The 72,089-nt window shown below is 40.3% G+C and overlaps 7 non-coding genes across 7 annotated transcripts; 5 read left to right on the forward strand and 2 right to left on the reverse strand.

The window, feature by feature from the left end:
• The first annotated feature begins 14,045 nt into the window (after positions 1–14,045).
• trnal-uag (transfer RNA leucine (anticodon UAG)) lies at positions 14,046–14,127 on the forward strand. Its single transcript has one exon. It is a non-coding gene; the product is annotated as a tRNA-Leu (tRNA).
• Positions 14,128–17,351: 3,224 nt separating this feature from the next.
• trnal-aag (transfer RNA leucine (anticodon AAG)) lies at positions 17,352–17,433 on the reverse strand. Its single transcript has one exon. It is a non-coding gene; the product is annotated as a tRNA-Leu (tRNA).
• Positions 17,434–20,761: 3,328 nt separating this feature from the next.
• trnal-aag (transfer RNA leucine (anticodon AAG)) lies at positions 20,762–20,843 on the forward strand. The gene has a single exon. It is a non-coding gene; the product is annotated as a tRNA-Leu (tRNA).
• A 1,160-nt stretch (positions 20,844–22,003) lies between these two features.
• On the forward strand, positions 22,004–22,085 carry trnal-aag (transfer RNA leucine (anticodon AAG)). Its single transcript has one exon. It is a non-coding gene; the product is annotated as a tRNA-Leu (tRNA).
• Positions 22,086–24,381: 2,296 nt separating this feature from the next.
• trnal-aag (transfer RNA leucine (anticodon AAG)) lies at positions 24,382–24,463 on the reverse strand. The gene has a single exon. It is a non-coding gene; the product is annotated as a tRNA-Leu (tRNA).
• A 2,438-nt stretch (positions 24,464–26,901) lies between these two features.
• Positions 26,902–26,983, forward strand: trnal-aag (transfer RNA leucine (anticodon AAG)). Its single transcript has one exon. It is a non-coding gene; the product is annotated as a tRNA-Leu (tRNA).
• A 737-nt stretch (positions 26,984–27,720) lies between these two features.
• trnal-uag (transfer RNA leucine (anticodon UAG)) lies at positions 27,721–27,802 on the forward strand. The gene has a single exon. It is a non-coding gene; the product is annotated as a tRNA-Leu (tRNA).
• Positions 27,803–72,089: the final 44,287 nt, after the last annotated feature.

Genomic DNA, 72,089 nt, shown 5'->3' on the forward strand with positions numbered 1-72,089 from the left:
GATAGATGCAGATGCAAGATCATGAAGTGCTTTAAAAACAAGTAATAGATTTTCAAAATCAATATTTTTATATTAATTTTTATTGACTTCATTGACTTTTACTGACATCACAATACAGTCATAATAATCAACAACACAATATAATTCATTGTTTTGTTTTTGTTTTGTTTTTTACATTGACAAACATACACCTCTACCTGAAACTCCCTTAACTCCCTTAATGTACAGGAGTGTAAATCAGAGTCAGAGTGTTTGAAAGAAATTATTTACCTCTAGTACATAAACACTACTAGGACTAATATTTGGACAGAACACATTGCCAGACATACCATTGTGACACCTGTATGAACTGACAGAGTGAACACAGAAGAATCTCAACAGAAACAAAACAGCAAAAGGATCAGAGGACAGAGAACAAGAGAACAGGGCATCATATGACCTTACATTATCATGAACATGTGAACTCATCATACAAACACAAGCTTCACAGTTTTAAAAGACCTCTTCGATCGGCGGAGAAGTGCGCCATCTTTCATTACTAAACTGATCAAGAGCTCTCCTTTCAGTCTAGTTCAAAGAAACCAGGAGAGCTCTGAACCCTTTGTTGGGTTGGGCTGGTCATTACATCAAAGAGCCTGTCAATCATCTGCAAGTTAATGTTTGCATTAACTGAAAGGATCTGAATCATCACCTTGGACAATATCCTTTTTCATGATGATGAAAAGGGATTTGACTAATTTTTAAAACATAAAGGAGGCACTATTTGCAGTCTGGCCTGTGAACTTTGATATGAAACACTGTTTGTATGTAGTTTTACCTCAGTGAATTCAGTGTTATCTACTGTCACATCTTTTGGGAATCCATATGCTTGTCTGTTGCCTTCTTGGCAGCCTGGAGTCCATCTTCTGCTTGGACATCATTCAAATGAGCAATGTATGTGTGGTTGACCTGGCCAACGGTGTTGGTTATTGGACTGTGAGCCTCCAACATATTCTGTGCCAGCGTCAACATGTTGGCAACTGTCCATCATCACAAACTCCCGCTCACCAGATACTAGATGTGCAAAAAAAAGGTTACTAAGGGCTCCAGAGGGTTTTCGCGTTTAGCTGGAACCACCATGGTTGCACGTGCTAACATTGGAGGTGTGCCCATCCACGGTAACGCACACCATTCTAATGCCAAGCTCATGCAGGTCCTACAACGCAGTCCCAATTAGGACTTTCTGTGTTTCCGGTGACAAGGATTTGGTCGAGTAGTAGGTAACTGGAGCCTTCCAATGGTCTTATAGGCCAACCACCATAAAAACAAGAGCCACAGTGACAACATCCATCTCATTCATTCCATCCCCCATGCCTACAAATTCAGATATTTTCAGAGTTTGAGGATTGTTCTGGACATATTGTCCATATTAGCCCAACATGAGAGTCACACATCCATTCTAAGTGGGCTCTTCCTCCCGGCTTCTTTTCAGCATCATCATGTTGAGGCCAGGTTTGGCATCCACTGAACTCCTTCCACCTTATTTAAAAAGAATAAATTGGCTATTTCATGTATTCAAAGCGGTAGCTCATTAAAATGATGATCAATGAATATCAAATGTGGATGTGATAGGTCAAGATGAAGAGATTCTCTCAGACTGAAATTCATTTAGCACAGAATAATTAGTATGAAAATGTTTTGAGTAATGTTTATATCTCATCACTCACAGATGTTTGGTGCATAGCGAGTACAAAATACCATCAGGTGACCCACATTAATTTCATCACCCCTCAATCCCAATGCCAACATGTGTGTGTGTGTGTGTGTGTGTGTGTGTGTGTGTGTGTGTGTGTGTCAATGAGTGTCTGACAAGAGAGCGGGGGAGAGAGAGAGAGCTGTGAGCATCATGGCCTTGGTCATATTCAAACCTGTTTGGGGCATGGTTGGCACAAACACTCACAACATTAGGCCGAGGTCCAGTCTGTTGGAAGTGCAGACAACAGTCCACTGACGGGCTCACTTCAGCCTTCCTCGAGGCTTGTGTTGTCCTGGTCGCCGCTTAAAATCAACTTGACCAGGTTTCATATTCGTTTCATTTTCCTGCTGTGCAGGGGAGATGCTCCCTTCTTTCAATGCATGGAGTTACAAGCGTCTTTCCCAGCTGCTCCAGGAACACCTCTCCTCTTCCGCTTATCAAGCATCCATGTAGGGTTGATCTCGTTCCATATCATGAAGGCATTGTATGAAGACACATCGATGATGTTATGGAAGATGATCAGGGGCCAGCGGGCAGTCATCCTCCTGCAGCTGTACCTTCCAATCACCTTGTCTACATTGTCCACGCCTACTTTGTCCTTTTTTCTTCTTTGTGAGGTAAGAAACTAGAATGGTGGTGCGGGTGAAGGCAAACTTTGATGAGAAGGCCTCTCTCCCCTGTGATGCAAGCAGTGCAGGTGGGAGCAGGCTTGTTCTTTCGAACTGTGCCAATCACGGTGGTCTTCCTCTTCAAGAGCTGCTGTCCGAGTTCATAAGAGGTAAAGACATTTTCACATGTGACATTGTGCCCCCTCAGTCCATCTGTCACATCAAGCACAACTCGCATCCCCTGGTTCTTTTCTGGGCCTCCGGCTTCCCTGCGTAGACTTGCATCTTCCAAGCGTAGCTGGATCGCGCGTAAACCGGCCACCCATGTCTTGATGCCATATTTTGCCGTTACTGGGCGTATACTGCCGGAAAGGACAGCGACCTTTCGATAAAAGAGATTACCATCAGTAATTAGTATCAGTGTCGCCGAAAACAGTCACTTAAATCGATATTACAGCAATACATAATAAAATTAACAGTGAAAATCACTTACATTACATATATGAAAGTAAAAATTTACCTCTGAATGGAACCAGTTGTTCGTCCACTGTTACTTCAGGCCCAGGGTTTCTGAAGAATAGGTTTTGGGCGATAAGAGAATATTTCTCGACCATGATTTTATTATTTAGTCCAGCAGTAATGAATGTAATCGGTGAAATTAACACATCACACTTGTGTACTTAAATGTAGAGGGTTCATGTGTCCACTGCAAAACAGGAGACCATACTGCCAGAGCACCTCCTCAGGGTTGCTGCCTTATATTATGGTTTAAGTCGCAAATATCTAAGACGATAGATTGATGAAGAAATGATGCTTTGTGATTATTTTTTGTGTAGAATGAACAGTTCACTTAAGTTTTTATTGACCGACTGTAGCCAATATGTTTCCATTTTTATTTTACACAAATACTTTCATACAGCCCCTGTTTTACTTTGAAAGGACTTACCTTGTGTGTCTGTTGGATGTTCACGTCCTGCCTTCGTATAGTTTTTCCTCTTTTGTGATTGTCTGTCTCACCATGATGTGTTTCACCTGTTCCCAATTACCCAGCCTCCCTTGAGTATTTAAGTCTCCGTCTTTCCCTCCGTCTTTGTCAGTTCATCTGTTTAGTTTTCCCTGTTTCCTCCTCGTTCTTCTGTTTAGTCTCCCTTGATGTTTCCTTGTGCTCCTGTGTTTGTCCCTGAGGTTTTGTCTTTGTTTATGGACCTTGGAATCCTTACACCCTGATTGGATTTTGTTTCACCTTCAAGTAAGACTTAAACGGCACCAGCAAACTTCATTTGTGTTTACGTTTAGGTCCTGAAATCTTAAACTGTGGCGTATCCAAAGTAAAATGAAAGGTCTTTGCAGTGAACAGTGGTAAAGAAGAAAGGAAAAGAGTACATAAAAGAAACATCTCTCTCCAAGGAAGGCAAAAGAAGATAACAAAAAAATGTAAAGAACAATAGAGTGAGCAGAAAATGAAGATGAAAGTGAGGAAGAGGAAGAATTCTGAATTGTCTGCGTGAACAGATATTCAAGACAGAAGAAGTCTGAATGTCTCGTGTGTTTTGCACAGAATGATGGCAGTGACATTTATATGTGCAACGACTGTGAATCAGATTAATCCGGTTTAGCAGTTTATAAAACTTGAAGGTTATCTAATGAATTCAAGTAATTCAAGTACAACAAATCATGTCATTGTCTGTGCCAAGTATTAGTGTTAAACATTAATGTCTTTTATCTCAATTAATATCACGATATAATTTAAAGCAGTCATGTTTTATTCTTTGCTGCTTGATTTTTTTTAAAAATATTTTATTATGATACATTTTTTATGGAATAACAGAAAGCATCGCTTTTTAAATCTTTTAGAAAAATGTAATGAATATTATCTCACTGTGTTATTCTCTGAATGTTAACATTAATATTTCATTAAAGTTTGGTTAAAGACTGGTCTTGTCTGATCAGCTGATCAGTGTATTTCAGTAAAAACAAACTTTAAACTCAATTCAAATAATTAAAATCTAGTTACAACAAGAATAGTTGCCTTGTGTTCTGCAAAAAATAGAAATAAACTTTTGCTGTGAATGGATTTGATGCCTGACATCTAAAAGAATTTGAACCATGTACTAATAAAATTTTAAGTAACATCATTACTACAGCAGTAATGTGATAATTTGAGGTGTGCTTTTATTTGAGATACAGTGGGTTAATATGACTTATTTTATAGTGCTCTTCTTGTCATGAAGACCACTCAATTCCTCTTGAAGGCTTCTCACACTACAACGAGAGGTTCTTGAGGATAGGGATTTTACTCATCTCTGTCTCTAGGGTGTTGGGTCCTGGTCAAATACATACTTTCCATGTACATAGTTAAAATGTGATGTAAAGTTGAAGTTAATTTTTTTTTTTTTTTTATATATAATTTTTTTGCAACTTACTGTTTGAAGGGTCTGTGTTTATAGGCTTCACAGTGCATTGTTCCCCTGTTTTTTTTTTTATCTTGGAAACAGTCTTGTACAGAGGTTGTCCTGCAGATTCTCATTATGGTGCATGGCTACTACATACGACCTATAATAAGAGAATAGGGAAGTTAAATTACACTTAGACTCTGACACATACTCTGTCATCATACCACTCATCAGTGACTGTATTAGAAGAATTTACAGAATGAATTATACAGTGTATTACCTGCACAACATTCCCATGCTCATTGTTTGGTGTAACACAGGATCAAGCTGTGGAAGGACTCCAGCAATGAGGTCTGGTATTGATGGCTGTGCTTTTCCACGTCTTTGACAACTCTCTTGTTATTCAGTATTTTTTTCCACTTTGTGGAGTGCAATTGACCATTGTGTAAATTACAAGAACATTAGGTAAAAAGTGTTTATGATTTTCCATTTATGGTTGTAATATTTATTTTAAAAATGTGGAACATATCAGGTTGTAGTCATTTCTGTGCATCCCTTGAGGCTCTGTCAGGATGATCAAACTTGGGTTATAGAGGGGGTCTTCCTGTACATGAACGTTTTGAGGGTGGCTGAGCAGTGACGCCCGCTTCACCACTTTCTCCAGCCCCGTGGTGGAGGAGGTCGCACTCCATTAAACATGCTTTTTTTTATGCTGCGCAGCGACCTCTGCAAACACCTCACCGTCCTTGCTCTGTGAAAATCTCTCCAGTTTCTTGGACAAAGATACGTCTGTGAGCCACACTGTATTGTATGTTGTGAAATATTGTTCAAGAAATCACTCAAATTGAAGATCCAAGGTGAGCTACAATACAGGTAAGAAGGAGACAATATTTTAATACAGTATTTATCAATGGGTGGGTTGTTACAAGTGCTTTATCTCAAATACATCCTCCTAAAGGTGCTATATGTACGTTTTTGCTATCGCTACACAATTTGGTTTGCAACAGTAGTCAACACAACCATTCAACATCATAAATAATACAATAAATAGATACATAAAGCCACCAAACATACAGTATATTTCATCATAAGTTACAGTAAGATGTGAAGCACGAAGAGGATCTGTATTTCTTAACTGCAACGACAACTAGGCCAATAACTTGTTTAGAAACAGAAATGCTCATGGGGAAAATGACGTCAAATAATCAGTTTTGATTTGTCTCCTAGGGAAAATATACCTGCTTCCTGATGGCAGGAGCTGAAACTCTGCATGGAAGGGGTGTACTGAAATGACCTTTGCCCTATGAGTGGCTCTGACTGGATAAACCTGGCTGAGATCATTCAAGTTAGTGCCAATGATCTTCTGGCAAAGTTGAACAGCTGCTTTTATCCAGACAGTAACAAGTTAATTAGAGGCTGAGATGATCTTAGTCCCATTGTAACTCCACGAACTAAGATCCTTTTAGCCTGAAGATGATTTTGGGAGATGAGGCCCAGTCTGGTCGGGATTAATGATACAAATAATTTAGTGTCACACACAGAGGGCATGTCGCACAGTGAATGTGTTTAATTCTAAACAGCCTCAGGCAGTAATCCTCTTGAAACATCTCAACAAATGCTTCATATTGTTATATACTCAACAGCATATTTAAGTAATCAACAGCAGAGGATCAACTTATTTATGTGCTTGAAGAACTCCCATACGTTATTAAAGCTCTGTTAAATCATCCTCACTGCATCACTTCTGAGACATGACTACAGAATTAGTATAATCATACACTGCGAAACATAAACTGCAAATGTAGTCCTCAATTAATCCTCTCTGGTACTGTTGTAGTAAATTTCACTTAAATATACCATGCATTATAAATATATTGAATGTTAAACTTATATATCCAATGAAATAGTTTGGTTAGTTGTATGTGAACCATCCTTTGCTGAAGTAAGTTTGTTATAGAATGGAACTTGCAGAGAAAAAGTTTTTTTAAATGGTCTGAAGGGCCCTGAGAGTATTGGTGTTGAGTCACTGTGGTGAGCCCCAGGTTGGGGATAGATAGGGGACTTCTGGACACCTGGCACCACTACTATAACCTGGCACTCCTGGTTTTGGGAAATTCCACACGGGGCTGGACACCATTGATCCCATGGCATTGATTGGTTCACTTGAAATAAAAAAATAGATGGAGAGCCCACCTAAGAAGGAGGGATTACTTAACTATATATGATGGTGCACAGGCACTCTGTCTTCAGTTCAGATCCGGATCTGATTTTATTCTTGTAAAAGATTCAATTCTATTGCATTGGACTCTGAGCATCTCCAGTGACTTCTTTTTTGAATTTTTTTTTTGACTACAGTGAATGTGCAACTTTGTAGAAAGTTAAGTGTTGGTGAAGAGGTCTAGACTTAGACTCTAGCCCAGACCTGGACTGTTTTTCTCCAACAGTACCTTTTAAAAACAGAAGAGTCAACCATTATTTATCTGTTTAACATATTGTGTTAGTATTACTGTGAGGATGGTAAATGGGCTGCATTTATATAGAGCTCTTCGAGTCTTAACAACCACCCAAAGCACTTTACACCACTAGTCACATTCACCCATTCACACACACGTTCATACAATGCTCGCTATATAGACCGCACATCTCTATCACACACAGTCACTCATGCACTGATGATACATCAGGGGCGATTTGGGGTTCAGTATCGTGCCCAAGGGCATTTCTACATGTGGACTAGAGGAACGGTGATTGAACAACCAACCTTCTGATTAGTGGACAACATGTCACAGCCAAAATCAAAAACACTGAGTTATAAAAAATAATTTCAGGTGCAAACCTGTAGTCTACGTCTTCAAATCACTGTTTTTTAAACCAAAATGCAGTTAAACACCTCATGATAGTTTACAATGAATATCTACTCAACTGCAGTCAGTTGTGGAAAAAGTACCTTTACTGCATTAAAAGTACCAATATAGCAATGTCATTTCAATGTAACTCAACTAAAACTATTCAAGACATTTCATTATAAAATTGTCTTACCCCGATCTCGATCTTTTTTCAGTTTAGCTGCTGAAATTTTCAGTTCAGTGGTCTGGATGAGCAACACTTCACTTGTCTTTTCCTCAACCTTTTACCGAATATTTGATTCAGCCTCGCTTAACTTCCACTTTCTCTAACAAATAAAAAACGAAAACCGGACCGCCAGACCTCCATCCTCAGAACAACAAAAAGGAAGCCGGTATTCAGAGACCTCACTCTCCTCCAGCCTCTGTTAGATCTTCTGTGGTGGGAGGGGCCATTCACTCACTACAGATCAGGAGCGCCTGAGGTGAGGGAGAGAAACACAGGTTGGAGCGTGCAACGTAAGATAAATGGTATAAAGAACACTGACCTGGTGAAGATTCAGTTCATCATCAAAGAAAAGGAGGTGAGGAGTGACAGTCTGTGAGCAAATGTATATAATCTGCAACCCTAACCCTTTTCCTAATAAACAATGTATACACTCATTAAAAAATAATTCCCTTGAATCATTACTTGAGTGGACTGTCACTGACACACACACACACACACACACCCAGGGCTGATTGTAAATTTTACATTTCCTCTCCTCATAGATCTTGAGCTGCTGGTGCTCCAGCACACAGGAGCAATCTGAAAGAGGCTGAGGGAAAAAAAAAGAAAGAAGGGAACCTCTCTTGTGAATCAAATTAAGATCACTCGAGTTGAAATGTTGGAGACCTGGAGATCAGCCAGTCTTTAGAGGCAAAAGTTACCTGTTCTCTTAGGGAGACATTCAGCTGCAAAATGTGCACTGGCATCACTGCAACAGTGGTTGTTGTGGAGTAATATAATAAATGTCCTCTGCCTCTGTTGGTCAGGATTGGGGACTCCGTGGATGGATGCAGAAACACATCCACCCTGATGAATACTGTGGACTACCCAGGCTACCTGTGATTGCAGCTTTATAACTCAGGAGTTAGACAGGTGAAACTGGTGTGTGTAAGAAGCTAGTCCAGGTTTAAGACTGACGGAGGCCGCTGTGCTCCTGGTAACCTTCAATGCAGCAGAAATGTTTTTGTATCCTTCCCCAGGTCTGAGCCTCGACACCATCCTGTCTCTGAGCTCTGCAGACAGCTCCTTCCTCCTCATGGTTTCTGCTATGATATTCACTGTCAGCTGTGAAGCCTTATAGACAGGTGTGTGTCTTTCTAAATCATGTCCAATCTATTTATTTTTACGTTATTTTTTTGGCCATTTTCGGCTTTATTATGTTAGGGACAGTGAGAGAATGACAGGACAGTTAGGGGAGAGAGAGAGAGAGAGAGGGGGGATGACATGCAGCAAAGTCTGAGTCTGATTCAAACTCAGGTCGCTGTGTTAAGGACTGAGGCTAAATGGTGGTGTAACAGCTGAGCCACCAGAATGCCCCATGTCAAATCAGTTTATGGCATCTACATATATTCAGGCTTTTTTAGTATAACATCATTTCCCTGGTGCTGCTCTACATATGTAAAACTTTACATATGGTGCAAAGCGCTGTGGCAACATTTTTGTTATCTGATCAAAACAGAAATTTGAACTACAAAATAATAAGGCCTTCAGTTTTCCCAGGCTACAAAGGGAAAGGTGTTTTTGCCAGACATTAACTTTCTTCCCACACTGTTCTTGCCATCGCAGCATTAATAACACCATTCCGTTTCATTTGTTTGTTTGTTCTTGTTTTTCCAATGTTTTAATGATAGATAAAATATTCATGACATGTTACCAGTTTCAATGCTGTGGCTGATCGATGTATTCCTTATGTTTAGAGTTTAGGTCTTTAGTCTTTAGCTTAGGAACTTGTGAAGAGTGTGTTTGTATTCACCTTACATAACAGCCTTGGTTTTAAATGAAACAATAACCCTAGTAGAGCTTTAATGAGCCACAAATAAAACAACACCATAAACACATAAAGACATTCGCCTGCTGGCCTGAACACTGTGGGTCTCTGTGCATTACTGTCCACGTTCTTTCTCCTACTCTCTGACAAGAACTGGTCTTCAATTACATAGAACATGTGACGGCTGGAATTGCTTTGGCACTGGGAAGCGCTTCAGCACTTCAGGCTATTTGTTACCGTGAAGCTAACTGTTGAAAAGCAGTAATATCCTTAAGCAATGTCCAAGATTGAGCTCTGCAAGGGTGAGATACTGTAGGTGACGGGCGGTGGAGGTTAATGGAGGGACCTAAGTGCTAAAAGGAACTGGTGATATTTCAGTTTGAAATGTCACTTTTGACCTGTAATGACCTCATGACCTTTGATGATATTCAACTTAATTTAAAGGACACCTGGTAATAAAAGAGTTACTTAAAATACCTCATCATTAACACAGAGGGAAACCAGACTGCTTCTCTTGTAAAACTGAAGGTTTTCACCCTTCAGTGATGACTGACTCTACCTCTGTCAAGGGGAAAGAAGGGGAGGATTTTACAGGAGACAGCAGGGAGAGAACACCGGGCAGAGACTGTACTGTTAACGGGAAACAAACTGTGCTGAAGCAGAAATATTTGGAGTAACAAGTGGCCTTGAAGTGTGAAACAACAAATTTGACTTTAGGGCAGAAATTAGGCAAAAACAAGACACTCTTTCAATGTGTGTGTGTGTGTGTGAGAGAGAGAGATGGAAAGAGATGTGATGCAGGCAGAAAAAGACAAGAATGATGAGCTCTGCTGATGATCTGGGAAGTTCCCTTGCCACTCATGTACACTGAGTGTCTAGGGGCTTTGACAAACATGATTTGCGTCACTTCCTGCTGTTTAAAATAGCTTAGCTAAGACTAGGTTTGTGTTAGATGGGATTCATTCGAGATTTTTTATTCTTTCTGCTTCCAGATTTAAGAACTTGATTATTCAGCCTCCCAAGTTTGTTTCTCCGATTGTTTTTGCCCTTTTCACCTGTTCACTGTCTAACAAATCCTTCATTCTCAAGGGTCGATACTTGGACCTATTCTGTTTGAACTATATATGATAGCTCTGGGTCATCTGCTAAACTCCTCCAGTGGTGTCTTTTACCATTTCTATGCTGTTGACACGAAACCAAGCTCATTCAGTCTTGTTTATTTCTGTTGAGACATATTGCTAAACCAAACCTATACTAGACAAACTCACGGAACTTCTTCTATCCTGGGTTAGATGATCACAACTCCCTCTATACTGGCATTACTCAGTCCTCTCTAACCTGTCTTCAGTTAGTCCAAAATGCTGCATCCTATACACAAAGCACTTTGTAACTGTGTGCTTTAAGATGTGTTGCATAAATAAATCATTATGTTCATCCCTGTGTGTAAAGTGACAGGAAGCTGGGAGCAGAAGGAGATGGGAATGTTTTAGGATGAGGGGAAGAACTAATACAGCTAACAAAGTGAAGAGATGACTGGGAAGAAAGAGCAAGAGTTGAGGACACATGCATATTAATTTAGTGGATATTACTTTTTGTGTTTTTGCTGTATGTGTGATATTACGTGGCCAGTGGGGAGTATTTTGAGACTCTGCTCACGGTGTTGCACAGGCACTGAGAGCATTTACGCAAAAGAGACCCTGGATCTAATAAATGGTAATTTCATTGTTTTGTCTGATTTCTGCTATAGCTGTAGTTTTTGCTTTGTGAGCTGTAAATGGCCCCAGATCTAATTACAGTTCACAAAGAAATTGACATTTTAAACAGGCTTAGATTTAATGTATGTGGCAGGCATAGTAATAAGAGCTTTTCAATCAGCCAACTCCCATGGAGCAGATTATTATGTGTATTATGTACAGTACAATAGACTCTGACCTTGTCACTCCTTTCAAGGAAACAACAAGCTCAGCACCACAGGCAGGAGAGAATGACAATAATAAAGTTTCTCGAAGAGCAGAGGTTTTTAAAGTGGGAGGCGGGCCTCACCAGGGGGGTCCAAACAGTTTCAGGGGAGGCTCAGTGAATGGAAGTGAGTCAGTTTGGTTAACAAAAGGAGATCACATAAATTAACCTAAACGTGTGAAATTTGATTAAAGAGATACTTCGTAGATACAGTAGTTTGGGGGATTTTATTGTTTTCCCCACTTTCCCAGAGTCGGAACTAACAGCATTAGGACAGAACCTGTCAAACAGCAGTATTAGGCCATCTTGGCTCAATTGTGAGTATTTGAATATTCTTGGTTGCGTTTGTTTTGCATTCATATTAGTTGCTATGCTTTATTTCTGATTTAATTTGTGTTTTGTATGTATATTTATTAGTTTGCTTTGCTTTAATTGCTCTTGATTTTATGTGTGTTTGCTTATTAGTTTCTTTTTGGATGTTTTTTAGTTGTGTTTTGAGGTTTTTCTCCCATAGTGCTCACCCAGTTGAAAGTGCAGTAAAGCGTGGACAGTTAACCTGATTGGATTACTAGGACTGACACTGGGAACAGCCAATCCTCATTCAGGAGTAGGAGAAAAGGTGGGAGAGAGTTAGAAACACCATGAAGACACCCCTTTTTAGAATGATCCAGTCCCGCAGTTTTAACAAGATACTTCCCTTGTGAATTGTCCTATCATTGGGTATTTTTAAACTGTTACTACCTGAATCATGTGGGTAATGAGTAAAATACTGTTCTCCACTATTATGCTCCAGTCTCTGTCATTGGGTTATGACACACTGCTCTCCCTTGTAAGAACCCTAACCAATTTTTAATATTAAGCTAAAACTTTAAGAGTTCCTAGGCTCTCATTAACCGAGGTGGCATTGTTGGACAACTTTTTAATACTCTGTGCCACATGTATGGGATCAATTAATATAATCATGATTCTATAGGCATCCGGGAAATTGAGCAAAATGTGTGGTGAGGGGGGGGCACCGTTTTACCTTTGTCTGAGGGGAGCCCCACAGTTTCAGACTTTGAAAACCCCTGTCGTAGAGGAATGTGGACAGATGGATGTTGGGGTGGAGGTGGGGCTTTTAAACTGTAATATGAACAAGAGTAGAACTAGATGTTGTGGGTTTTAGGCAGCAGGCATGGCAGCAGAAGAATGAGAGAAGAGTTGAAGGCTTAAAATATTTTGGGAATACACTCATTGCTTTCTTGACTAAAGTGAAAATATTACCACAACAACATTTACTTTATTGTATTTACTAGTGTGAACTGATTCATTGAGACTGAGGTCTACCTGCCAGTGGTCAAATGGAGTTAAAGACCCTGATGGTAGACTGAAAAAAGTTCATAGACAGACAAATACAATCCTTGGGTTCAAATCCAGTGATCTCATTTCCACTTGGGAACATTGCACTGGATTTACAGAGGTAAAGAGTTTGCCAATATGGTCCTCCTTTTTGAAAGTTCACTTCATTTTGCTTAAACTCCCAAAGTGCATACAAATGAGAAAATATTTTGAAATCACACACTGCAGTTGCACGCCCTTCTAGCAATATTTCAGAGCAGAGTGGCGCAGAGGAAGCGTGCTGGGCCCATGACCCAGAGGTCGATGGAGCAAAACCGTCCTCTGCTAATGCAAAATGCCACATCTGGCTGCACCTATACTTGTTAATAGTAGGCTTTCATTCTTCCAACCAATAATTATGGCTTTTCCTGGCAGTTTACTACAGAGGCTTTTGCGCTAATTTAGCTTCAGTAGTGGCTCCCCTGACTGACTTGATAAGGGCTGGATGTTGGGGCTGGAGCGGGTCCTCTTAATACTCTATAGCTATAGTAATATATAGCAGAGTGGCGCAGAGGAAGCGTGCTGGGCCCATAACCCAGAGGTCGATGGATGGAAACCATCCTCTGCTAATACAAACTCCTGCTCCTCTTATCCTTGTTAATAGTAGATGAACACCCACACATTAATAAGGCCATGTCCATACCTAGGAGACCCAATGCAACATATCCTGGTTGTACTTCTTGTCTGTTAACACTAAATACATCCTGTCTCCTCCTTGTTCATAGTTCATACACACATTGTGAAGGTTTTAAATAAACACCCCTCCAGCATAATAAAGCCATGTTGAAGCCTAGAAAATGCAGTTAAGGGTTAAGGTCATCACTGCAGTCACAAAATTCTCCTGCACGTTCAGTTTCTGGGTAAACGGTAGAATCAAGCAATGTTTCATGGTGAACCCAAATTTTCTTCCACTGGTTGTCACAGTATGTTTTACTGTGTTTAAAAAACTGATGCCAGTTTGCATTCATCATGTAATTAACTGCCCACTTGCAGCACGGTATTGTCGCTGAAAGCTATCTTGACTACCAGCTGTTGGATCTATAGTTTCTGTCAAAGAACACGATGAAATTCCATGATCCAGCCAACAGCAGTGTGGTAGTGTGGCCGAGTGGTCTAAGGCGCTGGATTTAGGCTCCAGTCTCTAAGGAGACGTGGGTTCGAATCCCACCACTGCCAATTAACTCTGAAAGTCACAGGTGTGCTGTAACTGTTCAAATTTGTTCAGTTGTCAAGGCTTACTGTTACTTGACAGTCTTGTCCTCAGCCAATGACCTGCATCGTTCCTTTATCAAGAGCAGAAGCAACACAGCCAGACAGGACTTTACTCCACCAGGAAGACACCCAACACACTGGACTTCACAACAACACTGAAAAGGACCTCTTTGATTTGTTCAAAGGACTGGGTAACGTTAAAGAGGACATGAAACACTTACAAAGTTCACATAATTTACAAGACATATAACCCCTCTAATCATCATCACATGTTTAACACCTGTCAGTTTAACTGGATTAAAAATAATAATAATGAAGAGGGACAGTGTTGAGGAGCACCTGGAAACTATAAAGAGGGTCAGTGTGAGTACCCAGACAGATCAAGGTCAGCAGGAAATGACAGTGACCACTAAGCTATACAGCAATCAAGGCACTATGACAGACAATATGCAGTTCACTCATGTCTTTACCCATGATCACTCTTATGGAAAACCAGTTAAGGAATTCAGACCCTCATCACCACCACCTTGTGAATATTTGAGTGCTGAAGAATGGGAGGGATCTGAGAGGTTCAGTTCAATGGAGGAGGGCTCAAATGCTGACTATGATGAGGAGTTCAGAATGAGTGACTCTGAAAACATGAGTGATGAGAATGAGAGTTTGATTGATGTGGTAGATGAGGAACTAAATCTCTTTCAGGACAGGAAGTGTGAGCATTGTGTCCATCCAACACTTATTAAAGCTCTTTTGTGTGTGTCACTGGGAGGGTTGTGGTTAATGTCTAGCCAGTCCACCAAGTGTAAGGAAAAGTGTATTTGGACTGCAGGTCAAGACAGAATGCATTGATGGCCACGAGTATACCTGGAATTCACAGCCTTTGGTGAGAGGAATGATGCAGTGCAACGTTTCTATCCCTGCAGCTAGTTTTGCCACGGGTAACGAGTGCAGTCCATTTCTTGAGATTTGTGACACCATTGGTCTGGAAACTGTCTCTAAGAGAGAATGTGTGACAAAGGCCTCGTCACTCTAAATGGGGGCACATGGTAAAACTCTGGTTCATACACAAACAAATGTTTCCCCTCTGTTTCCGTGGTGAGTGCACGCACCACACTGGACATACGTTCATACATCATATCCCTCCCCGACAATAACATAAAAGAAATGCACCACACACATATAGTTATTAGTAAAGTTTATTTCATTTTAGCATTGTTTGCTTGTGGTTCCCTCCTTCTCTCCTCCTAGGGCTATCCAGAGCAAATGAAGTGGGCTGTGTTATATAGTGGTGGCAGCTTCCTGTTGGGCAGGTTCATTCCATTGTTCCCTGAGTGGTAGGGGGGTTTTTGCCTTGACCTTTAGTTGACTGCTTATTTGTGGTGATTTATTATTGATTGAAGAATGTTTGATGGGGGAATGTATTAAATGTGTATTTGTTTTGCAGGTCTATTGTGGACCTTATTGCAGAGGTAGTTGGTGGAGCAGAATAGTAGTCTGTGGTTTAATTGGGAGTTGGTTGGGCTGGGGAGGAGCTTAGGGTATATAATGCCCCGGCCAACACCAAGCTCGAGAGAGAGTGAGTGACGCATGCCAGGGAAGCACATTGTGGGTGTAATTTGGGCGTCCGTTATTATAATTGTACACTGTAAATAAATGCACGGTTTAACAGCAGCTTGCGACTCCAGCCATCATTCTTTAACAACAAGAATTCCACGTTTGTTTGACATTATGGTTTTGGACACATGAAAAAGATTTAAAAGAAAAATCTATATCACTTGAAGTCTAGATCTTGCGCCTCCGCAGTACAGCATACAGCTGGAGAATAAATATGACATCCTGGATCTTCAGTACTTCCCTCCCCTTTCCTGAGGAAATCCCACCACTGCCATCTATATCTCCTGATACTTGAAATATCTGAACACAAAGCCAGGATTATTATGACAAAGTAAGCTTTCAGATAGACACATTTCCACCTGGTAGTTTATTCCTTACCACTTACAAATTAGTAGGCATTTACCAATCTGGCCCTCCTTTGTGCAAGTCTGCTTGATTTTGTCCAAAGACCTTACACATTATTAAATTATTTTAAATCACAGAGTTCATTTGCACACACTGATTACAAAGCTTACGAGCAGAGTGGCGCAGAGGAAGCGTGCTGGGCCCATAACCCAGAGGTCGATGGATCGAAACCATCCTCTGCTAATTCAAAACAATTTCTGGTTCTACCTCGATCGTTCATAGTGACAATGTGGAGTTTTTCAAATAAACACCCAGCCGTCATAACAATAATGCCACATTTGCAACACCTCATTGGATATTTGGAATATCTGGACATATAGCTAGGATTATGAGGAAACAGTAAACCTTCAAGTATGTATATGGGAACCGAATGTACCTTCAGGAGAGGGACTTTATTGCAGCCAACACTGCTGGCATCGTCCTGCTGATGGTTGGCTGGGAGATTCCAGCCCTGTCCCCGATCTCCTGCTGAAAGGTCCCGGTGGCCAAAAACCCCAGCGTGGCGAGCACCTGCACGGGTACAGGTAAGGCGCTTGACCGTCAAAAAGCGACTTATCAGCCAAGCATCACTCTCCATGAGGAGATCCCTGCGGTCTCTGAAAACGCGCTCACGTCTGACACACGCGTATTGTTCCTCCAAAACAAGTAAATCTGCCATCGTTATGATTTGATAACTGTCAAAGCATCTGTTTAAATAGGGGAGTGAGTAAACATCTGACCAACCACAGTGCAACAATGATTATCTCACCAGATGCTTTTAATTCTTGTTCCAGTTGTGTCACACCCATCGGAAAAAAACAAAAACAATTACACAACTTTGCCATGGGTTAATTTGCAAACACACATTTCTGCTTGTATTTATTATTATTTCAAATTTTAACGTGCAATAATTAGATGTCATGTTAGGCTATTTAGCCTATCATTGTTTTATTGTACAAACAATTGGTATCAACGAAAACAGAACTTAAACATTTGGACGGGAGCACAGCTAGAATAACTGAAAGATAACAGAAAGACTTCCTTTGAAACCAAAGTGATGTAAAAGGCTCCCAGCTAACCCCTGCAAGACATCTGGCCAGTTTTGACACTTTGGCCTTTACTCTAGAAACCACATCTTTATCAAGGGTCTCTATCTGCTCTAACTATCTGCTCTATGTGTAAAGGTAGCAAAATGGCAGTGGTGGGATTTGAACCCACGCCTCCTGAGAGACTGGAGCCTTAATCCAGCGCCTTAGACCGCTCGGCCACACTACCAGACATCTGCATCAGTCCACTGCAATCGTCGTGGCCCTCTCAAATTCTCAAGAGCCATTAACTCACATGGATATCGACCTGTCATAGGGGAATACACTCCACTGGAAAATCACATTGGACACCCACAAGAAGAAGATGTTTACCATAAGTAATGTTGTATTCTGCTGCTTACACAACAACTGTGAACATGAAACTCAACACTGCTGTGATGACCATGCTGGAGTCGTAAAATCCATAATGTGCTGCACTGGCCACAATGCAACATTTGGAACTTATTCTCTGCTTGATACAAAGTCAGAGTTGGTGGTAGAGCAGGCGATGGTCTCAGTCACAGAAGTGAAGAACAGTGAAGCTACTGGCTTGAGGTAGAAGGTATGGAGAGATGCCTGTAACAGCTGGCAGAATATGGTGTACCTGTCTCTGTAGTTACCACCGACTGCCACCCCTCTGTGCAGAAGGTCCTGCGACAAATACACCCATACATAAAGCATGAATATGACCTGTGGCACATTGTTAAATCTGTAAAGAAGAAATTACTCAAGACCCACAATGAGGAGCTATACGACTGGACAAGAATGATAACCAACCATCTCTGGTATTGTGCTAGCACCTGCAGAGGAAACGCGGCTAGGTTGAAGGAGAAATGGAACTCTCTCCCTCACCACATCACCAATATGCACCGCTGGACTTGTGGGGAGATGATGACAAGGTGTGAGCATCCCCCCATACACTCCCGAGGAAGAGAGCATGCGGACCTGGCTCAAGCCAAACTCTGCTGCCTTTGCACAGCTGCAAAAGATAGTCCTCGACAAGACACTCCTAAAAAAACTAGAAAAAACTACAGAAGGCATTCATACAGTGCATCTTGAGAGCCTTCGCTCTCTGTACACGAAATATGCTACAAAAAGGACGAAGTTCCTAGCTGCACTTGACCATAATTGTAAAGTTAATAGAGAAACAGAAACAACAAAGCAAGGTCAAAAACAACACAAACATCAGTACTCCAAAGGAGCTTAACAGTTTGTGATCACACCAAGAAAGGTGGACAAAGACTATACCTTCCGAATGGACATTGTGTCTGGCGTGATCCGCAGGTCCAAGTCTGTGTCCATCCGTACAGCACTGCAACAGCAAAAAAAAAGAGACAACGATCACCCTGGCCCAGCACAAAGGTGTTCAGAAAACCTGACAAAGCTGACTCCGTAGCAAGACATCTGAGCAGATTTACTCCTTAACCCTTAAACTAAAAAAAAAAAAAAAAACACAAAAAACATCCACATAGCACATGAAATGAATGAATAATTTTATGTGTTTGTAATATAGTTGGGATTTATGGCTGTATGAGGCACTAGTCAGTGTATTACCAGCAGTAGATGAAGACTGACATGCCCCCTGGTTGGAGAAGAAGCAGTTGTACCTTTGTAGGAAGCTAATTGAACTGTTGAATAAACGTTGAACTGCCGTGGACAGGTTAGCAGGAAAACGTATTTTGGACACATGAAAAAGATTTAAAAGAAAAATCTATATCACTTGAAGTCTAGATCTTGCGCCTCCTCAGTACAGCATACAGCTGGAGAATAAATATGACATCCTGGATCTTCAGTACTTCCCTCCCCTTTCCTGAGGAAATCCCACCACTGCCATCTATATCTCCTGATACTTGAAATATCTGAACACAAAGCCAGGATTATTATGACAAAGTAAGCTTTCAGATAGACACATTTCCACCTGGTAGTTTATTCCTTACCACTTACAAATTAGTAGGCATTTACCAATCTGGCCCTCCTTTGTGCAAGTCTGCTTGATTTTGTCCAAAGACCTTACACATTAGAAAATTATTTTAAATCACAGAGTTAATTTGCACACACTGATTACAAAGCTTACGAGCAGAGTGGCGCAGAGGAAGCGTGCTGGGCCCATAACCCAGAGGTCGATGGATCAAAACCATCCTCTGCTAATTCAAAACAGTTTCTGGTTCTACCTTGATCATTCATAGTGACAAGTGACACAGTGTGGAGTTTTCAAATAAACACCCAGCCATCATAATAATAATGCCACATTTACACCTAAAAAACTCAGTGCAACACCTCATTGGATATTTGGAGTATCTGGACATATAGCTAGGATTATGAGGAGACAGTAAACCTTCAAGTATGTATATGGGAACCGAATGTACCTTCGGGAGAGGGACTTTATTGCAGCCAACACTGCTGGCATCGTCCTGCTGATGGTTGGCTGGGAGATTCCAGCCCTGTCCCCGATCTCCTGCTGAAAGGTCCCGGTGGCCAAAAACCCCAGCGTGGCGAGCACCTGCACGGGTACAGGTAAGGCGCTTGACCGTCTGGTTTCCCTCTTCAAACGGACATCTAAATGGTTGCATAGCTCGATGACGACATGTCTTGGGAGCCGAAAGCGACTTATCAGCCAAGCATCACTCTCCATGAGGAGATCCCTGCGGTCTCTGAAAACGCGCTCACGTCTGACACACGCGTATTATTCCTCCAAAACAAGTAAAACTGCCATCGTTATGATTTGATAACTGTCAAAGCATCTGTTTAAATAGGGGAGTGAGTAAACATCTGACCAACCACAGTGCAACAATGATTATCTCACCCACACATTAATAAGGCCATGTCCATACCTAGGAGACCCAATGCAACATATCCTGGTTGTACTTCTTGTCTGTTAACACTAAATACATCCTGTCTCCTCCTTGTTCATAGTTCATACACACATTGTGAAGGTTTTAAATAAACACCCAGCCATCATGAAAATAATGCCACATTCACACCTAGAAAACTGCAACACATCATTGGATACTTGCAATATCTGGACACAAAGACAGATTTTGCCAATCTGGTCTGACTCTAGCATGAGATTCTCCTTCATGTTCACACTTTCTGGGTAAACAGCAGAATGCAAAAATGCTTAATCATAGCAGTGAATCATGCACTTTAGCTGCTAGTGTGCCGAGGCATGTAACAGCGCTGGATTAAGACTCTAGGCTCTCAGTAGACGTGGGTTCAAATCCCACCCCTGCTAATGGACTGTGTTTACCTGATGGGCATGTTGTTTCCCATTTGCATCTCCTTTAAATTAGGAAATCACTGGTTTATATTTTAATGTTGTAAGTAACTTGAGGTTACTTGAGTCCCTATTAACTTTTCGTTTAACAAATTTTGAGACTCTGTCTCTGGAAGCACTGTCTAAACTCATGTTGGTTTCTAAACCCACCACCTATCTACTGGACCCTCTACTAACTAAGCTCTCCAAATACCTCTGGCCAATATTTGGAGCTTCAATGCTGACAATTATTGTTTTGCTTACTGGTAGTGTGGCCGAGCGGTCTAAGGCGCTGGATTAAGGCTCCAGTCTCTAAGGAGGCGTGGGTTCAAATCCCACCACTGCCATTTTGCTACCTTTTCACATAGGGCAGAGACCCTTGATAAAGATGTGGTTTCTAGAGTAAAGGCCAAAGTGTCAAAACTGGCCAGATGTCTTGCAGGGGTTAGCTGGGAGCCTTTTACATCACTTTGGTTTCAAAGGAAGTCTTTCTGTTATCTTTCAGTTATTCTAGCTGTGCTCTCATCCATTTATCCGGTAGTGTGGCTGAGTGGTCTATGGTGCTAAATTAAGGCTCCAGCTTCCCAGGAGGTATGGCTTCAAATCCCACCATTGCCTTTACCATTGAATGAGCTTCAGAGAAAAATATACTGAGGCACACCTTTGGTTTGTAGAATGGTAACAGGTACAAAGTCTAAAATAGGAAAAGATTATGGTGCTATCTAAAAGCACTCTTATGACAATTTCTCTATCTGTGATGCATTTACACAGTAATATGACAAAGTCAGTCTGTTACCCTTGGACAGATTGTGCTGCTTCCACAGATTTGATGGAAATGAAAGCTATCTTAGCTACGTTTTCATAGCCTAGCATGTTATCTTTGCTTGATAATACGCCCCGCCGTAGTGCAAAAATGGTTCGAGGAACATTGAGGTACAACGTAAGCCTTCAAATAGACACATTTTCACCTGGGTTTATTCCTTACCACTTAAAAATTACCAAGAGTTTGCCAATCTGGCCCTCCTTTTTGCAAGTCTACTTGATTTTGCTTAGTCCAAAAAGAAAACAATGAGAAAATAATTAGAAATCACAGACTTCAGTTGTGCACACTTATAACAAGTTTTCATAACAGTTTTCAAATAAACACCCACCCAGAATGATAACACTACAGTCACACCTCGAAATCCCAGTAGGCCTACAACACATCATGGGTTGTTCAACTCCAGCATGGGTTTCTGGGTAAACAGCAACAATGCTTTATGGTAAACAAGATTCTTCCTGTGGGTGTCTTTGATGTGATTTTCCAATGAAGTGCATTCTCTGATGAGCAAATAATATACTTTGTTTGCACTTCTCTTTTGCAGCACATTTAATGAAATTCAGTTATTCTGCCCATGCTCTCGTCCAAATCTTAAAATACTGTTTTGATGTTTCTAAAGAATTTGACAGGGGTGTGATCCCAGCAGTGACGTAGAGAGTGTCATCATAGGAATCACACACTTAACATGGTAGTGTGGCCGAGCGGTCTAAGGCGCTGGATTAAGGCTCCAGTCTCTCAGGAGGCGTGGGTTCAAATCCCACCACTGCCAATTTGCTAAAGGTGTGGTTTCTAGAGTGCCAAAACTGGCCAGATGTCTTGCAGGGGTTAGCTGGAAGCCTTTTACATCACTTTCGTTTCAATCAAAGTCTTTCAGTTATTCTGCCTATGCTCTCGTCCAAATTTTTAAGTACTGTTTTGATTTTGAGAATTTAACAGGGGTGTCCTCACAGCAGTGAAGCTGTAATCTTATCTGGTAGTGTGGCTGAGTGGTCTGACACGCTAGATTGAGGCTCCAGTCTCTCAGTAGCTGTGGGTTCAAATACCACCATTGCCAATTGATTATGATAGGACTGGTGCAAATCTTCAGATTGTATCAGTTGTCAAGGGTTACTGTTATATGATTGAGCTGGGCCAATGACCAATATCTGAATTTAGCAGTATGAAATTTCAAGACATCCAACTTTCCACAGTGGACAAATTTAGGAAGAATCATAAGCCTTTATAGGCACATATACCTCAATATCAGCGCTGTGGCAGTGATAATTAATTCTGTCAGATAAGTAGGTCTTTAACCAGGTAAGTGCCAGGCCAGAGAAGTCAAATTTGTTTTCCAGTCTAGGAGTATACAGTAATCTATGGTCTTAAGAGCTTCACTAAAACCAATAAGAGGAACACATAGGTGGAATCTGAATCCATGTCATTTTAGTGGAGTGACAGACCTGGAAGACAGACTGAAAAGGTTCAAAAAGATTATTGTTAGAAAAGTGGGCTGGAAGCTGCTGTGACACAACTTTTTCCAGTACTTTAAAAAAGGGGAAAAGGTTCAAGTCAGGTAGATAGGTATTTTAGAAATCCTGGATCAAGGTGTCGTTTCGTAAGTAAATGTTTAACCACAGCAGTTATAAAACTCATGGGACAGGGCCAGTAGTCTGACAAATCAACAATGTTCAGCACTGAAGGTCCCAAAACTGGCCACATATCTTACGAGTTTTAGCTGGGAACCTTTCAAGTCTGTAAGCACAGTGTCATGGTCATCACAGCAGTGAAGTTGGGCTTTTCAGTCTCCCGAAGAGGCGTGGGATCAAAACCAATCACCGCCAATTCCCCATGTTGTAGAGTTGTCGTGAGTGTTCAGACTACTTCACCATGAAGGCAGACTGAAATGCTTCAAAGACAGTTTTTCCAAAGGTTCGAGACAGTCCGTGGGTTCAAAGCAGATCTCATTTCCACTTTCCACAGGAAGACAGTTCAGTTTGCCAATCTGCTCGTCCATTTTGCAAGTCCACTTAGTTTTGCTTACCCTCCCAAAATGCCCACAGATGAGAAAATAATTGGAAATCACAGACAACAGTTTCATGCACTTGCTAGTAGTAGCAGATGAACACCTGTACACCATTAAAGCATTCATCCAGTGCAGCACATCATGGTTGTACAAATACGTTTCTCCTTCATATTCCAAGTTTCTTGGTTAACAGCAGAATGTAACCAGTCATGGTAAACAAGATTATTTGTCCTGTGGATGTTGGATGTGATTTTCCAATGTAGTACATTGCTCAATGACATGTCAAATTCAATGCAGCCCAAGTGTCTCAACTGAGATGACTTCGCTCTTTGGTGCTGTAGTTTACTCTATGGTCATGGTGGAGGCAGCTCATGCAATTTTTTTAGGATTCAGGCTCCAGTTTCTCAGGAGGTGTCAGTTCAAATCCCACCACTGCCAATCCACCATGTGTCCACTGCTCTGAGTGTTCAGACTATTTGCTTTACCTTAAAAATCTTCTCTGTAAAGGATGTACAGGATGGAAGCAAATGTTTAAGGAGATCAATCAGGTTTTAAAGTCATGGGCATGTAAGTACCTTAAAGTCTGATCTGAGATAGATAAGGACCCAGTGAAGGGAAGCTAAAACTGGTGTAACATGGTCAAATTCTCTGGATTTGAGAAAGGAAATGTCACAATAATCAAGTCTCAATGAAACAAAGACATGAATAAGGACTTCAACATCTGTTATGGAAAGAAAAGACTGAATTTTAGCTGTTATGTAGGTGAAAAAAGGTGGTCATGGTGATGTCTTTAATGTACTGATTGAAGGAGAGGGTTGAGATCAAATGTGATGTAGGACGGCTGCCAAACTATGAGAATCTATCATCAGCATAGCAGTAAAAATCACGACTGTGAAAAATTTGGCCTGAAAGTGAAATATAAAAGGAGAAAAGCAGAGGCCAAGAACAGAGCCCTGTGATACTCCATATTTCACATCAGAATATGTTAATATAGTGTTATTGTAGGAGACAAACTGTGTTCTGTCACAGGTAGGACTTTAACCAGTTCTAAAATGGAGCTCATTGGCAGTGGTGGGATTTGAACCCACGCCTCCTGAGAGACTGGAGCCTTAATCCAGCGCCTTAGACCGCTCGGCCACACTACCAGACAAACCTATTGCTCCACTGCAATCTTCACACCTCCCTCAAATTCTCAAGAAACATTAGCCCACATTGACATTGACCTGTCATAGGGGAATGCACTCCATTTGAAAATCACGTTGGACACCCACAGGAAGAAGAATCTTGTTTACCATAAGCAATGTTGTATTCTGCTGCTTACACAACAACTGTGAACATGAAACTCAACACTGCTGTGATGGCTGTGCTGGAGTTGTGAAACCCATAATGTGCTGCCGATGCAGCTGAGGGTACAAATGTCTCTGTTTGGAGGGACACATACCTGTAACTGTGGTTTACATAAACACAAGGTACCAGAAGTCTCTCATAAAGTTATGAGGTGTTGATGTTGTATTCTGTATTATTAAAATTTCACTTTCTTGTCTGTGAACCTCTAGCCTTCCAACTCTGTCCCTGTGTCATCTTTTGGGGCACCACACAACCACGATCCTCATCTGCATCTTCTTTGTCACCCACCATAACGCCTGGACAGACACCTCAAAAGCCCATTTTGACTTTGACATCAGTAAGTGATGAGGATTTACTTATGCTGATATTTATATTATTAATATATTTAACTACACAAAATGTACAGGGCTCCACTTAAGGTTACCTTTTTCTTTTTGTCAGTTTACAAAGCCAGGATGATCAGGATGGAGGATGTTCTAGCCAAAAGTAAATGCAAAACGTATGTGTCTAGGTGTGGTGATGTTTACAAATGTTTCTTACATTGCTATATAAAGTTTATTATTATTTCATTAGTAATAATAAAATTTTGACATGATGCAAACATTAAACACAATTAGCTGCTATTTGGCTGTATGGCATATCCAATTTGTATCACTTATTAAGTGATACAAATTATTATGTATGTATGTATTATGTATTAAGTATTGTTCCCCAGCTTTAGCAGAAGAATCTGCCTGGTAATGTGGCCGAGTGGTCTAAGGCACTGGATTAAGGCTCCAGTCTCTGAAGAGTCATGGGTCCAAATCCCACCGCTGTCAATTAACTGCATTTCATAAGAATGTTCAGACTATGTACCTGTGCCCCAATAGCTGCCACCTTGTTATTTGCTGTATGGCTGTAGTGTTGAAAAGACAGAGAGGGTTACATGACATCAAAAAGTCAAAATAATCTCCTTTCCTAACTACTTTACTCAGTAAACAGCAGAATTTAACAATGCTTAATGATAAACAATATACAACCACATCACTTGGCATTGCAGAAACAATTGACACACATTCAACTTACCTTACACCAAATGCAAGGTCATATTGGAAGAGCCCATTGTCTTCCTTCTCCCATACAAAATAATGTGAAGGGCTGTTTTTCATGCAGAGCAAATGGCAATTTGAATGCAACCCAAGTATCTCAAGCCTTTGGTCTTGTAGGTCGCAGAAGCATGAAGATGCTACAACCTCCTCAAAATGAGGGTTCCCATGTCTCTGCTGTGTTTCAACCACAGCCCAGAGTATTTCACATTTGATACGTTTACTGTCAGTTCAAAAGAATTAATATGTACTTCAATACTATCAATATTTGTCGAGCCAGGAACGTGAAATTTTCAGAAAAACACCCACCCATCACCTTAAAGCAACATTCACACCTAGAAAACCCTTTGTAGCACATCATGGGTTTTTTTCCAACTGTGGCAAGGTCATCACAGCGGTGATGAGTTTCTCCTCCATGTTCACAGATTCTGGGTATACAGCAGAATCCAACAATGCTTCATGATAAACATGATTTCAGTGCATTGCCCGATGACATATTGATTGATATGACATATTGCTCTTGAGTGCGATGTTTTCTTTCTTTCGTGCTGTGGTTAATACTGTGGTCACGTTGCAAGCAGCTGATGCAGTTTTTCACCTAGAAAAAGCAGTGCAGCACATCATGTGTTGTACAACCCCTGCAAGGTCATCACAGCAGTGTTGAGATTGTCCTCAATGTTCATACTTTATGGTTAAAGAGCAGAATGTAACGATGCTTCATGGATAGGAAGCACTGAAGCTCCTTTCCTTATCATTTAGAGAATTGGACCAGCTCTTATCATAGTAGATACTTCCGGGTTATTTCACTAAATTAGGAAACTTCTTAGAAAAAAGACTTTTCGACCTCGGACAACGTTCAGACTACGGATGCTGCCTTGTTACCTGCAGAAAGTTTACAGTAATCTCCTCAGCAGAACAACAATGAACAGCAGAACAACTGATTCATTGAGTTGGAGGCCTGTGATCGAATGGTAACAGCTACAAATCCTGAAATAGTAAAAGAATAAGGTTCTAAATGAAAGTTAAGGCACCAAGATGAGTTTTAAGATTGGTCCTCAAGAGTGTCAAATAATCATGTCAATGTCAATGCAGGCTAATGTTTCTTGAGAATTCGAGAACGCTCTCAGCATAGCAGTGACACAGTGGCTACTGGTAGTGTGGCCGAGTGGTCTAAGGCGCTGGATTAAGGCTCCAGTCTCTAAGGAGGCGTGGGTTCAAATCCCACCACTGCCAATTGAAAGCAGTTTAGGTGAACATTCAGAATGTGGAGTCTCTAGTCTGAATCTTTAAATATGGAGACAGTGTGGGCGTGTGATCTTTGGCTCCAGTCTAGTCAGAGGCTTGGGTTAAATCACACTGTCACTTTGCCCTGTCTCCCCCAGTGATCTGACTTTGCTTTAGTACTTATATTCGATCCTGTTGAATCTAGTGTTAAAAGTCTATTTCCACAGATTGGGAAGAGTCATCAGCCTTTATAGACACATACAGTTGGGTATCATCAGGGTAATAGTGAAAGGTGAATCATCATCATTTTGAGCCTAATCTAACAATGGTTCATGGTAAACACTACTCTTATTCCTGTGGGTGTTGCATTTCGGAGCGTTGTGGTACTCCATATTTCAAATTAGAATATTTTGACATAGTGTTATTATAGGAGACAAACTGTGTTCTATCAGATAAGCAGGATTTTAAGCAGTTCTTCCAGAAATCAGCCATTTGGCAGTGGTAGAACCTAAACCTCTTGAGCGACTGTAGCTGTAAACCAGCACCTTAGACCACTCAGCCACACTACTTAGGTAAGCTCACAGCTCCACTGCAGCGATCACACCCCAAACAAATTTTCAAGAAAAATCAAAAAGTATTTGACGATTTGGACACTGGCAGTGTGGCCGAGTGGTCTGGTAAAGTTTTGATTTTGCTAGAGAATTTGAGAGGGATCGGATCATAGGAGTTGCACAGGTACTTAATGTGGTAGTGTGGCCGAGTGGTCTAAGGCGCTGGATTTAGGCTCCAGTCTCTCAGGAGGCGTGGGTTCAAATCCCACCACTGCCAATTCATTATGTTACAGAAGATTCATATTATGGATGGTACCTTGTTACTTGCAGAAAGTTTACACTAATTTCCTCAGCAGAACAAAATACAGAATCAGGTAAATTCAGGTAAGTTCAGTACAAAGCCCAACCTGGTAGAGGAGTGATAATATGCAAAAAGCCTAAAATAACATTTAAAAAATAAGGAGCTAACTCAAAGTCAGGACGTAAAGATGAGTTTGAAGTAAGAATTTTTAGTTCAGTTAGGATGTCCTCAAGTCCTAGGCAGTGTCAGACGATCTCATGTCAGCACTGAGGTTGTTCAACAGCAAGGGGTCCACTTGATTAAGCTTATACTTCCAAAATGCTTACAGATGAGATAGTGATATGAATCACAGACTGGAGTTGCTCACACTCACAACAGTAATTGAGAGCAGAGTGGCGCAGCGGAAGCGTGCTGGGCCCATAACCCAGAGGTCGATGGATCGAAACCATCCTCTGCTAATGCAAACTACCATCCCATCTCCACCTTGCCCTTTTGTAACCACCTCCATCACAATAAGTTTACAGCAAAAAATAGACATTGATTAGATTAATTTTGAAGTGGCTGCAACATCTCTCCTTACTCCAGAATAGAGTTCTGTCCGATAAAGGATCTCATGACTGTGGTCGTTCATTGTGTAATGATGACTGTGGTGGCAGGTTGTTGTCTTTGAAAGCTACCACAAGCCATTGTATCTGTAGTTTCTGTCATTTTCGTGGGTTTGACTGTGTCCCATTGACAAAGGCTAGAGCTTGTCAAGCAGAGAGGACAGCAGGAGGATAATACTGGCATCTGTGACAGGTGACTAGTGATAGCAAGTGTGCTTCTCATGCTGTCCTTGACTCAGCTTCTACTGCTCTGAGATCAAATCCCACCACTGTCCGGTGACTGTGTTCACCCATGGGGCACATTGTTTCCCACTGAATTTACAGAGGTAGAATTTTTGACCCTGGACCTCCTTTTTGCAATTCGACTCAATTTAACTCATACTCCTAAAGTGCAAATGAGAAAATGATTTGAAATCACAGACAACAGTTTTTTTACACACACAAATTACCCACAGAGAGCAGAGTGGCGCAGAGGAAGCGTGCTGGGCCCATAACCCAGAGGTCGATGGATCGAAACCATCCTCTGCTAAATACAGTGACATGTCAATGCTGCTCAGGTGTGTTTTCTTCTCTCTGTTGTCATGTTGCAAGCAGCTAATCTATTTTCTTCTCGCACTAGCCTTTTACATCACTTTGTTTTAAATGAAATTCTTTTAAAACAAAGTAAAGCTAAAACTGGTGTAATCTGGTCAAATGTTCTGGGTTTATTTAAAATTCTTGCTACATCAGTCTAAAAAGTTTCAATACTCGTATGTGGCAGACCAGAAAACAAAACGTTACAGTAATCAAGTCCCAATGAAACAAAAGCATGAATTAGAATTTCAGCATTAGTTACTTTTGAAACATAAAGAACCATTTTTTCATTACCATCATGCTTTGTTGCACCTTTTAGAACAGTTTCATGTCCAAGTGGTTCTACATTGAACCTTTGTAATGCTGTCACAACTATTAATAATGTGACACTTTCCAAACCTGTTCCTACTAACTGCTGCTTTAATAAGCAGCCACTTTGTTCTGAATTGCTTTTTTTTTTCTTCAAAAATCATTAATTTGGTAAACCCCTTGCATCCACCGTTTATTTATGTGTGTGTGTGCAGTGGCTTATCTGCAAGCCTGTGTGTGCCAGTTTACATATGCCAGCTCCTTTGTCAGCTAAAAACAAAAATCCATTAGTTTGCATCCAAGCTGGCTACCATAGCTCTTTGAAGTCTTTGTGTCCAAGCATATGTGGAGAAATGTAATTCCTTTGAGCTCTGAGCACCATCTATTTCTGTCCATGTATGTCTAATTGAAATGTTGCTACAAAAACAATAGAGTGAGGCAGAGGGGAAAATCCAATTTAAAAAGTTGATGAGGATAGGATTTTCTGGCTGGAATCATTCCCAGCACTTTAAGAGTTCAGGTTAAAATTCAGTAGGATTTTGGCAATGGACACACACACACACACACACACACACACACACACACACACACACACAAACAAACAATGGTAAAGACATTACAAAGACTGACATCTCATTTAATATTACACATATATACACACGTTCATGCACATAAAGCAAAATTAAAGTGTGTGTTTTCCTGTATATGAAGGTCCCAGGAAAAAAGAGGCATTTAGATATTTTATTCCATGGTTCCTCTCTAATGAAGACAGTTCCTGCTGAAATGATTTCTTGCTCATAATCTGGGATGCATACTGTTTTGCATGCAAGATATCCGTAACATCACAAGATTAGAGGCGTTTTTGAGACTCTCTATCTTCAACTATGTAGCCTCCAAACATACACATAGAGTAGATGCAACAAAACATCATGCTAATATTTGCTAATTACAGGTAAAAAGGAATGTCTTTATATACTGCAAATATTTAGTAATAAACCAAAGTGTTGAACAAATGAAATATTTTACCTGTCGATGGGTTGGGATGGAGTTTCTGTCCCGTGAGGGAGTTTAAGTATCTCGGGGTCTTGTTCACGAGTGAGGGTAGGATGGAGTGGGAGATTGATGCAGCATCAGCAGTAAAGTGGGTGTTGTACTAGACCATTGTGGTGAAGAGGGAGCAGAGCTGGAAGGCAAAGCTCTGATTTACCAGTCGATCTTCGTTCCACCCTCACCTATGGTCATGAGCTTTAGGTAGTGACCGAAAGAACGATATCGTGGATACAAGCAGATGAAATGGTTGAGGAGCTCTGACCTGCCCTGGAAATAATGAAATAAACTAGAATTACCGTTTACTGCCTCATGGTTGTCTGCCTCCGCCACACTAGTTTCAGATTACACCTCTCTTTATCCAGAGTCATATAAATGATTCAACATAATTGTGTGAAATGTCGTAATTGCTCTGTGATCTCTGTGTTTAGTGCAGTCACACTGACCTTGACCTTTGACCATTAAAATCTAATCAGTTTATCCTTGAATCCCAGTGGATGTTTGTCCCAAAGGGATTCCCCTTGAAAAGTTCTATTTTCACAGCTCACACTGGTCATGTGATGCTGCTCAGCCAATCATTGCAATTCGAGTCAGTGAGTGAGATGCACACACACACACACACACACATAGTGAGAGGTGTCGTCGGAGAAAACATCAATTAAACAACTCGGAACACTATTAAGAGGGGTAAAGCTCACCTTTCCCAATGCAGACATCTATTTTCCATGCATTCATTTCTCTAATTAATTTCTTCTACAATCATGGTTGTAAGAACTGTTTAAAATACTTCTAGAGAGACTGAAACGTGAGGTTGATCAATAAATGAAATAAAGACTACACTAATAAAAGGTCAAATTCAAATGTGGTTTGTGCAAACTGCGAACGTAGTGAACGTGTCAACCAAAAAACACAGAGAACTCCCATTATAATCAGTAAGGTTGTTTAGACAGGTTGCAAACTTTCGGCGCATTCCTCACCCGATCTCCTCGCACTTCGCTATATTGAACAGATTTAGTACTTGGTGCTTCCTTCAAGGTCTCCTACGCACTGAAGCTTTAGTTCTCATCCTCACTTGTAAGTCACTTTGGATAAAACAATCTGCCAAATGAGTAAATGTTTCCTGCTATAGCAAATGATTTTACTGCAGTCCCCAATATTCCAGGCCAATGCTTGGATCTGTTTATGAGAATATCATAGTCAGTGGTGTCAAATGCTGTCAGTTGGTCAAGTTATCAGCACCTATATTTAATATAAGTGCAGTATCAGTGCAGTGACGCTGCACAAAACCAGATTAAAATTCCTCAAAAATGTGATTATCAGACACAGAAGTTGCAGGGAAACTATCTTTTCTAAACTCTTTGTTTGGGTATGGGTCTGTAATTATTGCAATCAGCTGGCTCAAGGCCAGGTTTTATGAGGAGTTGCTGAACACAAGCAGTTTTAAGTGGTCTGGGACATGGCCAAAGGAAGGGGAGTTACTGACAATGTTAAGTGGGGAACAACTACTCTCATCGTTTATTAAAGAAATCTCGGAGGGAAAATATCGACAGGACGAGATGATGGTTTTACACGGGACATAATGTCTGTTGAGTTGTTAAGAGAGAGTGGCCAGCCAGCCACTCATAGTGATGAGCAGCTGGCATATGATACATCAGTGAATGAGCTGGAAACCAATATAGCTGACTAAATGCCTTTTAACTTTCCCAACAAAGGTAACACAGGGAAACAGGGTTTAAGAGATGATCAACAGTGTCAATCAACAGGTTGTTAAATGAGAATTAAGTTATAGTAATAATTTGCTATTGTATCCTCAAATCAGTTTATTGTAGGAGGTCTTTAATGACTTCATCTTAAAAGGTAGAATACATTTTGATTGGTCTTCCTCCTTCATCACTCAATTCTCCTGCATACTTGTTTAAATTCACAGATATTTTCATTCATTCAGATTATTAAAGCTATTAACCAAATGGTCTACAATAGACAACTTTCATAAATTGGCATTATGTGAGAATAAGGAGGAGAATTTGGATGCTACACAAATGCACAACCTGTGTTTCAAGGTGGCAAAGTTCTCGAAACCTAATTTTACTCCCAGTTCTCCCACTGGCCAATCTGGACCCGTTGAGACATTTCACCCTCGTTAAGTGTCTACATGAAGAATAACAGACTGGATGTGTGAGAAGAGAGGAGGATGATGTAATGATAATCCTGGTCAGAGTGTCTGAGTCTGCAACACACACAGGAAACATCAAAGTCTCTGCTATCATGTCATCTGTTGTCACACAAACAAACAGAAGGAGTTCATAGCGAGGTCAGAGAGTTTGGGATGAGACACTTTGGGGATGTTTTCCCGTTTCTTTGTGTGTGTCATTTGTAATGCTGTCGTCTATAGTTCACAAAGTTAAAGACTGCTTCATTAAGAATGCCATTTCTCTTTCTCTTAAGTCATCGGGGTAATCCAATCCAAGTCAGGGATAATCATGCTAACTAATAATTATCAGGTCTCAACTGAAAAAGTTTCTTGGCATAGCATTTCATGTGTGAAAATCTGCCAATAATAAAAAGGTATTTTTCATACTGCCATGACTTATTAGGACATTTGAATAGATCAGAGCCATTTGTCTTTTCTTACTATGAAAAGTCAAAATGTCAGCTGTGAAAAAAGGTCCAATATTACTACATCATTAATATTATTATTAATATTACATTAACCCAGTGTTAATTACTGCAGGGTCAATGTAATCTTATCTTATGTAACTGATGTACATATGAATGCATTGCAGCCATTGTATGTAAGAATAAAAAAGGGGTGGGGGAGGAGGGTAAAACTTTCTGCCTGCAGTGGATTCTCATGAATCTGTGACTTCAATCTCAGAGAATTTGAGCTTTTTCTCACAAATTTACAAATTAAATCTTGAAAAAAAAAAAAAATTGTCTTCCACCTATAATAGCCCTCCAAACATGTTATGAAGTAAAATAATTCAAACAGATGATACAAAAGGGATAGAGCTCATGCAATATTTTAGTCTGTTGTTTTTAGTAAAAAAGAATAAGTAAAAACAAACATTGTGGAGATCATCATTTGTTTTGTTGACATGTTTGGGTGATCACCGAAACAAGCTTCCATTTGCCAGTAATCAACTATTCAATCATCCAATGAGAGTGAAGACACTTCTTAATGTAATTTGAGTGATCTCTTCACATAATCTTTGCTTTTAGTTTATTGGCCAAGAACAGTTTATTTAATGATCTGCCATTTGTGCATCATTGCAAAACAGACAGTGCCAGAAGCTTGTTGACACAGTCTGCTGGACAAGGACTATGTATTGACTTGATTGAGTTGAACAGGGAAAAAAAGGATTAGTTAGTGAATTACTGTAACTGGCAAGCCAACATGGCCAGGAAAATGTCATTCATAATCGCTACTGTGTTAATTAGAAAGCTAGCTATTGCTAAATCTCCACTGTCTCCTCAAAAGTCAGAGCTGTCCAGACAGTTAGCTTCTGTTCAAGTCTGTTGCTTCTGACTCCACACAGTTACTTTTCTTTATTTTCTATTTGAAAGCAGATGGTTCAGAACTGTTGTCACACACATGACGTTTTCAAATATGGATTGCTGCTCCCCTCTTCCTTGATATGTGATGGATGATTTTCATCTATACTGAACAAAAAATATACACGCAACACTTTTGTCTTTACTTGAAATAAAAGATGTAAGACTTTTTTTTTTTTTTTTTAACACAAACACACACACAGCGAGATCCTGGTCCACTCTTGTGCCACTATCGCTATCATGTTGCAGCGTGATGCAAACAAAATCCTGGAAGCTTAAAAATGTACAAATGTGTCAAACTGCATGATGCAAATGGTGGACACACCAGATACTGACACACACACACACACAGTTCAGTACCTAAATGAATGTTTTCAAATTAAAACTACACATTTGCAAGTGTCATCAAGTGTCCTTTTATTGCCCACAACACACCTGTCCAGTAATCATGCTGTGTAATCAGCATCTTGATATGACACACCTGTCAGGGGACGAGTTATCATGACAACGGAGAAACTCTCACTGACACAGATTTCAACACATTTGTGAAGAACATTTGAAAGAAGCTTTTGTGTGGTGAGAAAAAGTTTTTAGACCTATTTCAACTTCTGAAAATGGGAGCAAAAACAAAGTGTTGCATTTATATTTTTGTTCAGTGTATTATCTTGTTAGAATCAGCTGAAACAGATGAGATTGTATTGATTCCTCCAGTCTGTTTTTTAAAACCTTCACCACACTCAATGAACACAGCTTTTAGCCAAAGCACGAGGGAGTTGATGGAATGAACTGACTTTACTTACAAACAAACACAAGGAACAGGAGCAGGAACCAGAAGCACGAGGTAACAAAAGGAACATGAACAGCAAGCTGGCAACCCATGACAAACAAAATGCAAAATCAAAACAGCAGCTGAAGTGATGCTTCATAATCACCATGTATATCCAATACAACTGTGTTACCAGTGAATGTAAATCCACTGCTGTTTGTTCCACATTGTTTCAGTGTTTTTTCATTCACAAATGTCCTGACTCTAAGGTTTCTGATTTTCCATTTACAACCTACTTGTGTGACGACCTCATATCTTATAATTTCATGCATTTTATGGCCATTGTTTGCTGTTTATCCATGTTTATTACGCCTCCAGGCGTCCCCTGGTAACCACAGTAGCCCTGTTTTTAATGTCACAACACCATGACCTTTGGGTAATTTCCTCAGGCAAAGTCTACAGAATTGCAGGCTTAAGGAAAGTGTTCATAAAGGGCTCAAAATGTCTAGTACAGAGCCCTCATGCCCTGGATGGGTTGACAGTGGGACAGCCCTAAGCCCTCAGGGACTCCCCAAGAACGCATCTCCACGTCTGCGAGTCCGTGAGGGGGGACATTGGGATGAGCCTGGCTGTTGCTGGCAGTCTGGATCTCTCCCGCTCTGCTTGGTTATGTTGTTGTAGTCCCTCATTAGTTCCTTTTCTTTCTTGTTTTCATGCACTTTCAACACTCTGCTGCACATCCTTCACTGCTGATTCGACTGACGTTCACGCTTGAGGGATTATTGTGCTTGTGTTATGTATTAAAGTGTCATCAGTTTGTTTAATACTTTTTTGTTTGACTGAACTGAAAACGTTGTATTTCCCACTTTTGTCTTGTCTTGACACTTAACGACACACTATGTTAAACATAAATAATTTATATGCACATAGATATTCAAACACACATACACTTCTTCATATCAAGGGTGAAGCAAAATTAGATTTTTTTCCACGTTGTTCATAATTGAACTGGTTAACTGTTGTCTTTGTCTCTTGACAGTGTGTGTAATGCAACCAGTCCTCCAACCTAAACAACCATACAGGTCGTTTTCTTGAACCGTGAACTGGTGCCCCTACGGCAGCGATTGAACCGAACATTACCACAATAATGGTCATGGCTTGGTTAGGTTTAGAAAAAGATTGTAATTTGGGTTAAAATAAGTACTTCCTCAACATTAGATAACCTGCTGATTCCTCAAGTTTTCCCAGAAGAAAATAAATAAACAACAAAATAAATCTACACATACCCATAAAAGGTAGCCATAAAATTTGCATGAATTTACATGCATCATTATGAAAATTATTTCCAGACTTATTTATAATTGCGTTCATGTTTTACATATTGGTATACATACATAGATACATACATAAATATATGCTTACATATACACACGTAAATATATGCTAGACACAGAGTTAGAAGCAGGAGAAGGTTGTTTGAAGATAAGCAGAAAGGGATGCCTCGAGACTACAACACTCTTCTAGTCTTAACAACCACTCAGAGCGCTTTACACTGAGTCACCCCATCTGTCACACACACACACACACACACGCATACACCAGTGGCACAACAGGGGCAGTCGGGGGTTCAGTGGTTTCAACACAGGAACTGTATGAATGTGTAAATTTATTTTATTAAAACCTTACTTGGATTGTTGAGGCCAGAAATAATAATCAACAATATAGAATTATAGCAAGTGTGTAAAGTCCAGACATTTGAATGAACCTAAAGCTTTGCAGCCTCCTTTTGTCGTAGACTTGAAGCAGACTTGGATCAAAAGTGATTCCACTGATGAAAGCAGTCAGGGAAGGAGGACATTCTTTAAATGACAGCACTGATTGCAAACCAACAGGAAACTATCTGATCAGATTAATTAGAGAGGCTGTCTGTGTGGAATCAATTAATATCAAGTCAACAACGCCAACAACACTTAACCCATATGTAAACTATGGACCTTTTCACCCACCACAAAGCTGCTGAGGCAGGAAAATGGCCGTCAGCCCAGTGTGCTTTCACAATCACAAAGCCAAACCACTTATCCAACACCATCAACATCTCCACCATCATCTTCTCCTCACAGGCTGTTGGAGCTGCAGCCTCCTCGTGAGATCTTTTGTGTTGTAATTACTTGCAACTGAATAGGGGAAGTAGACAGATCGTTCTCAGTCTACAGGTGTTCAGGTGAACCCTACCCTGCCCCGCATCAAACAGCAGACAGACTCAATAGAGACTAGCTGTTAAATACAGAGGAGCACTTAGCAGTTTAAGAGCAACAGATAAGAGTGAATATTGGACTTATCCTCATCAATTGGACACAAGTATGACTCCAAATGAATGTTAATGTGTCTGCTGTATGTAATAGGACACACAGCATATCATTGTATTGATGTGTAACTAACAGAACTGATGGATGTGATGTCATATGAAAATGTGAAAGAAAGTTGTTTCATTCTACAGGTGAACCTATATTTTTCCCTCTTAGAAGAAACAGTAAGGCTAAAGGTCAATTAGTAAAGACTAAGACAATTAAATTAGTGACAATGAAGCTACTGAGTTCTTGCATTTGAATTTATTTATTAATCATATTAACAAATTAGCCATATTTGCTTCATCATCGTTCCTTTGTCCCATTTTAAAGCAGCTGTAGCTCTGAGTGGTCTGGACTGACAACATTATTGCTGCGATAAATCCTGCCTTAATTATTGCAGATGAAGAGACTGTTGCATTTGAAATTATGAGCACCTGCTTTGCTCCCTCCCCTCAACTGCTCTATTTAATTTACATCCAGTGTCACCAGCATCTGCCTGCCATCATCATCATCACATTTAAAAAGGGACTGTCTGGCACAATGAAGAGGTTGTACCACAGAGAGATGAGTCTGGGCAACATGAGTCCAGGCAACATATTAAATCTATCTGTTCCTATCCTTGTGGCTGTGTGCCAATTATTAGATTCATCTTTGCAAAGTTGGCAAAGACAATGTGATAACTTTTCCATTTAGCCGGGTTTAACATTCTCCTTTAGTTGCATCACTTTGATAGTTTCCTAGCTGTGTCAGCCATTAATATAAAGAGGAAATGCTGGCATATGCAAATTCACATGTCACATTTCAGCACCGTAGAAACCATCTGCTACAAATGAGTTCTGTACTCTGGGACATTAAATGATTAGCCTAGCTTGTGCATTGGCTGCTGTTGCTGTCTACAGAGCTGATGGTGTCATATGTTGGGATTTTTCTGGAATTCATTCTATGATTTCGAAACAGTTTAGAAGCATATCTTCCACGCCGTATTTCACACTGATGTGTTTGTGTTCCTCAAAAAGGAAAATTTTAGACATCTCTATTCTTCTGGTGTTTGATACAGCATCACCCAAAAACAACCAGCAGAACTGCAACCTCAAAAAGTCATTCCTGTTTGCTACACAGGGGAAAACACCTTGAGAAACACAACCAAAGTAACAGAACGAAACTTCTTATTACTTCTAGTCTCAGTTGACGTAGACTCTATCATTATACACTAACAGTTCTGTTCGGTATGTGAGCACAAGGGTGGTTTGAGCTTAATGCTAACAGCAAACCTGCTAACATGCTCACAGTGTCAATGCTTACATGTCGATGTAAAAACAAAACCCCCACAAACGGTGCGCAACAGGGAACTGGAGCCGCGCGTAACATTGTGTGTCATGACATCAGTCTCTGGTAACAAGGAGCACCAGAACACATGGTCTCTATGAGGTTATCACAATCTCATTTTTCCAGATTACGAGTACAAAAGGCCAACATCTGTGGTCTGCATTCTGCTGAGCCACTTAACTTGGACACAGTTTCTCTGTAGACAGCTGCAGCGGCAGCTAGGTGCACTTGTTGATGGTCAAGGTTGTTCCCTTTTTACTTGTGCGCTGTACAGCAATTAGTTGAGGAACATAAAACATACTGACAGAAAAGCGGTACAAGTGTAATCACATCTTGCAGCTCACCATAGGCTATCTTCTGAGTCAGAGAGGAACTGTCTTTGTCCTCAACTGTTTTTGCACAGACACAGCAGGCTTTTCTGTGTTTGTATGTTTGTGTCCTCAGTAGCCATGAAGAGAATTAACTGTCTGTTCACATAAATGACATGAGTCCCACATTTTATTCTTATGGTTCTAGATATAGATATGTTCGTGAATTATTTATACTCAAAACACTGACTTTGCTGACTAGACCAGTAGGTTATAGGATTTGCCTCACCTAAGTGCAGAGCTGTGTTTATCTGCAAGTGTCAGCATGGTTTCAGTGTATCCAAGGTTAAAACGCAGCTTGACTTCAGTTCTCTGTGCTGTGGTCCCACCTCCTCCTTCAGTTTTTAGCAACTTTTCAATAAAAGCAGATCAGCTTCCTGTCCCTCCTCTCCTGGGGCGCTGCTCGTGTGCTGGAGCATATGGATTTTGCCAACACAACATATGCTGGGAAAGTAATTAACAGGCAGATTAGTGATGTATTGAAGGTCTGAAACTGCTGCTGTCACGGGAAAGTGTGTGTGTGTGTGTGTGTGTGTGTGTGTGTGTGTGTGTTCAAGAGTTGTTAACTGACACAGAACAAGTGTCACACAGTGTGTGTGTGTATGTGACTTTTGTGGTTTCTAAAGGTAATATTATCAATACCTTTCTTGTGTGTGAATATTCTGCAGACATTATGAAATGTATAAATTTGAAATTTAATGCCAAGGTAGTCAACTAACTGACAGTCTGGAAAGTTCGATCAAAGGTGAATCCTTAGATATAAAAAAAAGTAGTAGATAATTTACTATCCGTAGTAAACATTCATACGTTGTACATTATCTGCCCTCTTTTCTTTGTAGCCCATCTTCTACTATAAGGATAATGTTGCCAATGAGAATAAAGAAAATAAAAAAGCATAGTGTGGTCCTTTGAGAAGTTCTGGGCCGCACATGTCATAAACAACTTATTTTAAGTGAGCCAGTCGATAAAAATCTGCTGCCCCCAATTAATACCCCTGAATTCTTTTTTCATTAGCTTGCCAACAGCTTTCATGTCACAGTGCTGCAAGTCACTTCTGTTAAACATCTGTAAGAATAAAAAGAAGAATAAGCAAGAGAGTGGAAGACAAAAATAAACTGCAGACATTTGATGGGATCACAAAAGCCACCATGCCTGTTAACATTCTGACAGTTGTGGTAATTATATACTGTGCATTCTTTAAGCTCTTGAAAATCCAATCATCACTAAAGCGTCTGTCATGCAAGAGAGTCATCAAAGACAAACTGAAGGGTCAAAGTTGTCGTATTGACATTTAATGGTGTATTGATTGATTCACAACATGAACTGATGAGTAACATGCAAGAAATCAGTCCACTTAAAAGTTGCAGGTAGCCTCTTAGCAGCACAGTGAATTTATATTTTCTACCTAGCTAATGTTAACAAGCAAAGATGAAAAGGCAGCAAAAAAAACCCTCCTTCCAGCCTAGCCCCCCCCCTCCTTCCAAAAAGGCAGTGAGACTTACGATCCAGGTAGCTACATCACAGCACGAGCTAACACCAACACAGCCTGGAAGCCAAACAACTCACTGGCCCTGGCAACATTTCCCAAGAACCTCAACACAACAACACGGAAGTGCAAAAACTGCAATTCCTCTGATGACCTCTTGAGGCTGGTTCTAAAAGCGACGGTTTTGGTCTCTATAGCCAACTTCCTCCTTAATGTCATCTGTATTGTTTTAAGGCTTAAAGTTATGCATAATTGAAGGCCACAGTTAATTAATCCAGCATGTACCCAGGTCTCGGCTCCACACGCCGACCACCTCTTTGTCCATTTCTATATTAGCCAAGAGTTAAGTGGAGTCAGGCACTGCCAAGATGGCGGCGCACTCTGAGCTTCTAACTGCTCTTCAGAAACTTGTGGGTGACGTCACAGAGGCTACATCCATCTTTAATCACAGTCTATGGCATCTCTGCTCCCAGTCTTGACCCTGATGAGCGAGTGGAAGCAGGTGTGCTCATCCACCTGCTGCAGAAGGGCGTTACCTGGATGAGCACAGGAAAGCAGAACAAAAACACAACAAGAAACACACGACACTGCGGCGACCACAGAATCGAATCACTGTATTCTTACATGAGCTGACAAGAAACCATTATTTTGCCCATGCTTTTTATGACACAGCTGTGGATGACACAGCTCTACATCCAAGAGGTTTTTTTTTTATCTGCACAACATAGACAGCTGATAGGCACACATTAACATGTTCTTTATTTCAGCCTCCATTTCAAAAGTTTGCTCAAAGATTTGTTTGACAGTTGGATGGCAACATAGCTAAGAGCAAAGAAAGGCTGAGAAAAAGAGAGAAAAAAGTGAAAATACTAGCACAAGAATGACATAAGGAAAGAGAAATGGAGGACTGAGGATGAAGGAGAAACAACAGAGGGTTAGAGGCAGAAAAAGAAGGAGAAAGGCAGAGAAAAATTGACAAGGTTAAGATAGAAGGCAAGAGATGAAGAGAGACTGAAATGAGAAGGAGAAAAAAATGAGGAAAGCAGATTTGCAGGTGTAGTTATTCCAGTGACTCTGGGAAAGTATATAATCGTGCAGGAGGGGAATCCATCCCTGAGCTGCTAATAAGGTCCCCTGTTAAAAGACATGTCAGTCTGCGACGAGAGGGAGGCATAAGGATGACTGGCACGCTGAATAATACAAGAGCAGCCACAGAGGGCCACTGCTGGCAGGGAGGATATAAGGATGTGGAGGAAATGTCTGAGAGAGGTAAATGAAGTTTAAGCTTTAACTCCACTAAGATAATTCACTGGTTTTATCTGGCTTCAATAAGAAGTTTGCCACTGTGCTAGTTAAAGGATAGAGGATTAGTGACTGCACTTAAGAGGCAATGGGGCAGTTAAAAAATCCTCTGAAAGAAAGGACAAAGCTGGAAGAAAGGAAAAGCAAGGAGATTGCTAAGGTCACCATCATTATAGCGGGACAGTCAGACTGTCCATAGACATAGCAATGATTCTTTGAGCTAAATGCTAACATGTTTGCAATGTCAGTGCTAACTTGCTCACGAAGTCAGTGCTAACATGCTAACTAAGGCAGTTCTAACATGCTCATTAAGTTAGTGCTAACATGTTCACAAAGACAGTTCTAACATGCTCATTAAGTTAGTGCTAACATGTTCACAAAGACGGTGCTAACATGCTCATTAAGTTAGGACTAACATGTTCACAAAGACAGTGCTAACTTGCTCACTAAGTTAGTGCTAGCATGTTCACAAAGACAGTGCTAACATGCTCACTAAGTTATTGCTAACATGTTCACAAAGACAGTACTAACATGCTCACTAAGTTAGTGCTAGCATGTTCACAAAGACAGTGCTAACATGCTCACTAAGTTAGTGCTAGCATGTTCACAAAGACAGTGCTAACATGCTCACTAAGTTAGTGCTAGCATGTTCACAAAGACAGTGCTAACATGCTCACTAAGTTAGTGCTAACATGTTCACAAAGACAGTACTAACATGCTCACTAAGTTAGTGCTAGCATGTTCACAAAGACAGTGCTAACATGCTCACTAAGTTAGTGCTAACATGCTGACTAAGTCAGTGCTAACATGCTCATACTAAGCCAGTATAATGTTTACCATGATAGTGTCTTAGCACAAGTTAAGCATACTAGCACGCTAACATTTGCTAGTCAGCAGAAAATCCATCTGAGGCTGATGGGGATGTCATTATTGCAAATGTTTTGTAATAAATCAAAGTACTGAACAGATTGAAATGTTGATCCGTTAATGGCACTCGAGGAGATAATCAGTGTCCAGAGGGGACAATTTTCATTTCCCCCACCAGCTGACATCCAGCTGGAATATGATCCTTTCAAACAGCTGACTCAGGACACTCTCCATTAAGATCCATGACTCGTGTGTAGATCACTTTGCAACAATGTCTACAACTGTACAGGCAGCTAACAATACGACCTGTGTGTATGGTGTGATTTCGTTTTCCTGTTTACAAATACCTACTCGTCTTGTGATGGTGCAATCATTTTTACATGTGTTCCATCTCTGGCACCGACCACACCGGCCATGAAGCTGCTTTATTTCTCTGTAGTTGTTGAACATCTAGAGGAAATCATATGGATTGTCCCATAATGTGGGTCTACAGAGACATTTATTGTTTGGTGAATAGATCACCTTACTTACTTAACTGAGAGATCTCAAAGTTGTCAGTGTTGTAAAGTTGAATTTTTTTCTGTTGCCAAACACTTAATTTATTCACTGATTGGGTTTCAGTTAGTAGGAGATGTTATTACATCCTCCATAAGCTCCACAACGATCATTATTCCCTCGCGATTCAGTCGTATCTTCCTCTTCAATAAATAAAACAATACCTAATCAATATCTTAATTCATTGGAATGCATTTCCTTTGTTTTTCTATTTTTTATTTTCATTCTCACATGTGTGGAGTGTTTATTTGAAAACACTTTCCTTCTTATAACATTTGTTGCTTTACTATGTTAAAGATGCTAACTGCCTACTTTACTGCTATTTAACAGCACCAAGTAATAATGTCAGATTTCTGAACAGAGATGAGGTCTGACTGCGGGATTGTTTTACTTATAATATTTATAATAGTTGTGAGACAGAGGTCACTGTGGAAGGATGTGGTGCAAGGTTCATTACCTGCCAGTCTGAATTATTAAAGCAACACACCAAATAAATGACTTGTTTTTCCACAATGAAACATTAGAATTCCACGGCGACCACAGAAAAAATATCCAATACATAAAAAGAAAGCCTCCATTGTTTCCTAAACCATTACAATGGAAAAAACATCTTAAATAAGGTGATTTGATAGTGATATTTTGATGGTGATACTTTTGTAAATATAAAAACACTGCACCATGATAGGAAAGTAGAATTGATTGATTGATTGATTCTTTTTTTTTTACTTAACTCTGGCTAAAAATAAAAAAGCCACTACCTGGAGGTTTTGTTCACTGGTCTGTATCTCATGAGAAGGAGAGTGTTGGAGTCTGAGCTTAGTAAATCCATGTATTCTGCCAGCTTCAGTCAAAATGAACCAGTTCGCCTGAATAATTTTTCACATTTTCACTCACATATACAGCGAAATGCTCAAACTGTAGGCTGTCGTACAGAAAAGCAGCCCAACACATATAACACGCAAATACCCTGCACTCCCTTGCAGCGTTGATATCACTGTGATCATCATCATCATTGTCAAGATTGTGAACTTCAATGTGAGTTTGACATAAGCAACTGTGCAAAATGGGTTCAACTATATGAATCATGGCAAAAAAATTGGAAGCATGATAACTGGCTCCAAATAGAAGACATATGTAATATGCAAAATCGAGGGGTAATGGAGAATTATTTGATATTATTATTCAGATCAATGATGAGCATGACATCACTCATTAAAAAGTAAAAAGTGTGACACCTATCCATGCTGGTATATAGAGACATGACTTACACAATGTGTCTTATCTATTATTTTTTATCTATTTTCTATATAATAAACAATTAAAAACAATAATAAAAAAACAAAACAAATGAAACAATAAATCCGGTTCAGTCCTGTGTCCTGCGATTTAATCAAATTGCAATTAATTGATGTGTTCTTTTAGGCTCAGCTTAAATTGATGATTAATTAGTATTAAATTGATGTTTAATTGTATAAGTTGTACAGAGGCTGTTATTTGGGTAATAGTATTGAACACACAAGCACATCTCTCTCCTCCTGTCGGACATTGTGTCTGTGTTTGCATCTTTTAGTCAGTGTTATGCTTTGGGAAAAATTAGAGGAGGTTTGAAAGGACACAGAGAGGTACTGTGAAAGCCACATGAGCAGCACAACACCCACACACACACACACACACACACACGCACACGCTGGTATAAACACGTGAGACACACACTCACATCCTCACGTACAGTACTTATTGCACTTACTCTAGATTAATCGCTCACTTTACAGAATGAAGCCCACTCAATATGCAACCTGCTTCTGCTTAGACAGCCAGCTGTGTGTGTGTGTGTGTGTGTGTGTGTGTGTGTACCTTATAGACCTTACAGAGTGAGGATATTTGGGGAAAGTGAAAACATTTTGTCGGTCCTCACAGATTCAAACGGCTGTTTGAGGGACTTGGTTTTATGGTTCAGGTTAAAATCAGGATTAGGTTGGGGTGACCCAGTAGCTCCATGGTGATCTTCCTGCAGCGGTTTAGATTCAAATCTCTCCTGGGCCCTTTGCTGCCTGTCATCCCTTCTATCCCCGTTGAGTACCTTTTCTTTTTCCATGGACAGACCTGAGAATTGTCATTTAGCAAATATAGTAAGGGTCAACATGTAACCAAAAGGACTGTACCTCAGAGCACTGCCAGATCAGATGTGTAAAAGTACCAAAGCAACCTTGTGAACAGAACTGACTTGAAGGAGATGGAATGAACTGAAGCCAATGTATAATTATAGCTGTTAAATAAGTTCCATGCACTAGTCTTAAGTGAATGGTTTGTATTCGGGAATACCTTTTCCACAGCTTTTAAGCCTAAGGTCAATATTGGTGTGTAGTGAGTGTATGTCTATTGAAAATAGAAAGGCATCTCTGGGCACCGTAATATTTTTCAGTTTTTTCACAAATCCTTTAAATGCCCTTAATGTTACTCAGGCCTCCCCACTGGTACTTTAAAGAGCATTCAGATAGCAAATTGAAACTGAGTCTGGCACATATACTTCCATCTGGGCAGAGTCCGGCTGTTATCCTCCAGTATTAACTGCCAGCTGGAAGATTTTCTATGTGTGTGCAGATATGTAAGTAGCATCTTAAAATCAAGCTATATGAGCCGGATTGGGGCATGGAACCAGGAGTATACTGGGCCTAAAACAAGCAGGTGGACCAAGTATGGTCCGTATTTATTTTGCTATCTGGTCTAAGAATTAGGTTCTGGTTTGGGTCTGGATCGAGGTTAGGCATTTAGTTGTGATTAAGGTTAGGGTAAAGGGCTAGGGAATGCATTATGTCAATGAGTGTCCTCAAAAAGACATAGGTACCTGTGTGTGTGTGTGTGTGTTGTCTTAACACTATGTGAAACTGGATTACACTGTCAGCATCAATCAGAAAATAACCCTTCTTCCTGCCTGCATATATGCCACGACATTTGTCCACACAGTATAGCTGTAAAGTGTGTGTGTGTGTGTGTGTGTTCCTCATGTCAGCGGTGAATGCCAGTAATAGCCCGTGGCCTGCTCTCTGTTCACTGACATTTGACAAAGTTGAAGTGGAGGAGTGATGACTGACAGAAAGAGGCAGGAGACGGAAACAGTTGTTTTTCCCTGAAAGCTTTTCAGCAGCCTCAGAAACTCATGCACATGTTCTGTGGAAGTTAATTAGCACAGAAACACGAAACATGAAAATACATGAAATATATATACATGAAAATTTAATAAGACTCTGTGCACCACAAAGAAGTGGCAATGCTTGTCAGTCAACCTTCTGCTTTTTTTAATTCTGACCATTTTTTGATCATTTTCAAAAATGATGGTTATGAGAAAACCAAATGAATTATTGAAAAATTTTAACAAAATAAGACTTTATGACCCTGACATACACATACAAATGTTACTGATATTTAGACTTGAATTTGAAACCACAAACATCATCCTTTCAGTAAAGGTTGATCTGTAATTTCTGTACAGGTTTCACACACAACTTTCCATCATTATTTAAAGTGTGGATCTGTCACCCAGGACAAGACTTTCAGCAGCTGCTCACAACATCTGTGTGGAAAAATAAATACTGAATAATAAGCAGTAAACAGCCTAATTCCACTGCAATAACAAAAACAAAACATCATTTTCAAGAATCATTATCTTCTGAAATGTGTCCATTGTAACATTTTACAAAACAACACACACACACAAAAAAAAAAAAATCAAAGCCACAGCCAGTGTGGTGTATTAGATAACTGTAATAACAGGTATCTCTTTCTCAAATTAAATCGAAGGCAACTGGACTTATATTTAGACCACCACCATCGTGGTCAGACTAGTGCGGACTAGAGAGACCAATACATAAGAACTGATGAAGCCGCTTGGATAAGAGGCGAAACGTCTTCCACAGACAAATATAAGTCCAGTTGCCTTCGATTTAATTTGAGAAAGAGATAACAATGACCTGGACGAATGAGAACTTGCACAGACGTAATAACAGGTAGCAAATTAGCTTGCTAGCAGATGTGCTAGCTCGGTAGCACTATCCAGCACCAAACAGCAAGACAGGCAACATTAGCAACTGGCTGGTGAACACAGAGGAGTATAAAGAGTCAGATAGTTTGAGGAGTTGGTAGAGACCAGAGATTTTCTTACAACAGAATAATAATGACTTTGTGGCCAGTGTGCTTTGAAAGTAGCATTATCTGCTAAAGGTAGCATCGCCTCAGGTTGACTAATCCTGCTGGTAACTGTGTTTCAACCTGTGATTGGCACAGTGCATTCCCTGGCTTCTAACCTTAACCGTAACAGCTAAATGTCTCTCCATTAACATAAACCTAATTCTAACCTGAACCTTAAAACCAAGTCCCAACCTTCAAACAATCTTTATAAGTAGTGAGAAATGGCCAAAAACGTTGCTACTATGATGGAACTGAAATCTGTCATCACAAAGGGAGACGGGAGTGAGCAGAGAGAGCCAAGCCCAGCTGGACTTGGAAGAGACCGACTGAGCAGAGGAAGCAAAACAGCTCGCTCAGACAATAAAAAAAACATGCATCTTTAAAACACTTCAGGCAGATTAAACGCCACCTACAGGTTAACAGAGCCACAGACTCTGAAAATAGGATCTTTAAAATCAGTGGAGGAGAGTTAAACACTGTTGGGTTGGTAGTCTGTCAGCTGCCATCTAGAAAAACCATGAGTGAGACTGCGTTGGTTTAGGGGGCTTTCAATGTAGAGAAAGAGATACATGTGTTCAAGTTTGGTATCATTAATGTATTTTGTTAGTGGCGGAAAGATGTCTTCTGGTGGTGGCTGTAATAGTTTGTACTCTTTTCCAGCAGTCTCCTCTCTTTATCATAAGAGTCTCAAAAACTCACATTACCCAGAAATGACATTAAACTTTCAGCTGAGCAGGAACATTGTATTAAATTCATGACGTGCTCCCTCACATCAAACTTTTATTATCTGACTTCATCATCAAGCTAACCAACATGTCGTCCAGGCAACTGCAGTTTTAACAGATGTCTTTGTACATGAAATTAACTGAACAGCAGACATAACCTTTGACCACCTGTGCCTTCGAACATGGATCCAGTTATAAATATCAAATTTGAATCATCTCTATTGAGTGTTATTTCTTTTATGACTGCAGCCTCGTCTGTCTCTCTAGCCCCTTTTGAATTTTAAATATCGAAGCATAGCAAAATGTCTGCCCAGCAATACTCATCATTCTCATCATTAACTCCAGCCATCTGTATTGCAAACTTTGTATTCAGTTAAATAAGCTGGAGTGTAATTCTCCCTCCTCAGCATGGCGTATCATTAGCATGGAGCAGCTCAATGCGGTTCTTTCCTCAGCATGGACTCTTTAAGTAGTGAATTTTGATGATTACTGTCCTCTCACACACAGGGGAAGTCCTGACATAAGCAAAATACCAAGGATACTATATCGAATGTAAGTGCTCTGAGTATTTGCTGGAGAGACAGACTGCCGCCTTGGACAGAGTGTAACATGGACGAGAAACAGAAGATCTGTCTGGATACAGTCAGTAAAATGTAAAGTCAGAAAAATATGATTTTTGGAAAAAACGGTGCACATTTTTGACCTTTTGCAATGCATATCACTGAGATACTGAGTTGGATCACTGAGTGAAGTTTCTTTGAAGATCACCTTGTGAGTATTGAGAATAACAACCCTGGTTGTTAATGGTAGAAGGTGTCCGGCTACTAGACCATCTTCATGTTAAAAAAGAACAAACTACGGTGGCCCTGAGAGCTCAGCGCACTGCAGCTGGAGCAGCAAATGGAGCAGCTGTGATTTTTCAGCATAAAAAGCATTATAATGTTTAGGCTATATGTCTGTGAAATATCAGGTGTAAATAAATAAATAGGATAGAATATACATGCATATCATCCAAAGCTTATAGCAACTGTATATCTTATGCCTGCATTTTATTTTTTATCATTTCAGAATGGACCTGAGGAAACTCATCTGGTCAAATCCAGATACACTTTATCAAAAACCACATTAGTCCTGAAGCTCCAGGACCAGCCCAGGTAGGTTGCATGGGAGTTCCATGAGAACATGGCCAGAGCGTTCACAGTGAAAAACAGTCCCTGATGGCTACTCGGTTACGAAGATTACACTGTTTGAGGGATGTGCCCAACACATAAGTGAGGGGGGCAGTTATGTAATAAAAGTGCATAACATGAGGCGACAGTCCCCCCACTCACTGACTGAATATAAACAACAGCACACAGTTTTTCAGAGGTACGCCCGTAGATGTCACCCGGGAGCTACTGGCTGAGGCAGAGACACTCCTTAATCCTGCCTCACGACATCAATGGCCAACTGCAGGCATATGAAGAGCCTCCTCTCTGTGGAGGGAGAGGTGGTAGAGGTAAGATTTATTTCTTGAGGGAGTGACTTGTTTCTGGAATTGAATTGTTGTTATAATAATGTTGAGTTCTTGGATATTGTTATTATATATGTATAAAACTAGAATCACCTGCTTGTGGTTGTATCCCTCCACCACTCAGACTAGTTTCAGGTTGTATCCCTGTTTATCCAATCATAAAATATGAACCATTCGTGTGAAATTTTTGTCATAATTGCTGTGTGAAGTCGTGATTAACGGCTAAAATGCCACACCGACCTTTGACCTTTCTCCGACAATTTGCCTCTGGCTGTCACCGGCCGATGATACACACATTTTAATGTCCCCATCATCGGCGTCCTGTAGGTGGCTGGCAGGAGCGACATCATCGAGGTCCTCTTCAAAAGCCCCCGTATAGTTGTTTACAGTCAGGCAAACTTATGGTCATCTATAGTAGGACACCTTACAAGGCGGGACGCTGGGACCAAACCTTCACTTTTCATTGAGAAAGTTATGAGCAGTTTGGGATTTAGCGCCGCTGTGTTCCTTGACCTTGATCTTTCTGCGTCTACTTTCCAAAGTCAGTGTAAGTGGATGAGTGTTTAAACTGCCACAAAACATGGAAATTAAAAAATTACATAAGATAAATAGCAAGGCTGCATGTTAACTTTTTGTACTGAACACTGGTGCTAGAGGCTGAAAGTTTTGTAATAATAATAGGAAGAAGAGGGAGAAGAGGAGGAGGTTAGAGAGGCGGAGGAACGACAGGGAGAAGAAGGAAGAGGAAGTAATAAGTGCAGGAAGGGGAGAGGAAGAATGACAGAGAGAATAAAGAAAAAAGAGAAGTGGGAAGGGTAGGGAAAGGAGAAGGAGAAAGAGGAAGAGGGACTGGGAAAAGAAGGGGGAAGAGGAAATAATAAGAAGAGGAAGGACGAGAGTGACAAGAAGGACAAAGGGAAGTAGTGGGAGGAAGAAGAAGGGAAGGGAAGAAGAGGGAGGGAGGGACAGCACTGATTTGTGATATATTTGCTTTTATCTATTCGGCTTGTTTAAAAAAACAGCACTTTAATTAGTTATTGTTCAGTTTTACAAGTCTTTTATGTATATATTTATGCTTTTACAAAATTCACTTTGTCAGTGTCAATCGACTTGACCAAATTAAACATATCCACAAAATGAGCCATGCTGTGTCTTGTGTCCTGCTCTGTCCGTGTATCTTCCTTTTTTTACAAAGGTAGTATTTTCCTGGATCCTGTAGTGTGTGAGAATGTTCTCTGACTCACTCACTGAATCCTGTCCACATACAGAGGTTGTGATCTTTGGCCATCAGGTGAGTGATCCCTCTGGTTGATAGGAACTGTTACTTCTATGTTCATTTGTTAACGGTTAGGTTTATGTTAAAGGAGCCGACACACTGATGGAAAGTTACCGCAGGGGCACGTCAGTACCTCTGCGTACCCACAACATCAGACCCATCCGAGCTGGGTTTTTTTGCAGCCGCTGGACGGATTATAATCAGGCTGCGCTCCTGTCTGACACCTGACCATGTGGACATGCTAATTTTCCTCAACAAAAACAAGTAAGCAGAAATTTGGGACACTGAGTCTGAAATATTTCTAATTGTTCTGTTTTCATGTTGCAATGTCGAGTAATTTGTAGTTGAGTACAGTACCAGAGTAAACTGTGAAAATGGGTGACGTATTAGGTATTACTCTAAAGCGTGAAACAGCCTACAAGGACCATAAATCCTTTGCGCTCTGACCATTGCAATGACCATCCAGGCAGTTTACTCCAGTAGTAACATAGCATAGTGTATATAAAATGTTTCCTGCAGTAGCAGAGGGGTGTTTTTCCACCAAGAGAGAAAGCATTGAAAGCATAAACTATGTGAGGATTTCGCTTGCCCTTCGCTCGCTCGATTCTGCTGTTATCGTGACAGTGTTGTCTGATCCTTTCATGCCATCATCGGCTGCCAATGCTGGACCAGCGTTGGAACAAAACATGTCATTCAGAATAACTGAGCACAAGCAGGAGGACTTTTCTCAGTTCGCAGTTGGCTGCATCATTAGCTGGGAAAAGAACACAGCTGATTTCTCACTGTGCGGGATGCCACAACACAACAGTGTGACGCCGAAGACGACTGAAAAACCCAGGGAGGCCCATTGATATTTTAGACACGGTGAACTTTTGAAATCACGCAACAATAATGTATGGGTACTGCATTAGTCCAAAAATGAATAGCTGAAGACCAGGGGAAAGGGGAAGAACAACAGAGAAGAAATGCAGCGGGAAGAAAGAAACAATGTGTGAGAGAATGGAGAATTAGAAGAAGAGATATAAAAGTTTGTGTGTTTATGTTGCAGCTACTGAGAGAGCCAGTGTTAATTTATGGTTCATCTTCCATGTGTGCCATGCTCACTTGCTAACGAACAGGCTTCACTGTGACAGCTACCATCTGTGAACATCAGCTACAAGCCAATTTACCTGCTCTCTGCGCAGCAACACACACATTCAAAAAGCCACTCACCTGCACATCCATACAAACATACTGTACATGAACACTCACACAGATCCCAGGCAGACGCCTTCCTCAGAAACAGACATCAAAGGGCCGAGCGAGCCCAGGGAATAAACAGAAAGCAGTCAGTGTCACAAGTCAATGCATTTCAATATTTTAACTTTGAACGGAACTGTCGCTCTTCCATTCTCTGTCATTTTCCATCAATCTTTGCTGCTTTCTTTTTCTCACTTTATCTTTATTGTTCCTATTTTTTCAAATGCCTCTGCCTCACACTGAGTGTGTTTACATGCACATCATTTTACTGGCTGAAAACAAGTTAGAGCTGGAAATCACAACATGTTTCCCTGCAGTGCAATAACCTAGTTACTGTAAATCTACGTGTAAATGTAATTATCACTCTCACTAACCCATAACCATATTTTCCAGCCAGTACTGGTAAGTCCAACCCTTGAAATGTGATATTGTCTTGAAAAATTATCTGAACTTAACCTGATTCAGGCCACGGCTGTCATCAGAACGTTTCCCAGAGGATTCAAAAAGTTAGGTCAGAACACACTGTATGCATTGCATGTGCGTCGAGGCTGCGGAACATCTTGGTTTTTTTCCCTATGCACACATTAGAGGTATAGTTCGGATTATTTGACGTGGGTTAAGGTTTATGACTATGCATGACTACCTCATGCAAACCCATGTCAAATAACCAGAACTATCCCTTTAGCCCTTGTGCCCTCCTCTGGCTTATTTTATTAATAGTTTAAGGGACACATGTTTTAACTCGCCCATTTTTGAAATATCCTACTTGAAATCTCACAATCTCCACAGCTGGCGACAGCAGCTCGCTGCACTGACGGACTTTGTGTAGCCTCATAAAATCTGTCATGTCGCGCCGCCGACGTTACGCATCGCCACGCAGCCTGTGGAGCCCAGGCGTTACACATCTAACATGTAACCCACCTGATGCTGAGGAGCAGAAAGACGAGTCCTTCTCTGCCTCGGACAGATTTGAAAGAGAGGAATAACAGAACCAAATATGACAAATATGAAAAAGACATTTACTCTGAAATAAAAATATATATGACATAAATGTATTTGCTTTACCATTGGGATCAATCTGGATCTGGTCCAGGCTCATTCCTTCAAAGTCTGACAGTCGGCCTTGCTCCAGAGCTATCAGCACTTTGCTGACTTTAGCTAACTGCAGCGTTCCTTCAGGTAGTCTGTAGTACTGCCTATGAACCCGGATGTCATGGCCAAGAAAATTTGCCAGTATGTCCATCTCATTATCTTTCAGGTTGAGGACGGTGGAAAGTGTGGACACACGCTTTCTCAGCTTGGTTGAGGATAGAGTTTCAGGATGCTTGGCCCCACATTCCCTTGCAATCTGTCTGATGGCATCTGATCCCCTCAAGTGAGTCTCTGCTCCAGGTCTGGAGAAGAAAAAGGGGTTTTCATCAGGCACACCACAGGCCCTCCGATGTGCAACCAAGGCTTCCATTGAGGAGAGCATGTCTGGTGTTAGAAGGATGGGAACTTTCCTGTTTCTCTTCCCTTTTATTTCAATGCGCTGAAAATGCTGGCAAAGCTTTTGCTCAAACTCAGAAAGTCCTACTGCTAAATCTGAGTGCACGTCTGAAGTGTCTCTGAGGGTGAAGGCACTCAGCGGCATCTTTGACACCTCACCCTCTCTCTCCTGCGATTAAACAGGATGACTTCACAAAGAGTCAAACTGGCCAGCTTGGACCAGTTCTTCTTATTGGGATCATCCCTGAGTCTGCTTTGGTATTCTTGCCTGCATTTCTCAACATACGTGTGCATGTTCTTCATGTTCTGCTGAGGCGTGTTCCACTTCCCCTCCTCTAGAGTCTGTAGTGCACGTGATGTCACACACACACGTTCCACTTCTTCTCATACAGATCGCGGCTCCTCTCCAGGTTCTTCAGAAAGTCCTCATCGACAGACTCGGCCATCTGCGCTTCGCACTGCAGGATATCTGCTATCTTCTTGAGACTATGACCCAGTTTCAGAGCCAAGGATGGATGTTCTTGTCATCATCAAAACCGGCCACGTCCTTCACTGCTTCCACCACAAAGTTGAAGTTGGAAGGTACATAGAAGTCCTCAATACGTTTCAGTCTGCCAGCTCTCTGTGACTGCTTAATCAGTCGTCCTATTTCTCTCATTTTCTGTCTAATGTACTCATGTTTGGTCTTGTCATGTCCATGCTTTGCGTACAAATGTTCTCCAAGTCTCAAAATGCTTTTCTCCTCTCTGATGATGCTTGTGACTTCATCTTGGTGCATATCATTTACCAGCTCCCAAACCTTCCTGCTGACACCATCAGGGACGGGCTGTGCATAGGCACATAGTGATTGGATCCGACTTTTGCCTGGCTTTGTAGTGCTGCATTTTCTTGAAAGCCTGTACCTGGACATGTGCCTCCAGAGTGATTTTCTTTTCAGCAAAGCCTCACAGTTGATGCAGTGCATGTAGTCGCTGGCGTTCGCTGGATTCCCAGTTTGCTGATTTGGGATCAGTGTCCCACTACCAGCTTTTAGGACCTAGTTATTATGAGCACGGTTTCCTTTGTTTCTAATTAGGTCAAAGTGCAATTTTCTCTCCTTTGATTTCAAAGGAAAAGAGACTGCTTGTGCCACAGCTGGTTCATTGCCGTGTTTGCGGATTAAGTGCCTTGCCATTTTATGGCACTGCATGGGACAGTACAGACAGTAATACCTTTCACTGTAAACTCTGCCACCATATTTCTTTTTTTTGTATCTTCAGTACCGACACATGTCCCAGGTTCTTGTCAGAAGAAGAGGAGCTACTGGGTGAATACTTTCTTCTGTCAGTCCTCTGTGATGTCTTCGTCTTCTTCATGTTTCCCAGGTGTGTGTCAGTACTGGGCAACGTCTTCTTCTTCTGTTTCACCGATGGAACCTCACTTGGAAGGTCACAAGATCCCTCTGAACTGCTTTCTGAAGCTTTTGATGGTTTATATTCATCACCGAAACATGTGAAACATGATTTCTAACTTCCAAAACCATTTGTAGAAGGATGGTCTATTTCTTACATTGCCAAATTATTCCCTACTTGCTTGAGTTTTAAGGCACATAAGGTCGAACATTTAACTAATAAATCACCTTGAAACTTCCCCAGGTGATTATGTAGCGTGGTGCAGAGTGAAGCTGCCCTCCACTACACATTTAATTTGAAAAGTCTTTTATTTTGTTCTGTAAAGAGCAAACATGTATTTTACCATCACCGTTCACCACACACACACACACACAGTAATTTCACACTCAAGTGTGTGTTCTCGTTCTCTGAACATGTTCACGCGAGACTTCCCTTGTCCCCGAACACAGTGTAGCGAACGCGCTCGTCCTGCTGGTCGGAGTTAGACACATACTGCTACATGATACTACATTTTTCAAACAATAAACCAACCTTTCCTTATCATAAAACACAGACAATTTTAACCACACTCTGAACATGAGCTGTACTAAATGGAAATTATGTTAAACATGTAAATAATAATAATAATAATGTAGGTATCAAATGTTATGTTTAAATATGCAAATCAGTCAATATCTAAGTAAATATGTGTGAATTTCGACAGAAATCTGAACTTTAGATGAAGCCAGATTCAAGATTCTTGTTTCATTTTGTTGACATATTAGAGTCAAAGGTTTTTACAGAGGGAGTGTTGAATATATGTGTTTTATCCTCTACACAAATCACAAAACATTGTCAACAAGTAAGTCAAATAAAAAAATCAATTTTCGTTATGTTTCTAAGAATAAAATGTTGTATAAATCCAGTTTTGAATGATATATGAACAAACTACTCTGTAAAAACCTTCAGAATATAATATTGGGATTTGTCAGGTCAAGGACCCCACGGGGATAGAGACACAAGTGCTCTCTCACACACACACACACACACACACACACACACACTAACAGCTGGCCCAGACAGGAGGAGGACAGAGTGAAAGTACACAGGACCAACAATTTCCATACTTCATACTTTTATTAGCCCGGGGTCCAGTGGACCTGAACATGCTGTATGTAATAGAAATGTGTAGGGGGGTGTACAATGTGTGGTCATTGAAAATGTGTTCTGATAAATGTTCTTCACAGAAAATGAGCCAAGGCCAATGAGTCTGGGTTTGAAAAAATACTTAATCATATAATTTTTCTTTTGATAAAAAAGTTATACATTTGAAGATTTTGTTTCTCTGAGTGTTTACCTGAAATTTGCTATATTTTCATTCAATCAGTCAGGAAACAGTCAGTCAATCCAAAGAAGAGAGGCTAGAGCCCCAGAGACAAGCCTGAGAGCTAGGAGATGTAAAACTACATTGAAATCGTTTTTGGTTCTTAAAACCACAAATATATCTTCTTATGGATCAACACTTCAAATCAAACACAGGGAAAGTTTAAAATCTGGGACCTTTTAAAGTGTCAAGAGGCAGTGTAGAGGCAGACAGCAGCTCAATATGGGAGATAGTGATCATATTTCAACAAATACTCAGCAGCACCATTTCAGATAAAGCATAAATACTACACACCATCCAGGGCCTTCAAGAGGACTCCTGCCTTGTGCTGATAATAAACTTCATACACTTCAAAAACGTGAGCTTTCACAGTTTGAAAGGTGTGACTCATGTCGACACATTGAGTAACTTGACACAACAACATGGCCACTTCACTGTCTGTATTTAAAGCTTTTGTCCAAGAAGCACTGAAACTATGGGCTGTGACTAGCGATGCGATGAGCGCTGGGACTCAGTCACTCACTGAGGCTTGTGACTGTAAGGACTGTAGGAAACACTTTTCAGGAGATCCACAGACTGATTCATTTTGCTCTCTACAAAAAACTATTTCATTTGTCTCCGGCTGGCAGCTCAGTGAGAAGGACTGAACAAGAGAACGGGAGGATGCTGCCAAAATGATGATGGAGTGCTGAGTCAATGAAAATGGAAAAAAAATAAATAAATAAAGATTAGCCAGAGGGAGGGGGAGTGCAGGGTTGGAGTGCAAATATGTGAAGACCAGATAGTCCAATAACCTTTTAGAGGAATTCTCAGAAGAGAGACCACAAGGTTAAACCACTGGTTTCATGAGGAGTTTGTGGACAGAGCAGAGATATCCATATAAAATGAGGTAGGTGATGCGGCTCATGAAATTAGAAAAAAACTAACATAGAAACATAGAAAATACTGGATCTACCGGAGCTGTCTTTGATTTCCTTTCCACAAATGTTACAGCTGTATTTTTAGGGTAAACCGTGTTGGTTTTTTTTTGTTTGTTTTGGTTTTTTTTAATTTAAGTGTAATAGGACAAGACAAAGTGATGCATACATACATACATAACATACAATACATACATTGGACAAACTTCCCGGCGAGAGAGTCTAGTGCCTGGGTTGTGTGTGGATACTTGCGTGTGTGTTGTGTGGGGGTGTGTTGATGGGGTTTGGTTTTGTGCAGTGGAAATATTGTGTGTAGAATACGAAGATAATGACCAAAGTAATAATAATACTGATGATAATAGATATGATGTCAATAAGTATGATGATGATATATAAATATATTACTGATGATATATAAATATATTACTGATGATATATAAATATATTAATAATAAATATGTTAATAATAATAGTAATTATATAGTTATAATTAAGTAATGACAGTAGTAATCTTAATGATATAAAGAAGTTAAGTCAAAAAAAAGTAAGTACATAAAGAAATAATAAAAAAGACATATATATATATATGTATGTATGTATATATAAAAAATGAATAATTAAATAAATAAAATAAAAATAAAACATATGGGGATATGGGAAGTAATAATAATATTAATAATAATAGTAATAATAAAAAAAACTGGATAATAATAAATTTCATAAATAAAATTCGATCTATAGGTGAAGAGGTTGGGGTGTGATGTTGTGTATGTGGTGCATTAAAAGAGATCGAGGAGGATTTTGGAGTGGAAATTAACCGTGTTGTTTAATCGCAAACCATATGGCACAGTGTCTTACATAGTATTAATGTCATCTGTATAGCACAGGGTTTGCAATACTTTTTAAGAGAAGGGTAGCTGTGGAGCAATGAGGACGACTGGTCAGCAAATGTCAGCTCCTGTAGGATAGTTCCAGGTGCTGCTGTTGAAGTTCTTGTGCGCTCTGACATAGATGAAATAGACAGCTTGCAAGTTTGTTCAGACGGCTGTTTCACATGCTCTGGCGTTGCGGTTGCATGCAGTTCCCTCCTATTTCCACCAACCATATTATAGGCTACACTATACTATACCTTTGTCCATACATTGTTTTGTTTTTTTCGACTTGACGCAGTAGTATAAATCAGCCTTCACGCGTCACCGCCTGCTAATAGCTGTTGGAGAACTGAAGTCTCGCTTTAGCTGTTTGCTGAGTGGATCTGATGATTCAGCCTCCAATGCAGTGAAATGCTTCAGGGTGTTCAACCAGCAAAATCCAGCTGCTGGATTATGGCACTGAAGAGGTTGATGTGCTCCTGAAGCATTTTGGTGACATCCTTAAAAAGTCAGTAGATTGATTTAAACTTGCACATGAAGGAGTTACTTTCCTCAATATGTACCTCTTCTATTCATACTTCTCTCTACCTCACACATTTATTTTCATAGAGGAGGGTGCAACACTAACAAAGTGCTGGAGGAGTGGCAGAGTCTGAAGGTCCTTGTTGCCAGCAACTTCAGTGACAAGAACTACATAGCTCTGTGGCAGACTCTTCTGACAAAAGAGCCATACAAACACGACTTTGAGGTATGTCAATAATATCTCATGAAGTAGTTTAATATATTCAGACTGAATTTACATATAGTTGTTGTTTTTTCCTCAACAAAACATTCCAGGTGGCCAAATTATAAGGAGTGGCCACAGTTTATTTGTCAAGTTTAAGAGTAATATCTAATTCGGACCAGCACAGACTGTTCATTGATGTGCATTGAAAATATTTAATTAATTTAATAGTTTAATAGTTGATTTTTCATGTTTAAATATTAATCGTTCTGTTGTGTTCAGGTCAAGGAAAGACGAACCACCGCTGCCCAAATGCTATAATTTTGAGAATAAACACGTTAACTAACTGTCCACCTGTGTGTGCTACTACATTTTTCTTTGTGCTACTAAAATGTTTAACTTGCTAGCACCAGCGCTACCACCTTAAAAAAAGTAAGCGTACAGCCCTGAGTTCTGATTAGATCATGCACTGATCCACTTTGTTCTGTTCTATTTTTTTTTTTTAATTTTCCTTGAATTTTGTTATTATCATTTGTTATCAGAACAGGAGGTTAACTGGTACTGGCACTGTCCATGTTCGCAATGTTTTGAATATTCAAAAGATTAAAAATGTATTTTGAATAATATTTTGGTCTCTTTTCTAAATATGTATCGCTATATAATACTGTTATCTCAATGAAAAGTACTGAAACAGATGTATATGTAACAAAAAGAGGCAATTTATTACTTGGCCGGTAAAAAATTTACTTGGCAGGTGAGCCAAAAAGTTAGTTTACAGCCCTGGAACTAAAGTTGGAGCGGAGTGGAGTGAATTGGTTGGTGCCGAACCGCACCGACACGTTGCTGGAATAATTGGAGTTGTGCATGCTGCTACTTTCTACTACATCTGACAATGGAAACATGTTAAAGGAAAAATATCATTTACATAGAAGTGTTACGCCCATGAAGTTGCGTCCAGGGGTTACTGACTACTTTCTAAGTTAGAGAAGAGCTTGTAGATGTATGTCTCTCCTGTTATTGACTCACTCAGACGACAGGAGTCTCGTCTGGATTTGACCCCGATTCACCCCTCCCTACAATCTGAGGAGAAATCTGACCCAGGACATTGGACGGTACAGATGTTCAGCCCAGATTATCTGGTAATGTGATCGCTTTACAGATGTCTTAAACCTCCTGAGATGCTCGTAGGCTCATCTGGCCGCCCCGATAAATATCAAATACCTTTTAGGATTTAAAATCGGGATGATTGCGTCTGTGATTGTAAAGGACAAAATTATCAAGATGGTAAAAAAATTTGCTTGCAACCAAGAAATTCATCACGCTATCAGAATGGGGTTATTACACTTTATCTGGCCGGCAGTAAGATCTTGAATCTAACATGCTGCTTATCTGAATTCCAGTTACACTGTCAGATTTAACGCTGTGTTGTCAGATTTCTTTTAAGATCAAATATAGTAAATGTAGTCATGTACTGAACTGAGAAACATGATATCTTAATGACAAAATCACATTTTCCATTTGGTTTCATCCAACTTTTAAAAAGGTGGTCTAAACTGGCTTAAAGTCCATGTCTAAAGTCTTTTGCTTTTCCTGCCAGTTGGAAGCTTATTTTTCCCTTTAAACAAAAACGATATTGGTACCGTCACTTGATCTACCATGAATTTAAGGAATGCTTCTGCATCATGGAGCACACAGTGTGGATATTCATCTTTATAATGTTTTAAAAAGTTAAAGGCTTTAAGCAGTTGTTACTCTGACCGATGTGTCGCCAGAGAAAGCTCTCAAAGCTTGTCTCTGGATTGGATTGAGTTGATGACAGACAGAACTGAGAGGATTTAAGTTGTGATGAGTCATGTAAAATCTCACACATTTGCTTTTCACAAAACACTAACATAACTCATATCCGTGTCTCGAGAGGTCTGAACTTTCACTTCCCTCCCGCGGCTGTTGTGTTTCTGCAGCTCAATTACAAAGAGTTATATAAAATGTTTTAATGTTGCGTGTTTGTGGCGGCCCTGGAACGCCTTGGTTTTTGCGTTTCATGCCTCACATGCCTGTGTTGATGTTACAGATTTGGCATCCTGCCTGTTTTTCACATTCGATGTGTCCAGCAAAATTCAGACATAAATAGAGAAAAGACTTGTTGATGTCATACTGACATCATACCAGCAATATAAAACTGACTCCTTTCAGTTTCATTGTCTAGCCTGAATCTGAATATGTAACAGACATGGAAGAATATAATTATATATTTTTAACCATTTTAGTAGTTGCATGTGGAGACAGTGGCAGGAATAAATCAGGAATTAATTTATAATAAAGGGAAAATCCAACACTCCAGTAACCTGCAAACTCTACGCGGCAAATACGCAGCCGGTGTGAACGCACACAATTATCTGCACAGGCCAGCAACGTCAGCCACCACACTCGCGAAACGCAACGCAGGCAGAGTGTTCCCTGGTGTAAGACGAACAAGAGATGACCTTATAAGGGACAGTTCTGTATAAAGTAAACTGCATTAATATCAATTCACAAGCTTGCTCTTCCAAGCAGTGAGTCACAGTTATTATGAACCTGAGCTCCAGAGTTTAAAACCCCACTTTGTTAAGATGTAAACAAGATTTTTTGCGGATTTGACTTGCTGCCAGAAAAAGGGGGAAAAAGTAAAGCCTTCCTCATACTACAGTACTGATGCAGATGTAGACGGCTGTGCGCTTCAATACATACTCCAATCGAAGGTCTGCATGTGCAAGCATGTTCCACATATGGGTATGGACACTAATAAAAAAGATGGTGACATGATGGTTTGTTATATTTGCCTGAACAATGTCAAAAAAGAAAACAGTGCTACTTAAATAGCAGTTGGCAGTCACAAGCTGGTGGATCCTGTAGAAGACAAAGTTTACGTCACACATACCCTCGAGGCCATGAGACGCAAAAACCATGAATTGGCCTTTAGTGTACAGACACCTCCATTGCCTCTTTGGCTGGCTCTTTGACTAGTAAGGTTAATGTTCCCCAGTAAAGGTTTGTGACATACAGTACATCTGACTTCAGTTCAGCCAACTAATCCAATCACTTGTAACCCAAAGGCAGTGATGACAAATTAGACACTAAATGGTCCAATCAGAGCCTTTAACCTGCCCAATCATCACAAACAAATTATTTTCATACGTACAACATACTGTATACATGGTTTTCAGTGTGATGGATAATATGATGATATTTTGTTAAAATAACACTCACACAGGACGGTCACACACATCTATTTAAATAGCAACACTTAATAACAAGCTTAACAGCCATGCTAGTGACTAAAATGTTGCTTAAGAACAGCTAAATGCTAATGTCCGGATGCTAACATGCGTGCAAAAACGATGCTAACATCAACATGTGTTTAGCAGGTATCATTTTTTATCATGTTAGCACTAAATGTTAGCACTAAACATATGGTACAGCTGCCCAGTGTGGCAACATTATACGTCACTTTATTTACAAACTGTCTCTTTCCCCCTATTCTTTATGTCTCTCCACACACTCATACTGTCTAAAGGTCTTTTATTGTGCAACAAGTGTCTGACTAATGCCTGCGATGGGATCCTGAGGACTGATGTGTGCAGAAAATCTAATTCACGGCAAAGCTGCCCAGAGTCTTGAGGCCTGAGACAAAATACCACAGCAATTAGAAGCTTTTTGACTTGAGTCTACTGTTTCCCCATCCACTGATGTTATATCATGTAAAGCTCGCTTGTTGACAGTAACTCCCCCACCCTCACCCCAGTGGATTTCAGACATCTCTAAACAAGAATCAATCAAGTCCAGCAGGACCGGTGGAGTCTGGAGGTGAGATCAATGCCACTGAGGAGGCAGGGCAGACGGATGAAACTGGTTTGCTGGGCGTAGGAGAAGGCATAGACAAAGTTAGGATCACTCTGGTGGGCGGTGACAAAGGCAGACAGATAAAAAGCTTGATCTATGGTACAGTGAGTGTAGGACACAGCTTGCCTCAACCCTGCGAGGAAAGCAGGTCATTGTCACATGCACACTTTCTCTACAAAGACTGAGAAAAACCCACTAGTGATGTGAATTTCACCAGTTTCCTACATATTCTGATTGTAACCATTGTCAGTTGAGATGTAGCAACCAGCAGAGTAACTTTGGTTAGGATTAGTGTATAATATGTAATGCTTAGTCTCATTTCATAGGGTAAATCATGATGGGAAAACAAGTCTCATAATTATATTGGCTTTTGGAGCGAATATAAGTTTGGAACATATGTTAAAATTTCAATCAATAAAACACAAAGAGCTCCAGCCCCTGGTCACCTTCTCCCCGCATGGCCAAGAGTATATTTAGTACGGATAGTTTGTTTGTTTTTGAGTTATGAGCCATGAGCTACGCTTTAAGCATTAGAGTTGAATGTTCACCTTAATGAACGTGAATGAGTAGAGTCGCTGGTTTCCCCTGCAGGGACATCCGAAACCTCTGGCACACCGTTGGAGGACTTTGCCCTGCCAGCACTTTAACACCAGAGCCATTATTGCTCTTCTCACTCTGCTGCTGCTGCTGCTGCCACACCTCTCATGTGATATGGTAAATTTACTGCACTTATACAGCACTTCTAGTCTTATTGACCACTCACACATCTAGGCATACATAGGGTTCAGTGACATGCAGACTGGAGACCTTCCAATTAGTGGACACTACCTGCAGGAGGTTGTCCTCCACCTCCTCAGCCACAGCCACCCCACCTGTAGGCTGAGTCTGCCTTTCCCTAGGGGAGGGGAAGCTAGAATTGGAACTCCTCACTCCTTGCTGTGCTGGGGTTGATGTTGAATGTATATATTCTGTATTTCATTTTTACATCAACACTGCATCTTTTTTGTAGCAATGACAAACTAATAACTTGTACCTATAATGAAACTAGAGGTACATTTAGATGAATAGTGATGAGATGATAGCAGTTTGAAAAGTAATAATAGCTTATAAGGCGGGTTAGGTTCTGTTAAAATTAGCTTGACTTTTTTTGTTTTTTTACTTTAATTTTTCAAAATCTTAGTAGTAATTAAACAGTTGTAAATAGTTACATATATATGCTATTTACAATCAGTTTAGATTTCCAGCTGGAGAAACCATTAGCTTATAAAAAGGACTGCTAAATGCCATTATAGCAATAAGATAACAACTGTCACTTTCTCAAGAAGGTTTGCTGTGTCTCCCAGTACAGTCTCAAGAGCATGGAGGAGACACCGGGAGACCAGCTGTGAACGTTATGCTGCCTGTAACATCATCCAGCATGACCGGTTTGGCGGTGGGTCAGTGATGGTTTGGGGAAGCATGTCCTTGGAGGGTCACGCAGACCTCCATGTCACAGCCAACAGTACCCTGACTGCTGTTAGGTACCAGGATGAAATCCACAGAGCGATTGTCAGACCTGACGCTGGTGCAGTGGGCCCTGGGTTCCTCCTGGTGCAGGACAATGCCCGGCCTCATGTGGCCAGAGTGTGCAGGCAGTTTCTGGATGACAAAGGCATTAATGCCATTGACCGGCCCTAATGTTCCCATGACCTAAATCCAACTGAGCCAATTGATTTAAGTGTTGCCTTCATTTTTTTCAGCAGTGTATTTATTCCTCAGGTTCCTAAATAAAAATGTACTTACCTCCTATGTCACAGGAAGAGAACAGAAGATGGATGAAGGACTGCCAACCTTCCCACATGTGACTTCACAACAAAGTGACCACACCTTCTGTTTTTATAGGAAGTTGCAGTTCAACAGGAAGTTACTGAAATATAAATCCAACTTCAAAATAAAATCTCTTTTAACTTAGTCCTTGCCTAATCTGTTGAATTACAGTTTCAGTAATTAAAATTCATGAAACAAGACCATCAAACTGTAAGATAAAAACAGCTCACACACACTTTAATTGCCCCTCTTTCTGGTGTGACTTGGCCTTTATGGGAAACAGTAATGAAAAGCTTAAATTTATTAGAGTTACTGATGTCCAATTAGTGATGTAATAATAAAAGTAAGATGATGGAAACACAACAGTATTTTGAATTTTGTCAAAATTTCCGGAGGTTGACCAAAATTTGTGTAACTTGCGCAGGAGAGATGAAAATAAAAATATTTAATGATGATTTAGCTTCGTGACAGCCGGGCTGCCTCGTTCACATCCAACACTTTGATGAGATATCCTCTGTCTGTACAATACTTCACTCTCTCTTATGATCTTAAGCAGCAGCAGCAGCAGCAGCATCCTACAGGGAAATGAGCCTCATGTTAATGACAAGTGGAGCATTTCAAGAGAAAAAGACAAGGAGGCAGGAAAGAGAATTAAAAGGAGACAAGTGAGGAAAAGAGCAGCTTAAAGAAAATGGCACAAAATGGCAGTCTTATTAAAATCATGCCTTATGTGATGGGGTTCTTGTGCTATTCCCTGCTTGTATCAGTCTTTGTAATTTCACCGCTCTCTCTGCCCACACACACTGCAATTAAGCCGTGTGACTCATAACATATACACCACTATTAAAACTATTTCTGTGGCACTATGCTACACCACCATTATTTAATATACACTTTACATCATTACTGGGACTTCATTTTGGAAGTCACTGCGAAAATATGCAACTCACTTAAAAAGTCATGTTCTCTTATGACTGTCTTTTGTAAGTTGCGGTGACTTGTGGAAGATATTATTCATAAACTGTAAGCCTTCACTTGAAAATGTGTTGAAACGGAGGGTGGTCTAATTTTAAACAGTCTGTAATGAAACAGCCTTTTAGATTCTATTCATCTACTTACTTGTTATGAAGTTAATCAGTCTGTGGCTGTAGTTTTTTCACGTGCCAGCACCACATCTATCAAATATCTGTGAGTGAGGAAGTTACTCAATTCAAGATCCACATCAGTTTTCAACTACCAGATTTCCACAGATAGTGACTGAGGCCTTTATTTACTGCAGAAGGTAACTTTATTTGAGGCAGGTTTGTATCAGAGTTTGGCCTTTGTTTCTAATTTCCTAGATAATTGGTAAAACCAGTTCTTGCTTTTGCCATCTGTTGACCCAGCATTATTTTCAGGGTCTCAGTAGAGGCTCATTGTAAATGAAAATAAGAAGACAGAATCAATGTTACACTGAGTGACCCTTGTTAACACAAACACACACATACACACACAAACACACACACACACACACACACAAACACCAGCAGAAGCCAGACAAACTCATGTCTACACACACCTTAAATACAGCGCTTGTTCTGTCAGTTAACAACTCTTTTTCTCTCTTGAACACACACACACACGCACACACACGCACACACACACACACACACGCACATACACCCATATGTTCCCTGAACCTGTCTGGATTGTGCAACTGTTGGGCACTGACCTCTAGCCTCCCTTGTTGCCGGGGCCTTAGCAGGAGTTAATTGCGTAGTAACTGAACATGTCCGGGCATCACCTCATTTCTGCTGACACACACTAGTTTCCTCTAATACCTGAGAAAAAAAGAGATTTCACTGGGTACAGCCACAGGCTGTGTGTCTGTGTGTGTCTGTGTGTGTGTGTGTGTGTGTGTGTGTGTGTGTGTGTGTGAATGGCACATGAATTTGTAATGATGTGAACGGTGCAAAAAGAAGCTTATTGGACACATACCCCCTTCAGACACACACACACACACACACACACACACACACACACACACAACCTTGATCCTAGGGATGTTAATCCATGTAGATACTTCATGCCATGCTGACGTCTCCTTTCTCGAAAACATACTTTACTTTCCCTCATCTCTCTATCTATCTCTACCTCTTCATCTCCATCAAATCAATATTGATATAATCAACCAGTAAATGAGTTATTATAAAATAAATAATAATAAATTGTTCAAAAACCAATTAAACCAATTCAAGAGGGATCCAAGGTAAAGGATACATTTTACTGTTGTTGCAGTTGATGTTCTGACATGTCACTGATGCTTCTACTTAATACAAAATATTGCACACAATAATTGTAATGGTGCAAATATGCATCTATCCATCTATTAATGTTTCCTCTATAAGATCCTATACAGCCAAAATGTATTATTAATGTTATACTGTGCAAAATGAAGCATGCAACATGATTAGTCCATGTTGTTGGCATGAGCAGGGTGGAGATGACCTGAATGCTAATACTGTGTTGAGCGTGACCGGATTGAATCACCAGTCTTGCAGAGACTGAGCGAGTTGCTCCATTCTGAGATCTGCGTTGACACAGTGTGAGACAGGGTTAACAATATGAAAATGAATCCGTTCTGAGATACTTAAATTTGGGCCATTTTCAGCCCTCAGAGTTTTGTGAGCCAAAAATTTAGGGGCCTTTTATTCACTTTTATTCACTTCAAATCCCCCAGGGATGGATGCACCAAAATCTCAGCTTCCAAAAATCTGTGATTTTGGAAAATATTATAATAATGTCAGTGGACAGATACCTCCACTCAGAATACCTTAGTATTGCCATTGAATATGTAGGTGCCGCTACTTAAAATACTTTCACCGTGGGTAGGGTTTGTCATTGGAAACAGTAGGTGAACGGGGTCATATCTCCATAATGCTGGAAGGCTCACATTTGGATTGTTCTATTCTCTCACCTTAAGGATTTTCACAGTTTCTCCGATTTGCTTCAAACTTGGCACATTGGGAGGTCTTCCAGTGTTTACATGCTTGTGATGTGCAGGAGTATGCTGTCCACTACAGAGGCGCCCCGGAAGTACCTTCAGAAGAAGAATGTGGACTTGGCACAAGCGACACTGTACAAAGATGCTAATCTATGATTAGTTTGACTTTTGAATGAATAATTGCATAAACACGTGTAAATACTCAAAAAGGCTTTTTAAAGTGAGGAAATCATTCAACATGTTTTTTAGGCTTTAAGGACTCATTTTGCTCTGTCACTTAGCATGTGACCTGATATGGTCCAGTTTAGAACTGGTTCAGCTAAACTGGTACTTTCAGGGTTTTCAGGCACAGCTACTCTAAATTTACTTTATTTTACTGCTGTGCCAAAATAACAAGATTCAGAAGCACAGCTAAATGACAGCTTAACCAGGTGTTATGTGAAGGTCTGCCCAAACCTGATTATTATGAGGAATGGCTCTGCTGGAACAATATACATCTGTTATACATATGTTTCATCATATTTTGGGTATTGTCAGTTTGTATTATCACAAACAGTTGTCTCCTTTCTCCTTATAAAACCCTTCCACTATCAATAATCAATTAAATATATTACCCTGCATACAATTACAGTGCAAATTGGTCATTTATTACATCAATAATTACTTATTTATAGCTTCACCGACTGAATAATTGGCACCTGCCTGCAATACTGATAGACCCGCAACAAGCCCCATTTGCCTAATGGTTGCTAAATGAATTCAGTTTGTCCAGACAAATCAGCCTCAGACCCAGCACAGTATAGACAGAGCTTTTGCTTGTGTATTTTCTCTTACCTTGAGAACAAAGCTCCACATCCTCGGGGGCCAGCCTCATTGGTGAAGCTGGTTCCATTATTCATGTTGACTGTGCTTTTCTCACAGCAGACATTTCCAACAGAGACAGTCCCATGGAACTCAGTAATAGAGCCTGACTGATATTCAGTTTCTACTTAAAGTATGTTAGCGGGGTTCAAAACTAGGCCCCACGGAGAGAGGAAAAAATGTACATGTATGTACATTTAAGCGGTGCCAGTCATATAATAATATGCATAATGTACATTTCTATTGCTTTAATTAATAAAGTAAAAAATATAATCATGCTTTCTTGAAGCAATTAGCCCCCGAAAGGCAATGATTTACAGTGACTTTAGAACAACAATGGAAAAAAAAAATCTATGGTAACTCAAATTAGCAAATTTCATCAAGTGATTTTGAGCTAATTTGATCCACCTCAGCACAGTGGCCAAGTTCAGGCCCCTGTGTTGCCAATCTGCTTTACTGGTGACCTTCAGCATGACACTGAATCCAGGTTGGGGCACTATTCAGCAGCTGACCCTGTGCTCTTAATACAGGGCAAGAAAAATGACAGTTTTGCTACAATGACCATGTAGAGAAAATGAGGTGTTGCTACATTACTACAACAGATCTACACGTGACATACTAACCTACAATTTATGGAGATTTTTCCAAAGAACAGCCACACTTTAAGATCGTCAGTGGCTGGCAATTAGTAATCTACCTACAACTCTTAAACTGGATTCTTTTTGAACCAACTTGTTGCTCTTCACAGAACACAAAAAAACAAGATATCAAGTGAACTATTAGCAATCAACTGAGAGCAAGCCAGTGAAATATACCTAGGTTATAGGTCACTTATTAAGCAGCAAAGACAATCCAGATTAAGCCTGTTTGCAGCCTTGCATGTTGTGAATAATCAAAAATGTGGCAAATGTGCAATAAATAATGTTCAAAGTAGCGTTGAGTATGCAGATTGTTTTAAATTACACTCTCAAAACCCATTGTCATTTCCTCCATTTATCTGGTCTGGCTTAATCTCCACTGCTTCAATCAAGAAAAAATGAAATAAACTTGATCATCAAACAACAACAAAAACAATCTAGAAATTGAATTTTCTTTCAAATAAATGGAACCCTGTGGCAGGCTGCCTCTTGCCACCCGCCAGCGTACCATCTTGTGAGAGTTGTTCTGCTGTTCTGACAGTTTCTGCTGGCAACTCTGTAAAATGTTTTCCTCTCTCTAGCAGACATTTTCATTTACATTTGCATTTGAAAAAAAAATTCTGACTTGTTGTTAATAGAGCTCCAGAGAGAAGCCTGAGAGAGGAGATGTAAAACTAGACTGAGATGTTTTTTGGTTCTTAAAACCACAAATATACAGTATCTTCTGATGGTTCAAAACTTAAAATAAAACACCACACAAGCGTAAAATATGGGACCTTAACTTTTTGGGGGTGTTTGCAAGAAACTCAAATGCCACTTAGGACCTGATTTACTAAGATCCCAAATAAAGAGCGCTAAATTGCGTGCGCACACGGATAGATTGTCTGTTTGGGGCATGCGGGTGATTTACTTAGATTAACAGCGCAATTGACTACAGGTGCAAAAGTGATCGAGCCCGCTCTATTTAAACGAGGATTTTGCGCGAGTTAAGGGTGTTCACCATGGCGAATGCAAACGAGCAGACCCAACGGAGGCGCAAAAGCAAATTTGAAGCCACAGAATTGGGGGTGCTGTTACAAGAGGCAACAAACATTTCCGAGTTACAGCAAAGGAATTTAACTGTTACTAGGAGGAACGCAATATGGGAGGCAGTCTGTGACAAGGTTAATGCTGTGGGGAAAACCAAAAGAACACCAGATGAAATGAAGAAAAGGTGGAAAGACATTCGTAGAAGAACAAAGGAAAAAATCGCACAGAATAACAAATTGGCAAATAAAACATGTGGGGGGTCGCGGAGGAGGAACCTCTGTCTCCCATTGAACAGCAGGTGCAGCTGACGTTCTGCGATGAGCAGATTACTGGGATAGAGGGCGATGACACCCTTGAACCACATGCAGGGTAAAAGTCCATATAGTACAAACAAACATTTCTTTTGCTGGATAGCTATTTTTAATTCATTCAGGTACACCACGTAAGACATGAACGTGTGTCATGAACGTTCTTTAGCTGTGCAATGGAAAAGTGTAATTGCCAAAAGGGTTTTTTTTGTTTGTGCGTTCCAGCAGGGGCGCAGAAGTGTGTGCGTTTTAAATTGATTTAAATTTCAGGAAAAAATGATAGGAACTAGGCCTAACTAAATGTTCCCTATGTCTAAAAGAAAGTGGGCTTTAGTACATAAAAATGTGAGTTTTTGGTTTTGTCAAAAGCACGAACAAGAAACACTTGCCATTATGATGCAACATATATTATTTAAGGTTTTCTGAACTTTTTTTCCAAAACTAATGACTTTTTTGTTTTTCTTTTTCAAAGGACAATCATGGCATCGCCTGATAACCGATATGTCTCGATTATTTTTTCCTCTGCCATTCCAAAAAGAGTGACACGAACAGAAAAGATGCGTTCTCTCCGTTGCCTGTCGTGCCTACGCCGCCTCCTTGCAACAATGACCGCAGCCATCTGTGCGCACGGCTGTGCCAGGTAGCTTAAGACTTGACTTTCAAATGTGCTAAATATAGACGGAAAAATAATCAGCGTAATTTGATAAATTTGGTAAATCACATTGCGTGCGCAAAATGATTCTATTTGCATCTACTCCTCCCAATATTTTGCGCGTTCTGGCAGGAACGCCTATATTGCATATTCATGAAGGCAGAAGCGCAAAATGGATAGCGCGTGTTATTTTGCCCGACTGACAGACGCAATCCTCGATGCGCCCGGTCGGTAGATCAGCATCAACACGTGTTTGCGCGTGCTGTCGCGTTTGCGCACGTTTTTACGCACGCAAAGCTTTTAGTAAATCAGGCCCTTAATGTCTTAATGTTTTGTTTTGGTACCACAAATGCGAAAACTTTATATCTCTTCAGTGACCTCAGGAATTTTAGCTGATATCTAGTCAACTAATCATTGCTAAGGATCTGGCAAGCACAGCCCTGGTCGTTCTAATTTTGACTGCCTGAGCAGGTGCTTTATAACTCACTAAATTTTATTTTAATATCCATTGAACGACATCATAATGCATAAAAACTAAAAGCATAAAAGCAAATCAGAAATCTCTGATATCTTTTTTTCTGATCTTAAAAACCACCATCCAAAAGAAGTAAATTCTTCACATATGATTCAACTCACTGTGTCTTCTGTTGGTGAGAGCTTGAACTCCCACTGAACTCCCATTTGAAATTTTGATATCAGTTGTAGGCTGCTATCAACATAAAGACACTTTTGTTTTATGAACCCACTTTGCATAAAATGCATGTCAATAAATAAATGAAAGAGATTGTTCATCCAAATCACATAATTATTAATTATATAACAGATGCTTTCCACCTTGGAAACTAATTAGTCTGATTGTTCTGTCTAACAGTGTCTCTGCCCACGGTTATTGTGGTCACACTGCACAGCTTGTATTTTTTATGCATCTTGAAAAAGTCATTAGAATCAAGCTGGTGACCCAGTGTATGTACTCTTACAACATCTTATAAGGCAACTTCAAGGCAATACATATTACACAAAACTAATTTAAGAAAAATCAATTCACTCCTTATCAAAGAAGCATCAAAGTCATCCTCATCCGTTATTGTCTTTGAAATTGCTTTGGTCACAGACAAATTGTCCTCTGAGACGTATTAGGAATTAGACTAAATTAGACAACATTAATGACTTGAACGGAAACCTACTCTTTATCCACACTGTATCAGGTCTTTATGAGTGAAACTGCAGTAAATAAAAATTTATACAACCACCCACAATCCTAAAGGCATTCACCTTCCAAAAATGATATAAATAACTTATTTTGCATTGCA

This window comes from Seriola aureovittata, chromosome 8 (assembly GCF_021018895.1).
Source record: "Seriola aureovittata isolate HTS-2021-v1 ecotype China chromosome 8, ASM2101889v1, whole genome shotgun sequence".
Classification (NCBI taxonomy): Eukaryota; Metazoa; Chordata; class Actinopteri; order Carangiformes; family Carangidae; genus Seriola; species Seriola aureovittata.